The sequence below is a fragment of the Azolla caroliniana genome, unplaced genomic scaffold (assembly GCF_043228905.1).
Source record: "Azolla caroliniana isolate FFs.n. ecotype wild unplaced genomic scaffold, voAzoCaro1.0.p SCAF_2, whole genome shotgun sequence".
Lineage (NCBI taxonomy): Eukaryota > Viridiplantae > Streptophyta > Polypodiopsida > Salviniales > Salviniaceae > Azolla > Azolla caroliniana.
Window position 1 is genome coordinate 24,310,441 of NW_028230437.1, and position 60,948 is coordinate 24,371,388.

At 42.7% G+C, this 60,948-nt stretch overlaps 4 protein-coding genes and 1 non-coding gene across 9 annotated transcripts; 4 read left to right on the forward strand and 1 right to left on the reverse strand.

The window, feature by feature from the left end:
* Positions 1 to 1,396: 1,396 nt before the first annotated feature.
* On the forward strand, positions 1,397 to 3,237 carry LOC147867719 (polyphenol oxidase, chloroplastic-like). Its single transcript, XM_087315510.1, has one exon. It carries the CDS (start codon positions 1,514 to 1,516, stop codon positions 3,140 to 3,142), a length of 1,629 nt encoding a protein of 542 aa, XP_087171636.1. The 5' UTR covers positions 1,397 to 1,513; the 3' UTR covers positions 3,143 to 3,237.
* Positions 3,238 to 36,208: 32,971 nt separating this feature from the next.
* LOC147867720 (uncharacterized) lies at positions 36,209 to 40,186 on the forward strand. Of its 5 annotated transcripts, XM_087315514.1 has the most exons (7): positions 36,209 to 36,330; positions 36,517 to 36,609; positions 37,740 to 37,823; positions 37,959 to 38,111; positions 38,423 to 38,590; positions 39,079 to 39,276; positions 39,795 to 40,186. In XM_087315514.1, exons 1-7 carry the CDS (start codon positions 36,256 to 36,258, stop codon positions 39,870 to 39,872), a joined length of 849 nt encoding a protein of 282 aa, XP_087171640.1. In that variant the 5' UTR covers positions 36,209 to 36,255; the 3' UTR covers positions 39,873 to 40,186. The 5 variants fall into 5 exon arrangements, with proteins under 5 accessions (XP_087171640.1, XP_087171638.1, XP_087171637.1 ...); XM_087315512.1 differs by having other exon boundaries at positions 37,740 to 38,111; positions 39,390 to 40,186; XM_087315511.1 differs by having other exon boundaries at positions 37,740 to 38,111.
* Positions 40,187 to 41,631: 1,445 nt separating this feature from the next.
* On the reverse strand, positions 41,632 to 41,704 carry TRNAR-CCU (transfer RNA arginine (anticodon CCU)). Its single transcript has one exon. It is a non-coding gene; the product is annotated as a tRNA-Arg (tRNA).
* A 686-nt stretch (positions 41,705 to 42,390) lies between these two features.
* Positions 42,391 to 48,314, forward strand: LOC147867722 (diphthamide synthesis DPH2 family protein). Its single transcript, XM_087315524.1, has 10 exons — positions 42,391 to 42,542; positions 43,861 to 44,063; positions 44,562 to 44,670; positions 44,953 to 45,306; positions 46,348 to 46,421; positions 46,524 to 46,591; positions 46,755 to 46,870; positions 46,954 to 47,060; positions 47,306 to 47,457; positions 47,949 to 48,314. Exons 1-10 carry the CDS (start codon positions 42,459 to 42,461, stop codon positions 48,197 to 48,199), a joined length of 1,518 nt encoding a protein of 505 aa, XP_087171650.1. The 5' UTR covers positions 42,391 to 42,458; the 3' UTR covers positions 48,200 to 48,314.
* A 1,224-nt stretch (positions 48,315 to 49,538) lies between these two features.
* Positions 49,539 to 59,120, forward strand: HCF107 (high chlorophyll fluorescent 107). The gene is made up of 9 exons (XM_087315516.1): positions 49,539 to 50,072; positions 50,764 to 50,972; positions 53,301 to 53,444; positions 54,055 to 54,360; positions 54,722 to 54,781; positions 55,332 to 55,577; positions 57,844 to 57,954; positions 58,090 to 58,266; positions 58,536 to 59,120. The coding sequence occupies exons 1-9, from the start codon at positions 49,601 to 49,603 to the stop codon at positions 58,872 to 58,874; spliced, it is 2,064 nt and encodes a 687-aa protein (XP_087171642.1). The 5' UTR covers positions 49,539 to 49,600; the 3' UTR covers positions 58,875 to 59,120.
* The last annotated feature ends 1,828 nt before the right edge of the window (positions 59,121 to 60,948 follow it).

Below are 60,948 nucleotides of genomic sequence, written 5' to 3' on the forward strand. Positions count from 1 at the left end.
AAATTTGATGCTCTTGGTATACCTTTCTCGCATCATTTGCCATAGTTTAGATCTTACAAATTCTACTTCCATGAGTTTCTTATGGTAGCCAAAACTTGAGTTCAAAAATATTCATGATATGCAAATAACACTTCAATGTGGAAATATTAATACCTATACCATGAATATGTCGGCAACATTTTTAAATGATTAAGGGATGGATAGACACGAGAAGAAGAGTCAATTGTTGCACATCATGTTAGGTTATATCAAAATTTATTAATATTTGCTGTTTGGCAAGTATGTTGACAATTTTTTGTTGGCAAGTATGTTGACAATTTCACTTGTGACAAGTGTGTTGACATTTTTTATTGGGCACTAAAAAACTCTTCTTCTTTGTCTATGGATGCCATCATCCCCCTCTAAAATATACATACAATATGCATCCCTTAATATCATTGGAAGTGTGTAAACATAATACTTTTCTTATATTGCTTTAGTTTCCTCTTAGAACGGCTGGAAATACGCAACATCAAATGCAAGGTTTACAAAAATTATTGAAATGACCAGTCTTCCCCCAACTCATAAACAAACGAGTCATCGATGTTCACAGTGACAAATTTATTATGATAGTTGACAATACTTTCTACTAACACATCTTCTCGTCACTAAGCTAATAATTATAAGTTGTATATGAAGTTACACTCATAAAATTCATTAAATAATATCAATAATCCAAAAAGAACTCACAAAAGTCTTTTGTGTGTGTGCACGATGCTTTCATGCTATCAATGATTGAGATCTACAAAGCTTTCTTCGTGACACGTAATATTGCATGCATAATCATAGTGGATATTATCCCCACTAGTAACAAAGTTAATAGTCACCACCCTATAATCTGTATTTGTAGCTAAGTTTACTTGGCACCATGATACTATCTTCAATACTTTTAAATCGACACATATGGTGGAGTGGCCAGATGTGAATTGGCACCATGATATTATCTTCATTAATTTTAAATCTACACATATGGTGGAGTGGCTAGATGTGAATTGCGAGTGATAGTCATTCATTACTACAGTCCATATGGTGGCACCCAATTCAAGAGAGCAAGTGTGACAACTTAATTACAATTAATGTAAGGTGATGAAAGGAACCTTAAAAGTAATCACTAATAGGTGGGGTACACATGAAGAATAATCTACGTCGACTATTTTGGTTGGTAGAAATGTGCAAATGAATGAATGTGATAGATGACTTGGAGCGAATCGTGTGATGCAAGGGGGCAGGAAGTGTAAAGTAGACTTTTGAGATCCATTCGACAATAGGAACTTAGAGCGAGGTTCCGTGGGCAAAGTATATAAGGGGGGGGGGGGGGGCTAAGGAGATGTTAGTTGTTAACATAGAATTCCAAATCCCCTCCCCAACACCCCCTTCCAAATAACAATAACCAAAAGAAGCATCATACAAGCAAGCACAACCATTTTTACTACCAATAGCTATAGCTATATTTTCTAGTTGGGTAGCTTACCAAATGGTTAGCATGGATAGGGCACCTTTCATTCAAGGGGTAATTTGGGTGGCACTCTTGCTAGTGCTCCCGGCAGCCAACGCTGCCCCCATAACGGTTCCGAACCTCTCGCAATGCGGTATCGCGGCCGACAAGGCCCCGCGCGGCGACCCCACCGTCTACTACTTCAATTGTTGCCTGCCCTATGTCCCCCCCCACAAGGTTGTCCAATTCTCTCTAGACGCCTACAAGTCGGCCAAGACGCACGTCCGGCACCCCGCCCATCGCGTGAGCGAGAACTACATCGCGAAATACAACAAGGCATACGAGCTCATGAAGGCCCTCCCGGACACCGACCCCCGGAGCTTCAAGGTTCAAACCCACCTCCATTGTGCTTTTTGCAACGGCGCATATAGGCAAGGCGGCGCGGGGGGCGACACGCCCCTACAGGTCCACTTCTCCTGGTTGTTCCTACCTTGGCACCGCATGTACCTCTACTTTCACGAGCGCATCCTCGCCAGCCTCATCGGCGACCCGTCCTTCTCTCTCGTGTACTGGAATTGGGACGACCAGCGGGACGGCGGCAATGTGTTGCCCCCCATGTTCGCGCGCAACGGCACTGCGCTCTATGACGAGTACCGGAACCCCAACCACAGCGGCCCGGCATTGATCCGCCTCTCGCCTGCCAGCTCCACCCTGAATAACTCCGTCATCGTGTCCGAGAACCTCAATTCCATGTACCAGGCACTCGTGACAGCCCGCACCCCGGAGCTCTTCATGGGAGGCCCCTACCGCCTCGGCACCGACCTCACCAATGCCACCGTCCTGACCGCTCCGTTAGGCGGTAGCATCGAGAACACGGTCCACAATGGCATCCACTACTGGACCGGTAGCCGGACACTTGCCCTCGGAATGGACATGGGCACCTTCACGACCGCGTCCCGTGATCCCGTCTTCTACTCCCACCACAGCAATGTCGACCGGTTGTGGGATCTGTGGAGGTTCGAGCTCCCCGATGGCGAGCGGTTCGATCACAACGAGACCGACTTCCTCGATGCCGAGTTCGCGTTCTTCGACGAGCACGCCAACTTGGTGAAAATCAAGGTCCGCGATGTCTTGGACATTAGCAAGTTGGGATATAAGTACAAGCGCGTGAGCTCGGACAAGTTATGGATCCGCTTCTCCCCGCTACCGGCCTCCAACGGAAGTGCGCTCCCGAAAGCCATCGCAGATGGCGTGCCCTTTGTCGGAGCCTCGCCTCTCAATGGCACCATCGACTTGGGCACTAGACTAGTCGCGAGGGTGCAGCGCCCGTATGCCCTTCGTGTCAATAGACCCGACCATTCGGACGAAGTGTTGACAATCCAAGGCCTGGACGTGATCCGGGATAGCTTCATGCAGCTAGTGGTGTTTGTGAACCTTCCGGCTGCGAATAGCTCGACCCCCACGAATAGTGCTGAGTATGTGGGCACATTCAACGTGGTACCATCGGCTAGCCAACATCGGCGCCTCATGACCAATGTTAAGTTCGAGATCGGCGACAACTTGAAACGTGTGGGTATCAGGAAAGATGACGAGGTCGTCGTGACCATCGTCGTGAAAGGCACCGAGAAAATCACCATCCAAGGTCTCCAAATCACTTATGAAGTATAATTTCACCATTTGGTTTGGTTTGTTTCATCTTTACCCCAAGAAGGAAAAATGTGTATACAAGGTCTACCATGGCAATAAGACCTCGTGTCTCCCTTGAGAGGTCTCCTCTCCAACTTATTCTTTGTTTGTAGTGAGTGGTTTTCATGGCTAACCAACATTAATGTGGAAAGCCACCTTCAATATTGTGGAAAACAACAAAATGTGCAACTTTTGAAGAAATAATGATTTTTAAGTATAATAAATTGGGTCTTTCAAAGTATCGCTTCCTTTGTTATGAGATATTCAACGACATCCATAGTTCTACAAAACTTTATGGCTACAAAACATGTTATGTTTGGTGCCTACTTGTGTTTAAATATCATAGATACATATCAACACATGGTCTTTCGTTGTTGGCTTAGTTTGTTAAGTCTCAAATCAGGTGAAGTTTTGAATAAGCATGGACTTTAATTGATATGCTTGATATATCAAAATTCGGTGGTGTTTGCGTCTATAATGGGCCCAACGCCCTTTGATACCTTGTCCTTTCAAATGCTACAATTTTTTTGCAAGCCACAACATCATGATAGAGAGAGAGAGAGATGGCATGTCCTCAATGTATATCTCTTACGGCAATATTTGATGTGTGGTCTTAAATTTCAATACGGATCTAACTTTCAAGCTTGCTAGTGTAATTGGCAAGGCAATTTTGTGAGGTGTCCATCTATTTACATTCTTAAATTGCTTTGGATGTCCAAAATTTATGCATTCATATATTAAACTATGCAAAATGAGCTGCAATACAATAACCTAATATCTAGAACCTAGAGATGAGTGAAATAAAAATATGCATGCTCATATTAAGACGTAAACACGACAATTAAATTGTTCTCGTGCCATCTGACCAAAACATGCAAATTATTATTGTCTACAATTATTAGTTGTAGTAACGTGTGTTATGTAGTAACTTCTAATATTTGTGTTTCCGGTTTAAACTTACAACTTATGATTATATTATCAATAATTTTACATGCATTGTTGTTTATGATAGCTATTTCAGTCACTTGCCCATATATTGATTTCATTTTTCTTTTTACACGTCGGTTGATTTTTGCCCTTTTTGCCTTTCATTGTCATTGATCACTTCTGAAGGCCTTAAACAAGTTTATAGCCATCAAAACAAACCCTTGATCATCCATCCACCTGATTGTAACCATTTCTATCCTATACCTACATCTCTAGCGTTAGCATGAGGTTGCTTGTGCATCAATATAAAATGTAGCATGCATTCATTTCTTTTTCTCCCTTATTCAAATGATCATAATTCATTTTAAATCCAATGTTAGAAATCCATTCATGTGTTTCTTTTCATTGAATCGGAGTTTCCCAAGAGAACACCTCTTCCCTTTTCCCATGATTAGATGCAATTGTTTTTAAATGGTTTCTTTGTATGAATATAATGCAGTCACTTGTGTCGTTTTCGAAATTGTCTTTATGAATGGCACATGATCTATGACAAAATTTTCATTAGTTTATTGCCATGTCAATTTGTTGACAAGCAAACTTGCACTTGACCATTCTTACATGTTGGGCATTTGTAGTAGCTTTATTAAATGAACTATGTCCCTCTCACTCGTTTTCAAGCTTCCTTATATTTCAACAATTCATTATAGTAAAAACCAAATCTGTGAGTAACGTACAACATGTTGCTTGGTAGCACACTTAAAAGCTTTTATGCAATGTGTATACATCGCCTCTAGATAAATTTGTGGACCTTGGTGAATTAACTTTCAAGTTCATTAACATCTCTTTTGTTGTATTTTTATACATCGGTGATACCCTCTAACAAACAATGGTAATCAATACGGTTTGTTCCCTTGCTATAGAAACCTACCACAATGTCATTCATTTCAATTTGAATCACACACCAATGTATGCGTGAGATGCAAAATTGTGTGTCCATTGTATCGTATAACATATATATGCATAATTTGGAAGTAATTTCCTTTGTTGAAGCCATGACATATACCATATTATACATTATGCTCTATTAGAACCATGTTATCATAAAATTGAGCTCTAGTATTTTCAATGTTTCCTTCACAACAAGATGGCATTATCACCACTCTCGAGTCTATTTTCAACAATCCTTAGATTTTGTTATACGTAAATGTTTTTAATTTTATGTTTAATGCATTTGTGATATTAAACTCTTATTTTCTTGTTTTAATTTTTTTTTGTTTTTGTTTCTTGTGTGGGATTGAAATTATCAATGTTTTCTTTGTGGTTGATAGCAGCATAGCTTAAGCCATTGACACCCAAAAAACCAAAAACTTGGCCTTTTAACAATGCATTATTTTATTTCTAGTTAATTTTTGTTGTCAAAGTCACCGTTGTTCTTCATTGTTATTAGAATCATCATATGTTTAATATTAACTTGTTCATGTCTTTTTCATCTCTTTTACACATGTTGAAATAATCTTATCACAACAAATTAAGCCATTAATGCCTCATCAATCTAGGAGTAATGCTCATGTATCGAAATGTATTCAAAACATATTTCAAAAAGCTTATTCAAAAGTAAACTAGGTTCCAAAATTGTTTCATTACTTATCCACATTTAACCATCTTGCAAGTCATCACCCCGCTAGATGCTTTCATCTTTGTGAAAAGCAAATGGTCAGAACTTCAAATGCTTTCATCTAGTATGGATGTTGATACACTCATATGCAGACAAAGTAGAAACCCCATTGTACCAATGTTTTGATACGTTGAACTAAATCACATTTGGATAGATTTTGTTATATAGAATTGATGTTTTTTAAAAAAACACTAGTAATTTGAGGAAAGATACAAACATCAAGAGTTAGCATATGCACTATAGAAAGGCAAACTTTGTCCTAGAGTCAAACACGAAGATTTGTATACCATTGACCTTTTTGCATTAGCTTTTATTAGACCTTTTACAATTTCAAAAGATCGTGGACCTTTAATGTTTTGGACAGAAAAAAAAGTATTTAAAGTTGCCTTATGTTTCATATGATGTACACTTATTATATAGCTAGCACTAGTTGGTTGTATAGATATTGTGACATTATGATTTGATTTTCTAAACCTAATTGGTATTGTACCACTAGGGTTTCATTTTTCAATGTTTTTACCCTTCCTTTTCCTTTTCCCTAAACTTGTGGAATACTTGAAAGAGAAACAAATTTTCAATCAAGTGTCACGAAGAATCTAATAGAGTTATATTTATTCAACAAGGAGTTGTGCATGTATTTCTCATTTCTTGTTGTTCATTGTAGATTATTTTCACTTTATATAGCTATGTTTCTTAATATTGTTCTCTTACGTTTCGTTTTTTCTTTTCACAAACTTTTTCTTCTCCCCTCATTTCACAATTAGAATGGGGAGCAAAGCTAATCGTTGGTATTTCCTTATTTTATGGAGGCTCAAAACAGACAAACCATACTAAAGTCATTGTTTCCCAAGGGCAATGACATGTAAGATTATATGAAAGAACTATAACTTGCATGCAACACCAATACAACACAACGATATGCACAGGTACCCTAGGGACCAAAGTATGTAGTTGCACATAATTCCGAAACAAGTTATTGCCACATGGCATGATAAGTAAATGGAACTAATATAAATATAATTAATGATTCCAATGGTGTGGATATTGATTGCTACTAAACTTGATGGGATAATAATAACATTGATGAGAATTGGTTACATTATGCATGTTTGTGATTTTGAACTTTATGAATAGATGTGCATTAGATTACATGTGAAACTTAAAAGGGTTGTGATATGAACGATATCAAATGAAAACATATAATACATTATTCATAACACAACTTCAAACCATTGCCTTCATACTTCATACTAGAGACTTTAGATTTCTTGATATTAGATTCACCAAGCTACCAAATGTTACGGGCATGACCATATAATATCCCGTGGTAAAATTGTACCGTAGTATTCTATACACGTGGATAAAGTGTGAGGGTTAAACGAGAGTGTGAAGAAGGGAATGATTACTTTTAATCCTTGGGATTGAGACAACCCATTCAGGCCAAGTGGGAACTTGCATGGGAGCCTTAGGTCTGGCTATAAATATGAGGCCTAGCTACCTCATTGGACATTATCAACTACGTGGAGACTTTGTCCTCATGGTGATCAACCCATGGTGGTGGTATGGGACGCCAATCGAGGCTCAAGTCCGTCTCGATCCCTTCGCTTGGGGGTGGTCGGGTGGATCAACACCCTTGTTTCTGTCTCTCTCTCCTTTCTTTTCTGTTTATCTTTTATATCCTTACCATATGCTTACATTTGGATCTAGCTCTAACAATTGGTATCAGAGCCTTGATTCGTAATGTTTCTTTTGTTGATTGTTTTTTTTTGTTGGATGGTGATCGATCAATGTGCGGTCGAGCTTGATCCAGAAACATAACAACAAAAGAACATTGGTATTCCTTCCTTCCTTTCTTTTATATATTATTTCTTCTCCCATTCTAATCATGTTTATGTCATTATGTATTAATTTCAATCATTAAAATATGTTGTAGTCGTAATCAATTGGTTACAGTATAAAACGTACATATGTATGCGTATGAGGTCAATACCTCAATTGCCATGTATTTGAATTCTTTTTCAATGCCATGATGCACCCTCAACAGAGCACCCTGGAATACATTGCACACTTGTTCTCCTCCGCTCAATTCTACTGGCCTAAGATGCGTCTTGACATACATAGCTATGTGACTAAATGTCACGAATGTCAGGTTAACAAAGCTGAGCAACTTAAAGCCGTTGGACTTTTACATCCCTTGGGACTTCCCAACAATAAGTGGGAAAGTATATCCAGGGATTTTATTGTTAGCCTTCCTCGCACCCAAAAGGCCATGATGCCATTTGGGTTGTGGTTGATAGACTAACTAAAATGGCCAGATTTATTGCTACTAAAACCATGATAACAGCTCCTAAATTGGCTTACCAATTCGTTGATGAGTTATTTCGTTTTTACGGGTTAACGATTGATATCATAAGTGATTGAGATCCCAAGTTACTAGCGACTTTTGGATGCAAGTCTTTAAGAAGTTAGAAACTACATTGAGCATGAGCTCCACAGATCATCCTCAATTTGATGGACAAACAGAACGAGTAAATCAAATTATTGAGGACATGCTTCGAGCATACATTGGTACAAAGCCAACAAAATGGGAACGTTGTCTCCCAATTTTGGATTTTGCTTACAACAACTCAGATATAGTCCTTTTATGTTGATGTATGGCTTTCAACCACAAGCCTCGATTGATATTAATATACATCATGATGAGTTGCGAAGTACGCAAAAATTTCTTCGGGATATGCAAGATATGTTGCATATTGCACGAGATAATATTAAAAACTGCTCGAGATAGTGCATGTTTTTATGTCGATCATAATAGGCAACCTCGTGTATTCAACCCTAGATAGAAGGTATTTTTACGCGTACCTCACAATTTTAAGACATTGTCTATGGGTAAGTGCGTTAAGTTAGCCCCATGATTTTGTGGACCTTTTATTGTCCTCTGTTGAGAATCAAGCTCAACTTGGTCTAGTGTGTGAACTCACCTTGAGAGTGAAGAGACACTCCAACGGTCAAGAGTCACCATTATGTCACCACTTTGTATTCTAGCATTTAGTATGAGTCATAGAATCATATTCTATGACACATAACTTATGATCTTTCACATTCCCCATGCTCCATGAGGCTTGTAGTTAATGAAGAGAGAGGGTGACTACATAAAGCACCCTCCTCCCACCTTGTATCGTTGGGTCTTTCTTCTTTGTCAATATACTTTTACATTGCATATTCCTTGTCTCTCTCTCATACACACACATAACTCATATCTCTTCCGCTTCACAAGAATCCATCTCTTGATTCTTTACATGGTATCAGAGCGATTTGGTAGCTCGATCTAGCCCATTCGCCTCATCGTGATCGTGTGTTGTGCTCCACGTCGACGACCAAGAACCGGCTCATCGCTATTGTAGCTTCGCTACATAGCTCGCATTCAAAGAGAGAAGAAGAAGAAGAAGAATCGACATAATGAATACTCAAATGGGGAGCGCTCTCCCTACCGAGAAGTTGGATCGAAACAACTTCGCATCTTGGAAGTACAAGATGCACCAATACCTTGTCGGACAAGGCTATTGGAGCTACATCAAAGGAGCGCATGAAGACCGACCAGCCAAAGCGGCTCCCTGATACGCGACATGGGAGCAAGACGCAAGCCGCGTGATGTATTGTTTGGCGACATGTGTTCACAACCACATGCTCAGTTACATTCGACAATCCAAGACGCCGAAGGAAGCGTGGGAAAATCTACGAAAGATTTTCGTCGCCAACACGACCGCGAGGAAGCTTCAACTCCGCCAAGAGTTGAACAACATTCAACAAAGGGACATGTCCATCACGACATACACCTTGAAGATCAAGGAGCTTTGCGACTCGCTTAGCTCAATAAGCGTAAGTATAGATGATGATGAAATGGTGCAAATATGCCTCGGCGGCCTCGCACCACGGTTCAGTGCGATGCGAACCACCGTTCTAGCACGAGAGAAATCTCCCTCCTTCTTCGAGCTCCAATCAATGCTATTGGTCGAAGAAAACCACGTGCGTACAAGGAGCAATGAGTCGGAAGGCCACATGCTCTACACGCACTCTAGTGGAGGAAGAGGACGCAGACGAGCGAGAGGCTGATTCGGCCAAGGACAAGGCGGACGAGGTCCGACCTACGACAACAACTCCCAATTTCGGCCGCAAAACGGAGGCCAACGAGGAACCTCCGCAAGAAGGGGGAGCTTCCACTCCGGCCCGAGCTGTCAAAACGCAACCGAATGCGGATATTGCGGAAAGCTCGGCCACCACGAAGAAGAGTGCCGAAAGAAGATGCGTGAATCGGCTTCCACAAGCCGACAACTCACGAATTACGCACACAACTCCGACTACGAAGATCGTGGCGGAATGTATGCACACAACTCCGACCGTGGCGAAATGTACGGGCACAACTCCGACTACGAAGATCGTGGCGGAATGTATGCGCACAACTCCGACCGTGGCGGAATGTTCATGATGAAACATAGAGCAAACTCTATGTCGGCCGCTACCTCAACTAGTGCCTCCGGTCCGGAAGACATATGGTTCGTTGATTCCGGTGCCTCGAAGCATATGACATCGCATCAAGAATGGTTCCGAGAACTTCGAGAGCCGGACCGACCCAGCTATGTCGAAACCGGAGACAACACTACGCACCCGATTCGGCACATCGGCAATGTCCCATTCGGAAAAGAAGGTAAGCAAAACTACATAAAAAATGTCTTGCATGTACCAACCATTACGAAGAATTTGGTCTCCGTCGGCCAAATTGTAGAGCAAGGGATGCAAGTTCGATTTAATCAAGGCGGTTGCTTCATCGAAAAAGAGGGCCGACTCATCGCACGCGGACGAAGAGAGGGCCGGATGTTCATTCTTGATTCACATGAGATGAAATCTGCCATGTTCTCGAAAAACACGAAAGCCGACTCCAACATAGAGCTATGGCACAAGCGAATCGGCCACATCAATCTCAACAAACTCAAAGAAATGAAATCGAAAGCAGTCGTCATCGAACTCCCGACATTCAAAGAGAAGGAGATTGAAGGTGTATGCGAAGCGTTCCAATTTGGCAAGCAATGCCGACACCCATTTCCGAAGGAGCGGAATGTGAGCAAAGGCGTACTCGACGTAATTCATTCTGATGTATGGGGTCCGGCTCAAACGACGACATTCGGCGGATGCCGATATTACGTGCTCTTCATCGACGACTTTCCTAGGCATACTTGGATCTACCCGATGTGGCAAAAGAGTGAAGTGTTCGGACACTTCCAAAATTTCAAGAATGAAGTCGAGAAAGCCACGGGTCGACATGTATGATGCCTTCAATCGGATGGGGGCAAGGAGTACTTCTCGGACGATTTCACGATGTATCTTCGAAAGGAAGGAATTCAGCGAGAATTCACTTGCCGACACACTCCGCAACAAAACGGAGTAGCCAAGCGCAAAAATCGGCACATCCTCGAAGTAGCGCGGGCCATGATGAACGAGAAGCATATGCCCAAGTCATATTGGGCCGAAGCTGCAAATACAACCGTCTACCTAATGAACCGGTGCACAATATCCGGCGTGCACGAGGTCACTCCGCACGAAAAATACTTCGGAAAGAAGCCGGACTTATTGCACATCCCGATATTTGGCGCGATAACGTACGTACACATCCCCGACGAGAAGCATCAAAAGCTTGACCGGAAGTCGGAGAAATGTATCCTCGTAGGATACTCACTCGAACAAAAGGGGTACAAGTGCTACAACCCCTCAACTCGAAAATCTCGAGTAAGTCGAGACGTCGTTTTTGACGAGTCCGCATCCTGGTACGCACCAGAGACAACTTCGCCTCCGACTCCGCTCGACCCAGAATCTGCCGAACAAGAGATTGAGGATGAAGATCGCCCTATGCGCATGATCAAAGAAAGTCCGATCATGACCCGACTGAGTGGACCACAAGAGCCTTTGAGCGATCAAAGCACATCACGGCCTAGCCCGAAGATGGACAAAGGCAAGGCGAAAATGGCGGAATATGAAGACGATCGCTTCGACGACGATGAATCGACTCACTCACTCGACAGTGACTTCGGCGGTTTCGAGGTACCAATCGGAGCCAAGAAAGCCCTCATCTTGGCAAATGAAAAGCTCCGCCGATCCACTCGTGAAAAGAACCCTGTAAGCTGATTCGGTTACAACGATTATATGGCGTACCATTACGCCTTTATGATGAAGGTAGCGACAGTACGGGAGCCGGAAACCTTTTCGGAAACCGCGAAGGACCCGCGATGGATCGAAGCAATGAACGAGGAGATGCAGGCACTACGGAAGAATGAGACGTGGGATCTCGTTCCCACCTCATCAAACAAAAAGGCAATTGGATGCAGATGGATCTACAAGGTGAAGTATAACGTTGATGGCTCCGTAAACCGCTACAAAGCTCGACTCATAGCGAAAGGATATGCTCAGACACATGGCGTCGACTACGAAGAGACCTTTGCCCCGGTGGCAAAGATGACGACGGTGCGGACCGTAATTGCGATTGCCGCGGCGAAAGGGTAGCACCTCCATCAAATGGACATCAAGAACGCCTTTCTACAAGGAAAATTAGAAGAGGAGGTGTACATGATCCAACCACCCAGCTTCAACTCGAGCACTCATCCAAAAGCCGTATGCCGACTCAAGAAGCCACTCTATGGCCTCAAGCAAGCGCCACGTGCTTGGCATTCGAAGATAACGCAATATCTTCATCAAATCAGCTTCCGTATGTCAAAATCAGACAACTCCCTCTACATACGAAGCGATTCCGCAAGTTCGATCGTCATCATCTTATATGTGGATGACCTAGTCATTGGAAGTGAGCATCTCGCCGAAATCACTAAGGTCAAATCTCTCCTTTCCGACAAGTTCGAGATGACGGACATGAAGGAGCTCCACTACTTCCTTGGCATCGAGGTAATTCGGACTCTGGCCGGAATCATGATCTCTCAACGGCACTACATCCTCAACTTGTTATACAACTTCGGAATGGCTGAGTTCAAATCCGTGGCAACCCCGCTCGATCGTAATCTCAAACTAGATGCGAACTCCGACACCAAAGCGTGTGAGCGGACTCAGTATCGGCAACTCATCGGGAGTCTCATCTACCTCACGATCACACGACCCGATCTCAGTTATCCGGTCGGTCTCCTTAGCCAATTCATGCAAACATCGCGTGATACTCACTTGGATTGCGCTAAGCGAGTTCTACGCTACGTGAGTGGCACAATGGATTGCGGCATCCTCTACAAGACCGCGATGCCAATACGACTCGAGGGGTACACAGACGCCGATTGGGCCAGCTACAAAGCCCATAGAAGATCAACCTCCGGATTTGTTTTCTCCCTCGGCAGCGGAGCAATATCCTGGAGTAGCAAGAAGCAGCCTACCGTCGCTCTTTCGAGTACGGAGGCGGAATATAGGGGCGCAGCCGTAGCTGCATGTGAAGCCGTATGGCTTAAGAGGATTTTGAAGGATTTGGGTGTTCCCATCAAGGATCCGACTCCCCTTTACTGCGACAACATGAGCAGTATTTATCTGGCTCGGAACCCGGTGTTCCACGCGCGGACAAAGCACATCGAAATGCATTATCACTTCATCCGAGAGCACATTCTAGCTGGCGATGTCGACCTACAACACATTAGCACCAATCTTCAAACGGTTGACATCTTCACTAAAGCCTTACGATCTCGGATTGACGATCCCTAACCTGCCAAGCTTGAGGGGGAGTACTGAAGACACTATGCAATAACGCGTAGATTCCGCAACCGCGCACTACGCAATAACGCGTGGATTCCGCAACCACGCAACAAAGCCGCGAAGAAAGACGCAAGCCGAAGCACAGACTTCCCAACTACGCACGCAAGTCGAAGCGCTGACTTCGTAACTACGCACAACGCAAGCTGGAGCACGGATTCCGCAACTCCGCATACATGCGAGTCGACACGAGTTGACGCGGACTCCAGAACACGAGTTGAAGCAGATTTCAGATACAGTCTGAAACCGACCCGACTTGAGCTTGAGGGGGCGTGTTGAGAATCAAGCTCAACTTGGTCTAGTGTGTGAACTCACCTTGAGAGTGAAGAGACACTCCAACGGTCAAGAGTCACCATTATGTCACCACTTTGTATTCTAGCATTTAGTATGAGTCATAGAATCATATTCTATGACACATAACTTATGAGCTTTCACATTCCCCATGCTCCATGAGACTTGTAGTTAATGAAAAGAGAGGGTGACTACATAAAGCACCCTCCTCCCACCTTGTATCGTTGTGTCTTTCTTCTTTGTCAATATACTTTTACATTGCGTATTCCTTGTCTCTCTCTCACTCTCTCTCTCTCTCTCTCTCATACACACACATAACTCATATCTCTTCCGCTTCACAACAATCCATCTCTTGATTCTTTACATCCTCAAACACATTAGTTCATCATCTTATTGTCTCATTCTTCCTGATGGCGTTGAAATCCATCCAGTTTTTCATGTAAGTCATTTAAAAGAACTTCTAGGTTCTGGCGACAATACAATCACAACTGGAACTCTGGTTATTTTTAAAGAATTATCTTCTAAACTACATGTACCAGAGAGAATTCTCGATGTTAAAACGAAAAATTTGTGTTCTAAAATAATCCGAGAATTTAAAATTAAATGGATAGATACGAGAAAATACTCTTAAAACTAACTTCCCTAACTTTTCATTACAAGAGTGCAATGTTTTAAAGAGGGGAGTATGTTACAGGCATGACCATATAATATCCCATGGTAAAATTGTAGGTCCATAGTATTCTATATACGCGGATAAAGTGTGAGGGTTAAACGAGAGTGTAAAGAAGGGAAGGATTACTTTTAATTACTTTTAATTCTTCATTCATCTAATTATAAATTATGAATATGGGCACATTGGATTGTTGATTATTTGGTTCCAACAGACAACTCAATGTTAACATCCTTGTTTTGTTGTACCAATGTTGTTCAAAAACATGTATTTCATTAAGAAGATACGTTTTACAACACTATGAAGTGTTTAATATGTATTCTACATATTTAACAAGTATTTTACGTTTCTTAAAAATATATATACCAATCGTAATAATAATTTGGCCGAAAAATGTCTTTCAAATTATTCCTTCATTGAGAAATGTTTTTGGCATTATTTCTTCATTACATGCCATGAAGCATTTTTCGTCATATACTTAAATGAATTAGATAGACCGAATAGATATCTCTTCCTAATCTTCTAACACAGACCAAACGATAGAAAATAATGGGTGTCGCCCATTATCGCCATGTTAGGTCTTGTCCCTATATCCTTGCCTTCTCTGGTTTTTTAGAATCTTTTGCCAGTTGTCTTTGCTTGCATGCCACCCCCCTTCATATCTCAACCAAAGTGTAAAGAGACTTGCAAATGACAATGTTCTTAAAGTAATGTACATACTCTAGAGACAACACTCGTTGAAATTTGAGATCATTCCAAGACAAACACAATGATAAATGCATGCATCTTCATTTGTGTTACCACCAACAAGCCTTCAATCCTATATTGAAGTATTTTGAAGCCTACTATCTATCCTATGCTCCAATTTTTCCTAGAACAAATTTATTGCTAGAAATAATAAGCAAAGTTAGCTATTTTTTGACGAGAAATATGTGGAATAATCTTCGGCCACAACCGAAGCGTAGATCACTTGATGACAATCAAACACAGAAGAAATGGGAATGGAGGTAAGTACACAACCAGAAAGAGAATACACAGGATGTTAACGTGGAAAACCCTGAGAGGGAAAAACCACGGGAGTCCACAGACTCCAAACTATCACTATGTCAAAAAGTACAACGGGGAGCATAGAGGCAACGACCTCTTGCTCACAATCTTCGCCTGGCGGCGGTTACAACAGAGACATGCTCTGTATCGCTCTCTCTCTCTCTCTCTCTCTCTCTCTCTCTCTCTCTTTGTACAGTCATTACGCACATGACCTTATACGAAGATAACAACAACTATATTCATTACACTGTTTTCCCTAGGTCACATTTATACTAATATGACATTAGGACTATTTACAGATATAGCCCCAATGGGCTCTCAGAAACATATCTACATATATGTCCCTTCATTCGGTGAGAGGTTCTCACCGGGCCTGCAACATCCAGTTCTCACCGGGTCTTCCTTGCCGGGTACTCGTCATCCGGTTTGCACCATCCGGTTCTGGGTATTCCACATCCGGTTCTCACCGGGTCTTCCGTTGCCGGGTACTCCACATTCGGTTCTCACCGGGTCTTCTGATGCCGGGCCTTCGTATCCCATCCGGAGGGACCGAGATCCTAACAAACTCCCCCTTCACTCCGACATGGGATGCCTCGTCAATCCGATCCGCTTCCGGCATGCGTCTAGGTTGTCGGGCGTCAACACCTTGGTCAGCATATCCGACCCGTTCTCCTCCGTGTGGATCTTCATCAACACGAACTCTCGGTCTTCTACTTGCTCCCGAATCCAGTGGTACCTCCGCTGGATGTGCTTCGTCCTAGAATGATATGTTGCGTTCTTCGCAAGGTGGATGGCACTTTGACTGTCGCAATAGAGCCGGTATTCCTCTTGCCAGATCCCTAGCTCTTCGATGAAGTCCTTCATCCATAGTATTTCCTTGCCGGCTTCCACAGCCGCCATGTACTCCGCTTCCGTGGTTGACAACGCAACCGTCTTCTGCAGCCTTGATTGCCACGAAACAGCTCCCCCCGCATATGTCATGACATATCCGAATGTTGACCGGCTGGTATCCGCATCAGCCGACATATCCGAATTGGTGAAACCGTCAAGTTGGGGTTTACTGGAGCCGAATCGGAGACACATACTTGAGGTGCCTTTCAAGTATCGGAGTATCCATTTTACCGCATTCCAGTGCTCCTTGCCGGGATTGCTCATAAACCGGCTCACCACTCCGACTGCATATCCGATATCCGGTCGGGTACACACCATTGCGTACATTAGGCTCCCGACGGCAAAGGCATATGGTATCTTCATCATATCCACCTTCTTTGCCTTCGTCTTCGGGCTTTGCTTACCGGAGAACCTACAGTTTGCCGGAAGTGTCGATCTGACCGGTTTCGCATCTGACATGTTGAACTGCTAAAGCATCTTTTGTTACCCGTATAGGTGTACGGGAGGGTTAGGTGTAATGTGGAAGGTGGTGTGTGAGGTGTAATGTGAAATGTGAATGTGTGAGTGTTAGGTGAGGTAAGTAGGTGTACCTACGTCCATTCGGCTTTTTGTAAAGATCTTCTATTATATAAATCCTCACTCATGGGGCATGAAAAAATGATATCGAAGTTACTCTAAATTGTGTCTATCTCGATTCTCTCTCTCTCTCTCATTCGTTCTCTCTGTGCATCTCATATCACCCTCTCTCCTCTCACACTCGAACCCCCTTGGGAGGGGGGTGGAGCCGATCTTGGCTCCACCCCCCACCCATAAACACCTTTGTCATGTACTTCTCCTATGACAACCACAATTGCTTCGTTGGCTGGTTCCGGATGATATGCATCCCCAACATCTATCTTTCCAGACCCAAGTCTTTCATTGAGAAGGTCTGGTTCAGGGCCTTCTTAAGCATCCGTATCTTGACTTGGTCTCGTCCGACGATCAACATGTCGTCCACGTACAAGAGGAGTATCATGAAGTCTCCACCTTCGAACTTCTTCACAAATACACAGTGATCGACTTGCGTCTTGTGGTACCCTTGATCGGTCATGAAGGAGTCGAACTTCCAGTACCATTGCCAGGGAGCCTTCTTCAACCCGTAGAGGCTCTTTTTTAACCGGCAAACCAGGTGCTCCTTCCCTTTCTTCACAAATCCCTCCGGTTGCTGCATGTAGATCACCTCTTCGAGGTCGTTGTGGAGGAACGTTGTCTTCACGTCTAACTGCTCTACCTCGGGGTCTATGCTTGCCGCTATGCTCAGCACCGTCCGGATGGAAGTCATCTTTAATACCAGGGCAAATATCTCGTCGAAGTCCACGCCCTTCTTTTGTTGGAACCCCTTCACCACGATCCTGGCTTTGTACCTTGGAGGGTTGCCATCATCTCTCGGTTTCAACTTGTACACCCACTTGTTTTGAAGTGCCCTCTTTCCTTTCGGCAACTCCACCAATTCATATGTGTGGTTCTCATGCAGGGAATCCATCTCGTCCTGCATGGCACTCAACCATTTGCTGCTATGGGTGTCATCCTTCGCTTCTTCGAAGCTTTTCGGCTCCCCCTCATCGATCAGCAGCACATGCTTTGCATCCGGAAATCTCCGGGGGGCCCTTCTCTCTCTAAGAGGATATCACCATCTTTGGCTTTCGGCAACCGACTCCTCTATTTGTTCTTCATCTGAATCCGATTCGGGGTCTTGGCCAGTTCTGGTTTCAGCTTCCTCTACTTCTTCTTTTGTCGGTTCGGAATCCTCACCGTAACTGGCTGGTTCCTCGAGTGTCAACCGGCTCTTAGCCGGGTGGGTCCGAATGTCATCGGAGGTCATTATCTTCTTCTCCGACTCCCAGTCGGCAAGAGTTTTGTCCTCCATGAAGATAATATCTCGGCTCCGGAAAACCTTCTTGTCAACAGGATCCCACACTCGGTAGCCGAAATCATCATCGTCGTATCCGAGGAATATGCATGGCCGGGTCTTTGGATCCACCTTTCCTCTCCGGTCCTTAGCAACATGTACGTACGCGATGTTACCGATTAGGAACACGGTCTACGGTCAGTCCTTCGACCTAGACCTCCAAGTGATTGTGAAACAATGAACGGTGGCGTCTGTGCGTAATACGTAGGGGAATGTTCCTCGTAACCTAGCAGCGTATAAGGGAGGCGGCTACAACCGAACTCCTTAACAGTGGCTACACACTCACGTTGCTTACTTCTACACTCTCAGGTATTTACAGGCACACAATAGATTAGCCGTAGCTATACACAAGTATCAGAGACGATAGAATTCTATTACGATACGCTCTTTTCATTCCAAAATTACACGCTACCTCTATCAGAGGTTTTCTGCCCTTTATATACGCAAGGTCTTTTAGCCGTTCACGCCTCCTGCGTGAACCGTTACATGCGTTACAATCTTATATTATTTCCTATTCCTACGCTCTTGTCCGTCGATTATTATTTCGGCGGACAACACCTGGCACTCCTGTGGGACAGTGCCCTGGCACGTCGGACCCATCCCGTTGATCTTCTTCCAAAATGGCCCGGATGTTTGGCTTTGCTATGGTGTCCGCGTCTGGAGGCAACGTAGGGCCCGTAGGTGCATCGTGGTGTGGTTCCCCTGTTTGTTCGGGAGGGCTTCTCTTGGTGTCGCGGTCGTCATGTGTGGGCGGTTCGGGTACAATGGGCTCTTCTTGGGCTAGTGGGTTGGGCTCAACAATCGTCGTGCTTGTGGTCGGTCGCTGCTCTGTCTCAACCGTCACTTCCTCCGTGGTGTCGGTCGTCGTTGTACGCTCCGGGGAGTGGGGTTGTGGTTCCGCTTGGTCCGCAACGTTCTCCGTGTGGTCAGCTGATAGCATGGGCTCCTGTAGATGGGGTTCCTCTTGGGCAACGGTTTCGCTATCTGGTAATGTGGGGGACTCCGCTCGTCATTCCACGCTGTTCACCGTCGTAATTTCTGGTGACCTGGCCTGAGGTTCCCCGTCTTCGGCAGTGCCCGGAATTGGCATCGTGATGGATTCCTCATTTGTTCGCGTGCGGGCGACTTGTGTGATCTGGTGAAATAGCTCCTCCTGGCTTTCACCAAAATCATCTAAGAGTTGCGCGAGTTCTTCGAAATGTTGGCCCGCGAGTGCGCGATAGTCTTGCGCTAGGTCCTCGCGTACTGCCGCAATGCTCTCCTCATTGAGTTTATAGCAACCTCGGCCGTCTTTTCACCGGTTCTCCCAGTCCGCATGATACACATGCAATTCCGCCGCTTGGGTTGCCCACGCCATCCATCCTTTGTCTAGTGCCGTTTTCAATTGCGTTGTGAACCTCTCCCAATTTGTTTGTAGAAGGATACGCACGTTGTCTGTGATGGCCTGGCAACGGTTGCGTGCTTCTTCCACCGTCTTCTTGAGGTTTGCAATTTCTTGTTGACTAACCGCCATCGCTTCTTCGTACGTGGTCTTCAGGCCCGCCCACAGCTGGGATTCCTTTGCATGGAGTTCTTCTAATTTCCCCATTTCATTGTTTAGGTGGATTTCGAGCTGATGCCTTCTTTCCTATTCGCCCACCAGCTGCTCGTCGAACCATACCTTCTTTTTCTCCAATAAGGTCCGGAGTCTCGCGATTGCCACCTCCGATTTGAACTGCGCCAATCCTCAAACAGGGAAAAGGAGATCCGGGCTAACGGCCGGAAGGCAATAAGAACCCTTGAAGAGAAACTTGTTGCGGAGGCATCACAACACATCCGAACAAAAGATGAAAACGCCCAATTACGGGAGGAATCTCTTCCTTCAAGGCGTCGATGGTGTGGTTTGGTGGTGGAGTTGCCTGTTGCGCCGTAGTTGCATTAGTTTCCAACTCTGCGATGCGTTGTCGTGAAGAATTTCGGGCAGAGGCGAAAACCGGGAAATATTGGCTACATCAACGGGGTGCGGCATGTGCGATCACCCTTGTACATTTAGTGTGAATAGTAGGAGTCAAGATTGGGACAGAGAATCCCATGGAAGTCGGGATTTATCCCACATTGTAGCGCATCTCCCTCCTTGTTCTATAAAAGGAAGGGAGCACCTCTTGTGAGAGGGTTGCCCATTTTGTGTTAGAGGGTATATCGTTAGATTTAGGGTTAGTTTCTTCTTCTTCTTCTTCGCCGTGTGGGTTGAGAGTTCATGTCTATTTTGACAAGAACACACGCTCCCGATGAACAATGCTCGGCCCCAACCGAGCTTAGAATCAAAACACAGAAAAACGGGGAATGAATGCACGACACAAAGGAGAGAAGAGAACACAGGATGTTTAACGTGGAAAACCCTGAGAGGGAAAAACCACGGGAGTCCACAGACTCCAAACTATCACTATATCACAATGATTACAACTGTGAGTTCACGGAGGCAACGACCTCGTGCTCACGATCTTCGCCACAGGCGGCGGTTACAACAGAGGCAACAACCTCTTCCTCTTCCTCTCTCTCTCTCTCTCTCTCTCTCTCTCTCTCTCTCTCTCTCTCTTTGTACATTGTTACGCGCTCTAGTCTTGTGCCAACAAGAATGACAACAACAACAACAACAAAGTTTGCCCTAAGTCATATTTATACTAATATGACTTTTCAGCTATTTACAAATATAGCCCCGATGGACTCTCAGGAAACGTATTTATGAATATGTCCCTTCATCCGGTGAGCACTTCTCATCGCATCTTCCGTAGCCGGGTACTCTGCACTGTTCTTCTCACTTCCCATCCGGAGGGACTTGTTTCCTAACATGTTTAGGGTTGTTTCTGCTCGATCTCCTGTGCAAGACCCCGCTCGGCACAACGAGCCCGAGAGCTCCCCGATCCGCGGCTTGGCAGCAGACTGTTGTTGTAACCTACCTTACCTTGGCCCGGCTCGAAGCCAGGAATGTATTCTTTCCCTTTGTAATATACACACTCGTGTTTGTTTGTTCATATTGTGGTATTTGGTGGTGTCGGAAGCGCTGCCTTGTTTCTTGTGTATAAGAGTCAGTGTCGCGCGCACACTTTCCCTCTCCTCTCTCTCTCTCTCTCTCTCTCTCTCTCGTTAGGTTACTTCCGGAACGCATCTGGAATCGTCTTCTCGGCTTCCCTTCTTCCCTCGACCGAGACCCCCGTGGTCCCGCCCTTCTACACGCACGCGCGTAAAAATGCGACATATTTTGGTGAACTCGACGTCAAAGGCGGCAAGGGAGGATGGAGTTTGAAGAAGACGACTTCACGCAACTGTTTGTCGAAGTGGTGAGGGAGTTTGGACAAGCAACAACAAGAAGAGAGACGGTGCAACAAGCTGTCGAATGCGTGGTCGAAAGAGTCGGTCGTTTCAATGGGGACAAAGTCCCACCTTACTTGGAAGCCTACAACGCAGAAATGGAGGAGTGAGACGTGGACGAAGCGTTGAGGCTGGAGTTCTTCTATCGGGCTGTCGCCGTTCATATGCACGCGGAAGTCAAGGAGTTCAGAGAAGCTCATAGTTCGTGGGAGGCCTTTGAAGAGGCGCTCCTGCAGGCATATGGAGGACGACGGAAGAGGCGGGGACGACACGACTTCGACCAATGGGTAGCATCGGCAATGACCCACCGGGGCGCTACGAAGGTGTTCCGAGAGTTCGAGTGACGGCTTCCTCGGCTCTTGGAGCGGTAACAAGGTTTGGTGGGGGCGGACAAAGTCCTATTGTTCATCAAATCGATCGACCGAGCGGAACAGGAGGCCATCGGGATTGAGCTCGAAGACGATGATGGAGCGAATGGGCTTACGAAGGACTCGTTGAAGGTTGGAAGGATATGCCAACGGCTAGACGAAGAGCGAGCCGAGAAGGCTAAGGGGAAGGCGCGTGACAGCGTGCCATCACAACGGGAAGAGGCCAGACGACAAAGAGAGTTGGCAAGGGTCGACGTCGGGGCCAGGATTGCGGAAGCGTACGAGGCTCTGAAGGTGATGGTCGAAGAAGAAGAAAGATCCAGCACGTAGTCGGGTTCCAAAGACCTAGAGCTAGTCGGCCTTCCAGATGAGGTGGACATGGCCCAGGCAGAGGCCGAGGGAAGGTACGACGGTACCACGGGAGAGGGTGCGGAACAAAACGCCTTCTCGACCTGCGGAGAGAGAACGGTCGAGGACGAGGCCGAGATGCCAATCGCGGAATCGGAACGTTGGGACCAGTGGTTTCGGGCGTGTCAACCCGAAACCTTGGACATTGGAGAAGCAAGCCCAGACGGGGCTTGTGCGATCGGTAAGGGGACGGCCGCCGACCACGGAGAGCTGGTGGTTACGGACAGGGGCGTAAAACGGGCGGGCAATTCCTCATGTCTTCCCACACTTGCTCCCGAGATGATGGCAATCGGGCCCGAGTGCCGACGTGAGTCCCAAGAGGAGGAAGGCGGTGGTGAGAGACCGAGAATCACCGGCAAGACGATACAGGGAAGGAGCGGACGAAAGCCCTCAGACCCGATTCCGGAGAACTCGACATTCGGGCCCTTATGCCCATGTGAGACCAAGGAGATGGATGACGATACCGAGGAGTCCTGGCACGATGCCAGCGAAGATGGATGGGAGATGGCCCGCAAAAAGGTCGAAGAAGAGACCAAGAAACGGCCCGACTGGGGACCGAACCGTGCGACACTCCGATACGGGTGCAACGTGATCTGGTCATGGATTGTTCGATCGGGGCCAGAATTGGCGTGAATGTGCCGATACGGGGGAGGGTGCGGACCAAGCCACCCTCTTTTACATGGGGAGAAAGCCGGCCAGGCGAAGGCCGCAAATCGGGAAGCTAGCGATCGAGGATGCGGAGAGAGACTGGCAGGTTTCGGACACCGCTGCCCGAAACTCTGGACATTGGAGAATCAAGTGCATGTGGCACTTGATCGATCGAAGTCCAGATGCTTCTCACCGAACGTGCTTGGGGAGTGGTACCCCGAACGAGCGTCCGCAAATCATTACGAGACGGAAACACCACGTCTTATCCGGAGACTCAGGCAGCCGGCAACGAGCGCCGGCGTGAGACCTAGAGAGATGGGAGATGGTGGCGAGAGCACAACTAGGAGAGCGACGACGAGTTCGGGAGAAGTATAGAGGATGAAGAGGAGAACGAAGACCGGTCCTACGGATATCCTCACACCGATCCGGCTGTCGGCCCGAGTGCCGGCGTGAGTCCTATAGGAGAGATCGGTGGCGACGGGAGAACGGGACCCGGCAATCCAGAGAATGACGGGCGGACCCGGACGAGAATGGAGCGGAACAAAATTCCAGATAACCGATCCGGAAGAAAAGAGAGAGAGGTCAGGAACACGGTACGGCGGTACCACGGGAGAGGGTGTGGAGCAAGCCACCCTCTCGACATGCGGACGAAGACGACCCGGGATAAGGGTCTGAGATACAAAGGCCCAAGGAGGATCCTTCACACCGGATCTAGAGACTTCGGCAGTCGGTAACACGGTCGACGTAAGACCAAGATACTGACAGTGGCGGCAAGGGAACAAGGGTGGAAAACTGCGGATGGGCGGTCTACGGAGATCCTCACACTAATCCAGTTGTCGGCCTGAGTGCCGGTGTGAGTCCTATAGGAGAGATCGGTGTCGGCAAGAGAACGCGACCAGCAGAGGAGGCCGACGCGGGGGTCGGGAAGACAAATCGGAGGCCCTAGGAGGATCCTTCACACCGGATCTAGAGACTTTGGCAGTCGGCAACGCGGTCGACGTAAGACCAAGATACTGACGATGGCGGCGAGGGGACAAGGGTGGAAAACGGCGAAAGAGGAAGTCCCACGAAGACACTCACACCGATCCGGAGACTCCGGCGGCAGGCTAGCGAGAGCCGGCGTGAGACCTAGGGAGATGGATGGTGGCGGCAGGAGAACGTGATCGGACGACAGGAAGTGACGAACGGAAAGGAGGTATGAGATCGGCGAGGCGGCTACGGACCATCTCAAATCTTCCGGCAAGGTCAGTGGGCATAAGGAAGTCCAGTCCTATGGGATCCCCACACCGAACCAGAGACTCCGACAGTTCAGCCAACATGGCAACATGAGACCGAGAGAGAAGGTTGGTGGCGGCGGGAAAACGGGACCCGGCCACGCAGAAGACACGAGGAGAGTCGCGAAGGACTCCGATAGAAGACACCCGAATTTCGGCAAGAGGAGAACGTAGACCGGTCCTATGGAGATCCTCACACTGATACGGTTGTCGGCCCAAGTGCCAGCGTGAGTCCTATAGGAGAGATCGGTGGCGACAGGAGAACGGGACCCAGCGACACGAGATAGCGGATCGGGAGTCAGTAAGATGGGTTGCGCGGTTCGGAGGTAGCGCGTAGAAGGCTAGAGAAGGATCCTCCACACCGTTCCGGAGACTATGGCGGTTCGAGCCGACGTGGCAACGTAAGACCATGGAGAAGGAAGGTGGCGGCGAGAGGACAAAGGCAACGCGAAACAACATGGGACAACTATCAGGACAACACGAATGGTCGACGGAGGCCAAGCGGGCCACTACGGGCGTTCCTCAAGCGGAGGACATCGGGCATACGGCGGAGAGTGGGGCGTGCATACGGCCGAACAAGGGCCAACGGAAGTACACGTACTACGGAGATTACAGTGAAAGACCCATCGACGGGTCAAACAAGCCTAAGGGGAGGTAAGTGCGAAGGAAGAACCAAGGCCGACGATTCAAACCGGCAGCAAGTCGGGATGCGGATTACGGAAGACCGGTTTCTCACCGGCCGAAATCTCTCACCCTTCACCGGATTTGGCACGTACCGGTGGACGTGCGGTTTGGTGGGGGCGGATGTCGTGAAGAATTTCGGCCAGAGGCGGAAACCAGGAAATATTGGCTACATTGATAGGGTGCGGCATGTGCGATCACCCTTGTACATTTAGTGTGAATAGTAGGAGTCAAGATTGGGACAGAGAATCCCATGTAAGTCGAGATTTATCCCACATTGTAGCGCATCTCCCTCCTTGTTCTATAGAAGGAAGGGAGCGCCTCTTGTGAGAGGGTTGCCCATTTTGTGTTAGAGGTTATACCATTAGATTTAGGGTTAGTTTCTTCTTCTTCTTCTTATTCTTCTTCTTCTTCTTCTTCGTCGTGTGGGTTGAGAGTTCATGTCTGTTTAGGGTTGTTTCTACTTGGTCTCCTGTGCAAGACCCCGCTCAGCACAACGAGCCCGAGAGCTCCCCGATCCGCGGCTTGGCAACAGACTGTTGTTGTAACCTACCTTACCTTGGCCCGGCTCGAAGCCGGGAATGTATTCTTTCCCTTTGTAATGTACACACTCGTGTTTGTTTGTTCATATTGTGATATTTGTTGGTGTCGGAAGCGCTGCCTTGCTTCCTGTGTATAAGAGTCGGTGTCGCGTGCACGCTTTCCCTCCTTTCTCTCTCTCTCTCTCTCGTTAGGTTGCTTCCGGAACGCGTCCAGAATCGTCTTGTCGGCTTCTCTTCTTCCCTCGACCGAGACCCCCGTGGTCCCGCCCTTCTACACACACGCGCATAACAACGCGACAACGTTCGTTGGCTTTTTGCAGCTCGGCTTGGGTTAGTTTCACCTTCTTCCATACATTCTTATTTTTAATGGCCATCTCCTTGGCGCCTGTGTTGACCTTTGCCAGTTCCCTATGGACTTCCACTAGGGCCGTGTTTAATGGGGGTAGCTCCATCCCCAATCGGTGTATACCGGCGTTCCTCTATCTGCCGACTTTGGCTAGTCGGTCCTCATCGTCGCTCTCCGTCGTTTGTGTTAGGGCGCGCTCGATCATCTGGCGCTCCGCGTGCTCCTCGGCCATTCGTTGTGAGGCCTTTATCTGTTGCGTTGCCAGGAATTCCATGAGCTCAAAAGAGGTGCCGTACTGTAAGAGGGCGTTGAACTCATGGGCCGTGTCTGGGATATCTGGATATGCCAAAACCTCGCTTTCCGCCATCAATACGGCTTTCCCTCGTTGTGAATGGGCCGTAATGATCGGTCGTGGCTCCCGGATGATTTCGAAGGTGGTGTTGGGCTCCGTAGCTACAGAGCTATCGCCTTCAGTCATTGTCTCTACTGCCATGGGGACGTCCTTGACTAATCCCCGCCCATCTTTCCTGTCCAACCTTCGCCGTTTCGGGCTGGGGCTATCCTGCCATGTTTCGGCGTCTGGCTCTGGGATTGCTTCCGCGGAGCGTGCCGCCTGTTCTTCCTGCGTTGTCCTTGTGTCTGGCTGCGCGGGTAGGGGTTCCTCTTCCCACTCTATGGCAGCTAACTCCACTAACCTGTGTTTCACGGATCGGGGCGGAGGCGTGGGTCTGCTGGGTTGCGATGCCGACAAGCCTCGGGGTGGGAACAACACCATCAGGTACTGTTGTATGATCGGCCTGAGCTTCTTGCCTCCCCGGTACGCATGCAGGCCTTCCCTTAACGTTGGTCCCGTGATGACCCCCCAATCGACCGCACGCCCTTCAAAGGTATCAATAATTATACCCGCCTTCTGATTGGGCATCCCATATGCGTTGACGTGTACGCATCCAACCTCTAATAGGAACTTGGCGACTTCACGGAAGAAGAGATCCAGGATCTGCTTTGTTCTATTGGCCTTGGCAAAGGAGGAATATGGGCCGAAATATCTCTGCAGCGCCTCTGCAGGAGGGATTTTGAAATGCCTCTCACCTAGTGATGACAAGTCCATTTTTTTCCGGATGGAAGAGTTGGTGACCGTGTCGATATTAAGTTTTCTGGCGATGTCCATCGCATCCGGGTGTGGAGGTGCCTCTGCGACCCGGATGTACCCATCCAGGTGTTTCTCCACGAGCCATCGGCGCAAGGCGGTAGAGATAAAGATCGGCATCGCCAGAGTAGGCTCGTGGGGAGGAGACCGGTGGTTGCGGTGGGCAGGAGCTTTGTGAGAGGATGGAGGAGAAGGTGAGGGAGGGGAGCGATGAGAGCGCTGAGAGTTAGAAGGTGGGTTACTGTTCTGTGCAGAAGATCTTCTATTTTCTACTTTTTGTGGCCTAGGGTTCATTGGGCGGTGAGCCATCGTGGTGCTGGGTGTTCTTGATCTAGGAGTCTGTGTATGCATTCAGTCCTTTTGCTTGAATAGCGTTGCTATCTTCTCTTTTTCTTTTTTCTTTTTTCTTTTCGTAACGGTTACATACAACCTATTTGTACATTATGATACAAGTGGGGCCGTCCACTTACGTCGCGGGTTCTCCGGCTTTGTCCTATCCGGCGGTGAATGGGTTAGGTGGCGTAGGGCCCATTTAAGGTTTAAGGCGGAACCCATTCACTTTTTATCGTAAAACTTCCCCGGCCAATGTGCCTAGTTGGAACGTACCTTGTTCCGCTCCTATTATCTAGTATGGGCCTGTCCAGCGGAATCATAACTTCCCTGGCATATGGCCCATGCGGGTTTGGAAAACCAGTACCGCTCGACCAACCACGAATTCCTTTTCCTGTGCGTTCCGATGTCGATCCACAAACGCTTTACGTCGTCGTTGTTCTTGCTCCAACACAGCCATGTTGTATACACATTTTTCGCCCAGTTTGAGTAGCTGGTGGAGCCGTACCTCCTCCGACTTGGCTTCCGATAGTCGGTCCCGTACCTGAATCCGTAAACTAGGTATCTGAAACTCTACCGGCATCACAGCCTCCAGCCCAAACGCTAGTTGAAACGGTGTTGACTGTATGCTTGTTTTGTACGCCCATAACGCACTTTGTAAGTTGGTATCCCAGTCCGTTCTATTTTCGTTGACGATTATCTTTAAGATGGTCTGCAATGTCTTGTTGGTGGATTCCACTAACCCATTCGCCTGTGGGTAATATGGCGTACTTTTCTTGTGGACTACGGTGTAATGATGCGTAAGTTCTCGAACGACCGTATTGAGAAAGTGGCTCCCTTAGTCACTGATAAGCTCAATCAGACAGCCGAACCGACACCAGATGTGTTCATAAAGGAATCTCGTTGTAACGGCCGCCATATTCTCCCGTAGTGCCTTGGCTTCTACCCACTTGGTGCAGTAATCCGTGGCTACCAATATGTATTTATTGCCCGTACGAGCCACCGTCGGTGTGAAGGGGCCCACAAAATCCAATCCCCACTTTTGGAAGGGATCTAACGGTAATACGGGCTGGTGAGGCATCCTTGCGCCCTCCGTGGGCTGGCCCATCCGTTGACACAAATCGCACTTCCTGCAATACTCGTATGCATCCTTCTGTGTAGTCGGCCACCATAGGCCTGCTTGCCATATTTTCTAGGCTGTAACATCGCCCGCGTAATGGCCGTCTGTCGTACCGCAGTGAGCCTCCCATAAGATTGCTTCTTTCTCGTCTTGACGTACCCCGCGTCGCCAAATGCCATCACTTCCTTTGTGATATAAAATTCCTTCTACCAGGCAGAAGTTACGGCTTCGGACGGCTAATCGTTTCTTCTCGTACATGCGTAATTGTGGTGGAGGCAGTCCCGTAGTCAAAAAGTATGTCATTTCCATAAGCCACCGGTCCGGAAAGGTCGATTCTGTTCTTTCTGCTAGTGCTGCTACCCGCAGAATGTCGGCGTCCGAAAAGTCGTCGTCGTCTTTCTGTACTGTTTCTCCATTATCGAGTCTGCTCAAAAAATCTGCCACTGCGTGTTGCGTCCCCGGGCGGTGCTGAATTACAAAATCGAATTCTTGAAGCAACAGCATCCATCGCGCCAATTTCCCCGTCAGGGCTTGTTTCTCCACCAAATACAACAGTGCCGAATGATCCACGTGGAACGTGAATTTCCTCCCTAGTAAATAATGCCGAAATTTATTGATGTTATAGATCATCCCTAGCGCCTCCCACTCAGTTGTGGAATAGTTACGCTCTGTTGTTGATAATTTGCAGCTAGCGTAGTACACTGGCCGGTACCAATTTGGTTCAGTGAGCTGCATTAGCGCACTCCCTATGGCTATGTCTGAGGCGTCTACGAACACGTGGAATGGCTTCGCCCAAACTGGTGGCTGTACGACGGGGTCCTGTGTGAGCATTATCTTAAGCGCCTCATAGGCCTTGTCCTCCGTTGCGGTCCATTGGAAAGGAGTCTGGTGCACAGCAGCATGTAACTGGGTGGCAAAGTCCGCCAAGTATCGTATCATCCGACTATGCCATCGTATTTGTCCTAAAAATCGGCTGAGAGATTTCGCGTTTGTCAGAGTTTTGGCTTGCGTAATCGCGGAGATCTTGTTCAGATCGACCGCTATTCCATCCTTGCTGACTATATGCCCTAGGAGGGTCCCGCTGGTCACGCCGAAGGCACATTTCGCGGGATTCAAGCTTAAGCGTGCGGTGCGGCAATGTTCCAGGCACAGTTGCAGATGCGTAAAATGGTCGATTGTTTTCCCATATACCGCAAAGTCGTCTAAAAAAACTTGCATGAACGCCAGAATATATTCCCCAAAGATCTCCGTAATTGTCCGTTGAAATGTTGTCGCACCGTCTTTAGCCCGAACATCATGACGACTGCCACATAGACTCCCTAGTCCGTGACAAATGTCGTCTTCTCTTGGTCATCGGGATGCATGCATACCTAGTTATACCCACTAAAGCCATCTAAAAACTGTACATCTCATGTCCGGCGACGACATCTAGTACGCTATCGGTGAATGGTAACGGGAATGCGTTCGTAATGGTTACGGCGTTTAATTTTTGGTAATCCGTGCATACACGCATTTTGCCGTTTTTCTTTGAAACGACTACTATCGGACTTAACCATGTGGCTTGTTTAACCGGCTGTATGAATCCCGCTTTTAGGAGTTTGTCAATTTCTTCTTTTACGCGGGATGCGTAGTTCGGGTTCATGCGGTAGCGGCGCTGCTGGACGGGTTTTGCGTCGGTTGCTAAATTGATCTTATGTTGATAGAACTTCGGATCTAACCCCTTCATGTCCTCGTGAGCCCAGGTGAACACATCTTTATATTTCTTGAGTAGTTTGATCATCGTGTCTCTCTGGTCCGGCCTTAATTTCTTTGCGATGGAGAGAAAACGGGGTTCTGACTCCATACCCACTTTTACTTCTTCCAGGGCGGAGGCGGTGACTCGCCGTGAAATTTCCATTTCCCTCTCAAATGTTGCCCGTGCTCTGCTTAGTTCCAATATGGACTCCGGGTTTGGTTCGTAAGCCTCGTCGTGGAGAATAGTGGTCGTGGCATATTCTGCCGCGGTTGCGATGACGTCGATTTCGAACAAGGGAATGATCCGAGGGTGCTCGTCTAGGTATGCCTCTAATTCTGCATCCTCCACCCCGGCCAACATATTTATATCTTCTGCGTATAATGGTGTTATACCCTTGGATTGTGTCGCGCTTGCCTCCGTAGGTACGCGAACCTTAGTGTGTCCGTGTCGGAAACTGATACACTTGTGTTGCCAGCTCTGCTTGATGTTTGCTGCCCAAAGCCACGGTCTGCCCAACAGCACGGGGTATGCCCCTGGGGCGTCCAGGGCGAGGACTACCGCCGAGATTTCAAAGCGATGTCTGCCCACGATAATGCCTATCTTGCGTATCAATCCCAATGGTCGTACTGAGCGGGTATCTGCCATACGGAGCCAGAATGGGCAAGCCTCCCATTCTGAAATGCCTAACTGCTCACATGTTTTCGTGCTAATCACATTAACGCCCGAGCTGCCATCGATTACACATCCTAGGATTTCTTGTCCGTGTAATATCAATGTAATAGCCGAGTTGTGGTGATCCACTACAGGCGGTCCGTCGCTAACGTCTGTAAGATTCGTAGGGACGCTCACCCCGAGTATGCCCGTCACCCGTTCTTCCATGGTCTGGCGGAAGCGTGGGACTAACTGCAACAGCTTCTCCATGGTTAATGTTATCTCGCAGCCCGCTAACGCTTGCCAAATGGGATCCGGGGCCGGTCCTTCATCCTCCACTCGCTCCATCGTATTCGCGGACTACGGTCTACGGTCAGTCCTTCGACCTAGACCTCCAAGTGACTGTGAAACAACGAACGGTGGCGTCTGTGTGTAATACGTAGGCGAATGTTCCCCATAACCTAGCAACGTATAAGGGAGGCGGCTACAACTGATTCACTCCTTAACAGTGGCTACACACTCACGTTGCTTACTTCTACACTCTCAGGTATTTACAGGCACGCAGTAGATTAGCCGTAGCTATACACAGGTATCAGAGAAGATAGAATTCTATTACGATTCGCTCTTTTCATTCCAAAATTACACGCTACCTCTATCAGAGGTTTTCTACCCTTTATATACGCAGGGTCTTTTAGCCGTTCACGCTTCTTGCGTGAACCGTTACATGTGTTACAATCTTATATTATTTCCTATTCCTACGCTCTTGTCCATCGGTTACTATTCCGGTGGACAACACGCGAGACACCCGAACACCTTCAAATGCCTATAGGACACTTCCTTACCAGTCCACACGTTTTGCGGCGTGTTTCCATCCAAGGGCACTGAGGGTGATATGTTTATCACATACGTCGTTGTCGACAGTGCCTTAGCCCAAAACGTCTTGGGTAGTTTAGCATGTGCTAGCATACTCTAGACCCTCTCCATTATGGTCTGGTTCATCCTCTCGGCTAGCCTGTTTAGTTTCGGCATCTTCGGCACAGTAAATTCGAGTCAGATTCCCTTCGAGCGGCAGTACTCCTCGAACTGCCCCCGGTATTCCCCTCCGTTGTTTGCTCGAACCGCCTTCAGCTTCCATCCGGTTTCTCTTTCCACTCTTGCGTGGAGCTCCTTGAAGACGGATAACACCTGATCCTTCGTCTTCAACGATGTGGCCCGTAGCCTCTTGTTGTGGTCATCTATGAACGTCATGAAGTACTGCGCTCCGGCATGGGACTTCGTGTCCACTTGACACACATTGGTATGCACCAACTCCAATGGTGCATAACGTCTCATCAGTGACCTTGATTGGAAGGAGGTCCGGTTTTGTTTACCGGCTAGGCAGTAAGTGCACCTCTCAAGACGCATGTTCCTCACCAGAATGAGGTTATCATCGGCAAGCCTCTTCATCCCCTTCACGCTCATGTGACACAGTCTCTTGTGCCACAGCTCACCGGCAGTGTCGGAAGCCACGTTCACTTCTTTCGAGCATAACCGGGCATTCATAAGGTACAACGTGTTGACCTTCCGGGCCCGAGCCACTATCAGCCTCCCTTTGCTGAATTTCATGACTCCGTTTCGGATGCTACCCGTGTAGCCTTCATCATCTAGCCGACCGGCTGATATCAGGTTCAGTCGAACCTCCGGAACGTGTCGGACATCCTTCGACAACAACTTGCATCTGGTTGGTGTTGTCAACCACACGTCTCCTATGCCGACAATTCGGCATGTACCTTCATTCCCCATCCGGACACAGCCGTGATCACCAGTTGTGTAGGATGAGAAGCATTTCCGGTCCGGGGTAAGGTGGAACGACGCTCCGGAATCGACAACCCACGTTGTCTCGTCGCCGGCAAGGTTCAACTCACTCTCCTCGGTGATGAGCATCAACTCTTCTTCACTTGCCGCGATTGTCATCGTTCCCTTCCGGTCTGGTCCCCTCCAGTCCTTACCGTTCCGGTCCGGTGTCCGCTTCGAATCGGTACCATCGGTTTCCTTGTCTTTTCGAAAGTGCTGACAGTTCTTCTGGAAGTGTCCCGGCTTGTCGCAATAGAAGCAAGTAGGCCTCCCCCTTGACTTTGACCGTGTCCCCGACTTTTCCCAGTTCTAGGGACTATAGTTCCTTTGTCTTTCGCATTCCGATTCGGTAAGGAGCTCTTTGGAGTCGGAGCTCGTATCCTTGTCTTTCCGACGCGCCTCCTCATCTAGCAAGCTCGACTTCACTCTTGCTAGGGATAACCGTTTCCCTTCCGGCCCGGCGTTGCCCAAAGTGACAACCAACGTCTCCCAGCTATCTGGGAGGGAACCGAGCAGGAGTAGGGCTAGTACCTCATCGGCGAGAGGTACTTCCAATGATGTTGCCTGGTAGATCAGCCCCTGGAAGGCATTCATGTGCTCCGCCATGCTGGAGCCATCTTGGTACCAGAGTCTTACTAGCTTCCGAAATACTGAAACCTGATTAACAACATTTTTGTTCTTAAACATAATGTCGATCTTCTCCCAGAGATCATGAGCCTTGCTCTCTTCATTGAAGTTGTTGTATAGACTCATGTCGATGAAGCACCATATGTACGTTGTTGTCTTCATGTGCATCACCTCCCATATCGTGGCATCGATTTTGTCCGGTCTCTTGTCCCCGAACTGAACCAGCAACCAAAGATCTTTAACCACGAGCATGTCCCTCATCTTCGACTTCCACACTGAGTAGTTGGAGCCGGTGAGCTTGAACATGCCTCCCAATGAATCGTCCATTTTTTTGTGTCGTTTCGCTCTGATACCAATTTGACGAGAAATATGCGGAATAATCTTCGGCCACAACCGAAGCGTAGATCACTTGATGACAATCAAACACAGAAGAAATGGGAATGGAGGTAAGTACACAACCAGAAAGAGAATACACAGGATGTTAACGTGGAAAACCCTGAGAGGGAAAAACCACGGGAGTCCATAGACTCCAAACTATCACTATGTCAAAGAGTACAACGGGGAGCATAGAGGCAACGACCTCTTGCTCACAATCTTCGCTTGGCGGCGGTTACAACAAAGACATGCTCTGTATCGCTCTCTCTCTCTCTGTCTCTCTGTCTCTGTCTCTCTCTCTCTCTCTCTCTATATATATATATATATAGTCGTTACGCAAATTACCTTATACGAAGATAACAACAACAACTATATTCATTACATTGTTTGCCCTAGGTCACATTTATACTAATATGACATTAGGACTATTTACAGATATAGCCCCAATGGGCTCTCAGAAACATATCTACATATATGTCCCTTCATCCGGTGAGAGGTTCTCATCGGGCCTGCAACATCCGATTCTCACCGGGTCTTCCTTGCCGGGTACTCGTCATCCGGTTCTCACCGGGTCTGCATCATCCGGTTCTCACCTGGTCTTCCTTGCCGGGTACTCGTCATCCGGTTCTCACCGGGTCTGCATCATCCGGTTCTCACCTGGTCTTCCTTGCCGGGTACTCGTCATCCGGTTCTCACCGGGTCTTCCGTTGCCAGGTACTCCACATCCGGTTCTCACCGGGTCTTCCGATGCCGGGCCTTCGTATCCCATCCGGAGGGACCGAGATCCTAACATTTTTTACACTTCTTTGTATTTATTTAGCCAAATTTCTTTGCACACACATATAATTTGTATAATGGCAAATCATTGAAGGGTACATATTTTCATTAGCTTGAGAATTCAAAATTCAAGTTTCACAAATTTCATAGACAATGTGGTGAACAAAAAGAAAATGTTTGGCAATGCCTACACAATAATGACATGTAAAATTATAGACCTTCCCAAACATTATAATAAATAAACAAATTCTTAGGGGCAACTCTAGTCAATGTATTATAAAGGGAAATTGCATCACAATATGTATGGCAAAGTGTTCCCTTCCTCTAATTGCTTGAATACAAATTCTTCGATTGGTGTCTAGTGTGTTCTTAAAAGTCAAGGAGGTCTTACATATTTAGGACATTATACATAATATCATTCTTCTTCTTCGGGAATATAGAACATTTGCGATTGATCAACACATAGAATAAAAGTCTTCTTTTGAACACATTTAGCACAAACATGTGAGTAGGGGGGGAGGGGGTTGGATTGGATATTGGTCACTTTTGAAGAATTTGGGGAACTCTTAGCAATTTTTATCATTAACTTTTTTTGAACAAATAAACCAAGGAGTTGTAAGTAAGATGCTAAGATTCACAAAAAATAAGCTAAATATTATAAAAAGTATTGGATCCAAAACCCATGTTATAATTCAACCAACCATTTATATTTGGTACATATATATAAATATCCTTTCTTTTTTTATATGTTACAATGTTAATGAGACCTAAGGATTCAAAATGGCAAGGTCTATAAGGAAGCGAAATATTAACGTGGCACTCGTCCCAGTCCCACATGGACCTCCACGTAATCTTCCTTTGTTGCCATGAATAGGAGAGACATGCTAACAATTTTCTACCCAACCATTTAGTACTTGACTTTGCTTTAAGTTATCTACACGTTGATCCATCGAAGCCGTGTTAATGCCAAAATGCAACACATTGTAAGATAATTTGAGCGCCTCATTGTGTACTTACAAGCCTACAATATATCACGATAAGCTAAGATACAAGACCCAACTCTTCTTCGATGGAACCATAATACAGAGGTCCGAATCAATGGAGGTTAGGTACGTTGCACTTTGACACGGGGATTGATTTTCGATGTTCCCCTGCTGAACTTTGCTATCGTCTTACCACATGAAACCTTGAGAGAGCAAGGATCTCTATGATTTGCAGATGCAAGTGCTTCGTCGGGCATATTATGTACGTGCCGGGGCTACCTGTCGTCTGAAAGGATGTGGGCGAGGAGAACTGAAAGGCTTCCTGGCCGGACGGAACCCCAAGGGAACTCAGTTGGAGAAGCTAGAATGTGAAAGACGCCCAATGGGAGAGAGACTCTTGACGGTTGGGAAACATAGAAAAGAACCCGAATTCATGTGATTTGAAAGCCACCTGAAAAAACTGTTGACTTTGTTTTGGGAGGGGTGATGAGGGTATTGAGAAACAAAAACAGAGATACAGATACAGACAGAAAACAGAGGATAGGGTTTCTCCCTCTCTGACCTTGTAGATATTCCATACCTCTCCATTCCTTGAAAAAGCTCTCCATTTCTAGTCTTCCTTCTCAGATTTTCTTCTTCTTTTCTTGTGATACAGAGAGTGTTGCATCATGGGTCATGCTACTTCTCCCCATCGAAGCTTTAGTGTTGAAATGATACCTCTTGTCAACCCTAATCTCTTTCAGGTTTTGTTCTCTCACTAACCGATATGTACACACGCATGCATATGATCAACATTGTTTTTTGTCAGATTCTGCATTTTGTACCCATTAAGAAGATTTCTATGTCAGACATTTTCTTGTACACAAAGTCGATTTTTTTCCCCTAATATTTCTGTGTTTCCTGTCACATAAAAAAATAAATCTTTCTAGGATGATCAAATGTCTCCATCCTTTCCTCGCCATGCTTCTCCTGTGTATTCTAGAGCACCCTGTTCCCGAGAGATATGGACTTCGAAGAAGAAGGTGAGTTTACTTTTCATTTAATACGTATGTAAAGATCTTTTTCTTAGTGAAAAAACCTAAACATGCTATATGCACCAGGCACTGGGTTGACCATAATGGTGTAGGTTGTGAACAAAACCCACCAAAGTGATGGCGAAATATCCATATACTTCCTACAAATCCTGAAATGGTCCCTAATTAGGGCCATAGAAGTTCCCAAAAAATCTGATTTATGCAAAAGAACATTCTCAAGAGTGGAAGCGCCCAATGTATGCTCCCAAATATAGAGAAAGCATGAAATCATATTTACATCTACAATTTCTTCACCATATCCACATCTCTCTATGTGTGGCAAGGGTAATCTTTTGAGATTGTAGCGGTAGCCATTTATGTGAAACCCCAGCTAAGCACCTTGGAAAGGAAAATTTGGTCATTTTGGGTTAGTGAATTCTTCGACATTGTTCTTCTTAGCCAGTGTGCTTCCACCAAAAACCAAATTTCTTTGCATGAAAAAGACATAGGAAAATCTAGTCTCTAAGTAACTGGTGGTGCAAGACAAGAATCATAGCACTTTTGAAGAAGCTATGCAATGGATGTGTCATTTGATATGAGTACAGAAGTCATATGTATGAAAAATAATAATTCAGACTACTGCTTGTCATTTCAGTGTATGACATATGCACATATTCTTCAATTTGCTTATGGTTACTGTAATAAACCCTTTAAGCATTACTGACTTTCCAGGAAGGAGAGCATCGAAGCCAATTCAATTCAAGTAAACGTAGTGAGGTTAAGGACCCTCTTACTTGGGGCAGTGCTGTAAACACGGTACGTGAAGAGGAAAATTTATTTATCAGAGATAATATCCCAATGCTATCATTACCATCAAAAAGGGTTAATCAAATTTCTTTGCATCAAAAAGATATAGGAAAATCTAGTCTGTAAGAAACTGGTGGTGCAAGACAAGAATCATAGCACTTTTGAAGAAGCTATGCAAGGGATGTGTCATTTGATATGAATACAGAAGTCATATGTATGAAAAATAATAATTCAGACTAATGCATGTCATTTCAGTGTATGACATATGCACGTATTCTTCAATTTGCTTATGGTTACTGTAACAAACCCTTTAAGCATTACTGACTTTCCAGGAAGGAGAGTATCGAAGCCAATTCAATTCAAGTAAACGTAGTGAGGTTATGGACCCTCTTACTTGGGGCAGTGCTGTAAACATGGTACGTGAAGAGGAAAATTTATTTATCAGAGATAATATCCCAATGCTTCCATTATCATCAAAAAGGGTTAATCAAAATTTTGTCACAAATGCTGATATCGACCATCTACGTAAAAAAGTTGAACAAATGGAACAGAACTTGCAAAGGAAAGAATTTGAGTTACAAGCTGCAGAGACAAAAGCTCGACAAATCTCATGGCTGAATGCGAAGGTGGAGAGATTAGAAAGCCAAATTCAAGAGAAAGATGAGGCAGTTAGGAAACTTGAAGATCAATTATATGAGAGACAGGTATGAAAAATGTCTTCAAAAGAGGGTTTCAATGATCCAAATAGTTGTAATATGAGTTTAGCATCATTCCATGCTTTCAAAGACCTATTTACTGGACCTAACACTAGACATTCATGCTTACAAATTAATAAGGCGAACAATGTTCAGTTTTGTATTTTCACGTACAAAATTATAATGCTACGTAACTAAGAAAAACGTTATCGCAAACAACTATACATGCAGTAATATATATGCATTTCGTTGAATACGAGGATCTGATATTATTTTGTTGGGTTATTGTCTATGCTTTTCACACATATATGATACCGCAGTGTAAGGTCGTGAGTTTGCAATCATCTATCAAAAAGGCAGAAGTAAACTTGCAAGCATCAAACATGAAGGCCGAAAGACTTGAAGAAGCGCTTACTGAGTTACTATGCCAAGTTGGAGATCTTGTTTCCATCGTACAAAGCAATTCGGCCAGTTCGGAAGATAACCAAGTAGTGCACATTCTTCCCATTAAAACTTAGGGGAAAACTCCCAAAAAATGCCCATCAAGTATTTCATTATTTCCCCAAATGCCCCAGTTTCTTCGTTATATCCCTGGAATGTCCCTGGTCAATCCCCAAAAGAGAGAAAAAAGGGAATGAATTGGACCATATAATTGCTCAAATAGCACATCATCAGAACTGAGGGGAAAAAAAAATCAATCTTATAATAATTCAAATAGCACCTATAAGTGCTCAAGATAGGATTGAACATGGTCATTTGGGGAACTAATGAAATCTTAGGACAATTGAAGAAATAAACAAAATCTCTCTAGGGTACATTGGAGTTTTCCTGCTCAAACTTATGATGTGTTTTAAATAGTCTCTCTTGATTTCAGTATGGGTGGCATAATTGCTAACTGATTCCATTTGCATACTTAACCTTTAGTTGTTTTATTATCATGTTTAAAATGAGTAGTGCCATTGGCCATTGAATGCAGACTGATGGGATGTCCTTTTTTCAACATGCCGAAGAAAAGCAGTTAGAGGTTATGAGGAAGAAATATTTGGAAGCTCTGATGGTGGCCAAACAAAATCCAACTGAAGAGACACTTTTGCTCGTCTCCAAATTAAGAGAAAAACTCCAATATATCGCAATGTGCCCAATGGTAGTGCCAGACATAACGCAAGATTCTATAGTGAGGCAACCTTTCCAACTTCCTCCTCTTTGCTAGATGTTTATCCATTTCATATACAGAGGTCCGTGTCAACATGAAACTTTGGGATCTAATTGGGGTATAATGTTCTCTAGAATCTCTGCAGGGTGAAAAAGCCTTATCCATTTCATACATAGAAATATTTATATGAAGATGGATATGTGGGTCTCTTTGTAGTGTTATTTTCTCTAGATGTTACGCAGGAAGAGACAAAAGCTTTATACATTTCATGCACGAAGGCTATGGTCAACATGAAATTTTGGGTCTCTAAGTTCTAGCATAATGTTTCCTAGAAGTTACATGATGAGAAAGCTTAATGTGTATATATATATACATATATGCATACATACATACATACATATGTATGTATGTAAATGTATATATTAATATATATATATATATATATATATATATATATATATGAGATGGAAGTTGAATAACTCTTGAAGATGGGGATTGTCCGAGCCTTGGCCATGTATTGGAGAAATGTGTTGATTCAGATGTACAGAAAGGGGAATGGATTCTTGCGATTTTTGTTGCTAGTTTGGAGGCATGATCGATGCACATCCTATACATAAAGAGGGTCGATTTAACATTCTATACATAAAAAAAGGAGAGTTGATGTAACATGCCATGCATAACCAATATTGGTGCAATGGTGCAAAACCAAAATAACTTACAACATTGTAACAATGTTTCATTAACATAACCTTATCAAAATCCTTGACTTGTATTTAATAAACTTAGTCCTCCAACATTAGAAGGACTTATATAAACTCTTTGCATAGTTTATGACGCAAAGATCCGTTTTCTTTTTCTTTTATAACGAATAATTACTTCACACAAGAGTGTGATCATTTGTCACAAAATAGTGTTGTATGGAGTTAATATATTTCCTAGTGTTCTTGTGTATGGAAAATAAAAAAGGTGATAGTAAATAAGAATAAACATTGTATGGACTCTAGAGTTACTATATTTCCTAGTTTTCTCTTGTGCATGGCAAATCAAAAGGTGGTCGTAAATAACAAGTCATGTTGAGAAGTTTTGAATTTCAAATGTGATCTTGTGTAGATATCGTTATTTATTGGGTTTATTCTATCATTATGTTACCTCATGTTCTAGAATGCTCGATTCCATTAATGTGTTTTTGTGATAACCTTGCATTGGAAACAATCATGTTATGAAGAGACTCAAAACCTTGGTGTTTAAAATACACACGCTTTGTGCTTTTTTTATGCATAGTAGAACAATGAGAAACTTGATAAAGTATTTACTTGTTCTAACCTAATAAATGGTATGGTTAGGCAAATATGTTGAAAATGTGTTCTAGAAACGATTCAAGATTTAAGTGATCCATTTGGCCATACTACAATTTCTTAAAATGTGAAAACATCAACCATGTGGCCTTATTTCTTAGGAACTCCATTCCCAATATCATTCCTAGAGGTTAGGCATTATGAGAACTCTTGACTACATTCCAATTTAGGATCTTACCAAGATATTGTTGGAAACAAAGTTCCCAACAAATTAGTCTCTCTTAAAAGAAAATCAAGGGTGTTTTTTAATGGTTATGAAAAGATAACTCATAAAAGACTAATAGAAAAAAAAAGTTTTAAAAAAAACGCCCCTTGCTTGTTGTCTTTTCTTTGTTTCTTATATTGTAGGTTACAAAGCATCCTTTTGGTTTATGTTTATCATCAACCATATATGGATGCACATATTCATGAAGTGGTCTTTGAACCATGACAAGATAACTTGGACGAAATTACATGATCAAGCCTCTCAAGGAGAGTGAAGGGGTTGTGGATGAATGAGAAAGAAAGAAAGAAAGAAAGATATATTAACGTCTTCTAAGGCCAAATTTGGCCCATGAGAGAGAATAGAATAGATTTTTTATCGTCCACAAGGAGGCCAATTTCGACCAATCGAACCAAATCAACATATCATCATGTATGTGAATCCTTCTTAACAAGGGGGTGAAAACTCTTTATGTGAAAATAACATCCTATTAATTATCAATATTTTGGGGCGATTTGCTTAACATAAAGAGATGTGGAAGGAAATCCATCGATCGCATTTCAAAAGGTTCACGGGAACACATTGCCATAGAATAACTTGGCAGCGAGATGCGAGTGGATATGTAGTAGGAGGTACTATGGGCCACACCACAACTATTGTCCATTGGGGGCTCTTGGTCAAATCGTAGAAATGAGAGAAGAGCAGAAGGAAGAATGTTAAAAACTAAGTAGAAAGGGCAAAGTTGCTCTAAGAAAGATATACTAAGTAGAAAGGGCAAAGAAAAAACAAACAAGAATTTGAATGACATCGAGTAAGAAGCGCGCCAGGAAGGGGTCGAACCTTCGACTTTCTGCTTAGGAAACAGACGCTCTATCCACTGAGCTACAGGCGCTGTTTTTAGAATGAAAATAATTACAATTTTAATAAACTTAATCATAACTTGACACCCTTACCATGGGACCAAGGAAGTGAATTACTAATTGTGGAATCAAACATAAAGGCTCACCATGCAAGATATATGAACAATGAAATTGCGTAATGAATCCTCTCTTTCCATGTGGGAATGTACACATACATGTTAATGTCTATGGAACCCTAGGGCGCATGAAATGCATGTGTATGATTGGTTATATGTAAATGGTGGACATGGTTATATGTACCGATGACAACAAACTTGATGTGGTTCAAAAAAGAATACCCCTAATGTATCATGAAGTAATGAATCAATCGCTAATACAGGCAATTCCTTTTTGGTCCTCCCCTTCTTTCGTAGACTCTACGGGGATAGGCCCTTTGTCCATTGGTACAAAGCTTGAGTGATATACAAACAAGTCTCATAGAAGTTAGAACATAAATAAGTTAAACGCGATCAATCAAGAGCAATATATTTGAAGTTTGACGGAGCAGTAGAAGTGAAAGCTCCGTGATCATATTACTGGGTGGCTGATGAGGAGGGGCATTGCTGGGCAAAGAAGAGACATTGAGGTGAAGAATAAAGAAAGCCTCAGGGGCATGTTAGAGATTTTCAAAAGTCAGGGGTATTATGGGAAATACAGAAAAATAAACCGAGGATACTCGTCGGAGTTTCTCCAACTCTAAGACGAAGAAGAAGAAGAAGAAGAAGAAGAAGAGGTGCAGAGAAATCCATGGAAGACTTCGAGCAGCTCTATGATATACACGACACTGCTTCTTACATTCTTCGTCATGGGTATACACGTGTGGCTCTTCAGGTTTCCCATCCTCCGTTTTGTTAGAGAAGAAAACTCTCAGTTTGTTTCGATCCTTTTTTTCATTCGTACTACACTTCTGAGTTCTCTTTACGAGTAAATTTCTCGAGGTTTCTCTAAGTTAGGGTCACTGATATGGTAGATACTTGGTTATGTATGCTCACTTAATATATACATCTATATACACTCCACTGGAAATCTAGGGAATAATTCTTGACCCTGGTTATTTACATACTTGTGTATATCTGCATATATATATATATGTATGTATTTATGTATGTATATCTATACATTCATATATATATAAATATATATATAAATAAATAAATAAAAATATATGTATGTATATCTGTATATATTAAAAATACGTATATATGTACATAACCAAGTATCGACAATCAAAGAACCTAACGTATAATATACACAAGGACACAGATACACACATATAAGTATAATGAGGGGGGATTCATAAAATTTTCAGGTAGGTGTACTACAGCTAGGGGAAAGAACAATCAAATGTAGCACAATCCATGCCATGTTAGGGTCTCCTTGCACCACCCACAACAGGATTGTGAGGGTCTTGCTGAACTCGTTCATCAAATGTTATTTGATAGAACTATTATGCCTTGGGAGAAAACAGTGTTTGCACACAATCAGAAGTATCTTAGTATCACCTTGCACAACCCATATCAGAATTGTAAATACATGGTTGGTATGCACCCATTAGACCATCTTGGCCTCTTTTTAACATATGGGCTCGAGATCCCTGAGGGAACCTAGGGAAGACCAAAATCATGGTCTTTAACAGATCTTCAGCTGGAATTGACTGATTTGGATTAGAGTTTATATGGTGATGTGACCTTATATATATTTATATCGCCTTTGTTGGGGCTGAGTGCAACATGAGGAAGCAAGAAAAGGATAGCTTTATGGAGGTAAATGCTTCTTTAGGATCTTTGGAAAGAAAATATGCTTGCATTCATTTCCAAGAACTTAAGACTATTACACCTCGGGATAAGAAAACCAAGTATTGCATAATCAGAAGTATGTTAAGACTGCTTTGCACAACACATGTCAGGATTGTAAAGCCGTCAGCGAGTTGCAAAACTTAAGTTGTTGCATCATTCTTGATCTCCAACTCAGTGTAGATAACATACTTCAGTTGGGAACATTAATGGAGTTTCATATTGAATCTTCTTCTTCTACAGAACTAAAAAAATTTCCATTCTTGCATTTCAATTCAGCATAAACAAAGTTCTTCTATTGGAACATGTATCTAATTTCTTATTGAACCTCATACATTTTTTTATTGTTTTTGCAGTTCCCTGATTCACTTCTGAAGATTTCTGTGGCCATTTCTTCTTCTCTGAGACTCCACTTGAGGAAGCAGAGTAAAGGATATGACTCAGTGAAGCTTTATATCTTGGCTGATACTACCTTTGGCAGCTGTTGCGGAGATGAAATAGCGGCCGCACATGTCAATGCAGAATGCATTATCCACTATGGGCACACTTGCCTTACTCAGTAAGAAACTGTACTTATTCTGCCTAAAAAATGATATTGCTGATTCAGTGGGTGCATGTTCATCATATTTATGGACACAGATTTATTTTACATGCATAAAAGCGCACATTTATAGATAGATAATAGTAAAGTTGGACTCTTATCATAAGGACATATAAAGTGCATGGGCAGACAGATTTTGGGAGTATTGTTCCACATTGCACATTTGTTTAATGCTATAATCTTTTTGAAGAAATATTATTCTTTCAATGATTTCCAATGCATTGTCTTGAAGGGCAAGAATCCATTCAAAAAAGCGTAAGTGGGAAGGCTGGAATCAGTGTTGAAGCAGAAATCAATTTATGCTGAACAATTTTAGCTGGAATTTCTTTGTTTAGGCCATGCAACTTTTTGTATACATTATAATAGTTATAAGTTATAACAAGTTATTTTCTTCCAAAAAACTTACTTATCCTGATTTTATTTTGTAGAATTTAATGAATGCCTAACCATTTACAGGTCCTCAAAACTGCCAATACGATATGTCTTTGGAAGATGTGTGATTGATGTTGAAGATTGTGTCAATCATGTAGTAGAATACAAGTCAAAGTGCAGACAAACAATTCTGGTACTAAACCAGTAGTTTACATCTTTGGTTTAATTATTTTCTCCATAATAAAACATGCTCTTTTTTCTACACTCTTTCTACTCAGATAAATTTACAGATGTTTTTATGTGCCAATAATGAAATGTTCATCAATGGTATAAATTTGTATGTCGGTAACGAAAACATGTTTGTTTATCCTACTTCATCTAGATTTTGCATATTCTCAATGTGGGCATAGATTATAGATGTTTTGTATTGCATTAATGGTATGATAACGGAAACATGTTGGCTTCTTGTAAACAGCTACTTTTTGATCTAAATTTTGCACATGCAATACCAAACATAAGAAAGAGATTGCTGGAAAACCAGTTGTTGACAAATGTGCAAGTGGCAGAAGACCCTGATAAAGAAAGAAATCCATTATACAACCTTGCAGAAGAAACCAATGAAAATGGGAGGGATTTACAACTACTAGAATCAACAGACGAACATACGAAGCCCAAACCAACAAATTGCCAGCCTAACACCAGATATAATTGTGGAGGTCTCGATTGGGTTCTCCCGGAAGATTGCAAAATGGAAGATGCAATCATTGTTTGGATAGGCCACGAGAGTCCTGCGTTAACAAATATTATGCTCACTTTCAGTGCCTGCACTGTAGGTATCCTGTTTGATGTTTTTTACTGTTGACATGTATTTATGCTTTTTAGATATGTTGTATGTGTGGAGATTACTGAACTTGTTATTTGGTAATCAGACATGATGGCACATGATATTGTATATTATATACTGACCGTTATATAATACACTATATAATTACAGCTCTGAAATAATATGCTGGACTCATTATATTTACTGTGGATTCTAAATTGGCTTTCAAAACATACAATAACACAGGCTGCAATATTTTAAAGTGGCTTTAAAGATGAGCAAGGAACAGTGCATCTGTTTTCCTAGTATAATGGATCACATTTCTTCTTGACAGTTCCTGACTTCTCGGGTGATCTTGATTCTCAATTTAGAGGAGACTAGGATATGTTGTTAGGAACATATCTGTAATCTTCATTTAATTTAATGGAGTCAAATAGACCAGAGATAGGCCTATTTGTCCATGCCTCATCAACTACAGTCTGGATAGACCTAGGATTATTTGGTATATAGTGGACCAGGTTCCCTCTTTCAGACCCGATCTTCTGCCTTATTGTGATTTGCACTTAAGATCTCCCCGATCTCTTATATCAGGGTACAGATCTTCCATCGCGGTATATACTCTCTGTCTCTCTATATGTATACTATATACATAGATACATAGATACATACATATATATATATACATACATACATACATACATATATATATATATACATACATACATACATACATACATACATACATATACATATACATACATACATACATACATACATACATACATACATACAGATATATCTATATCTATATATATATATATATATATATATATATATATATATATAGATAGATAGATAGATAGATATCTATCTATCTATCTATCTATCTATCTATCTATCTATCTATCTATCTATCTATATATAGCCTATAAAAAACTAGATAATTAACTCATGTTTCGAGGATCTCTGGGTCCATCACTGTTAATTCTTAAAATACTTTTTTGCTAAATATGTTACAACTTCCATAACGTAAAACTTATTTTACAGGTTATTTTATACAACCCTGATAAGAAATGCTTCAATTATGATGTGGCAAGTCAAAGCAAATTTCTAATGCGTCGGTAAGCAATGGCAATTTGGCTATGTAAAACCTACATGATTTTACAGATACCATTGCCTTTTTTCGTGTTTATTTGAGAAACGAATTGTTAGTTATCTCACAGGTATTATTTAATTGAACGGGCCAAGGATGCAAATATCGTTGGTATTGTTGTAGGAACACTTGGAGTTGGTGAGCATGTTTGCATATTTCTTTCAATGATGTTAATTTCTCATTGCTGGATATGAAGTTTTTTTATTGAAATGTTGTATGCATTTTTTTCATGCCATTTACTGGAAGACATTTTCTGAATGTCTTGTTCCTGCCCATGATGTGTATAAACTCTGTCGTGCAGCTGGTCACCGTGAAATGGTTCAGTTAATAAGGAATCTTGTGAAGGAGTCAGGAAAAAAGTCATACACGCTTGCAATAGGAAAACCAAACGCAGCAAAGCTAGCTAACTTTCCCGAGGTCAAGTATATGTTCATAATTGCATCATCGTCTTCCTATTTTCCTTGATTCTAAACTGAAGCAACCTATGTGTTCTGTTTCAGTGTGACATTTTTGTATTAATAGCATGTCCGCAAACAGCATTGCTGGACAGCAAAAATTTCATGGTTCCCGTGATCACGCCTTTTGAAGCAATAATTGCATGGAGAAGGTCTGGTATATGTCTTTTTCTTTTTTATCCTAATTTCCAAGCTATAGTTGAGTGAAGATTCTGAGGTTATGAGAAGCTAAAAAAAGAGGATGTCGAAAAACTCTGTTTGTATGCATAATATAATGTAGAACGTTGATTAGAGATTATGGCCAGTCTTTAAAGAAAATGTCTAAGTTGCTACAAGAATTCTATTTGTAACCCTGAATCATGATATCCAGAAATCTTAACTTTTCTGGTGACATCAGGGGAAGTCATTGGACTGGAGCTTATTCTCTGGATTTCAGATCCATAATCAGATGGTATAATTCAGGAAGGCATAGACCGCAAGGAAAGGAAGAAGCTCGTTTTTCGTTCATAAAAGGTTCCTATATCGAAGAAGAATTCGATAAAGAAGCAGGTACATCCTTCGTTATTTGATCACTTTGATCTTGCATTACCATTCCATGACATAAATTAGGCGAATCTTAATTGGCATAATGAATTCTCTAAAATTGAATTATGTTGCCTCAGGAAAGTCTATACCAGTGGTGATATTTTCTTTTCTTGCATTTGCCTCAAATCCTGACTGTGCTTCGAAGAACTTGCTATCAAGTGAATAGGAAATAGGTGGCATTGTCAATTTATTTATTAAGGATATATATATACTTAGGGCAATTCACATTCGTGTTTGGTAAAATTAGTCCCCAAAGTTTAATGCAAATTTATAGGAATTCAGAGGAAATTGTATATATCTGTACCATTTTATAAAAAATATATCTGATTGATGAGTTTAAAAACTCTTGTGGTCTTTTAGTGAATAAAGGCACCGTTTTCTCGAAATGCTGAAGCACATATTTCTACACGTTACCTCCCTTTACTTTTAAATGAAATTGTGTTCCATTCTTGTAGGTGAAGAAACTGAGATACACCAGTCAAAAGCACTGCAACCAGCGAATCAAGCTGAAGAAGATCTTCAATTGCAAGAAAAGAAGTGGTCTGAAATAGTTTCAAAGGTTGAAGCTCGATCCGGTGCTGAATATTTCCTTTCCAGATCATTCCAAGGCTTAGAGGTGAGCGCCAGCCAAAAGGCAACTGTTGGACATGTTGTTGGAAGGAAAGGGAGAGCATCTGGCTATATCGATGAACCCAATAAACACTGATTTAGCTCTTTCTTTTTAATATTAGATTTTATATTTGGTTTGGTAAATGATATTTTTTGAGAAGAATCTTGTATATACTAACTCAACACCAAATGAGAATTATTTCGGTTGGAAATCTGAGTGTGGAAACAATGTTATTCAAAGCTAGTTTAAAGGATATTATTTGGATATTCCATTACCATAGTTATTGCTTAGTCACGTGAATGAGGAAATAAAGAGATTTTGGTTGCTTTACTGTTATTACCATGGGAAATATACAAGTGATTTTAGGTACACCTTTCATGATTTGCTAGTTGTGAGTCTTAAATTTGATCAAATTTTTCTATGTATGTATGTTGTCATTTTGAAGTCTTGAGACTAGTTAGTTGTGTTTTGCTATTTTGATGAACAACAATGTTGATCAACAACAAATTCGTTGGGTGATCACCCAAGCAAATAAAAGAATGATTGACTATAAAATGGAAGCACCTTTTTCATGTTAAGGTTCTTAATCATGTCTCGAGGAAAATTGCTCATAAATTTTGAAGGCCTTTGTATATGACATTCACTCATGTTTTCAAGGATCATGTTTATGCATTGAAAATAAAATACGAGTGCGCACAAACTGAATACCAAGGTGCTTGTGCAAATATTGTGTCCAAATTTGAGGGCATATGGTAATTGATTCTTAAGGGTATGCAATTTCGGTAGACTTGGGGGGAAGTATCTCTTGCTCCATTGTTTCTTCATGCGATGAATCGATGTGTGATGTGTCTGCTTCTCTTTTGGGAAGGTGTTTTGGTCACTTGATTTGAAATTAGCCGGGGTCATAGTTAAAAAACATTGGTGTCCATCTTCGAGGTACATGGCGTGGGCAAGCCCATTGTAGTTTTATTTATTTATATCGTGCGAAGTAAATATGTATGTGTACATATAAGCAAATATTCTTAGGTGTGCTATGTACATAATAAGCCATCAATGATAACAACTATGGGCAAGACAAACATAATAAGCCATCAATGATAACAACTATGGGCATTTTTGTCTTGTTTGTTTTGTGTCAGTGAGTGTGTGTAGCATTAGCATTAGAGGGATGAGCTGCGACGCGTTCCATGGCTATTCATTCATTCATTCATTCATTCATTCTTTGGAGAGATAAAGAGAAGAGAATAAAAGAATACAATGGAATCGAGGTTATGGGGTTCTTCTCTTTCTCAATATCTGAGAAACAGGAGCCTACTTTTGTAAATATGAGAATCACTAGTGGATAGATAGACCCATCTCTGCTCCAAGCTCTTGAGCTATGGAAGCTCTGTGATCTCTCTCTCTCTCTCTCTCTCTCTCTCTCTCTCTCTCTCTCTCAGAGTCCGTCCTTTTTTCCTCTTCTTCTTCTTATGTTTCTTTCTTCTGTGTTCCCCTGATATGGCGTTTTGCCCTTCCAACTCCCCTTTCTCTCATCATTCCATTTCTTCTTCTTCTGAACCTTCCTTATTGTCCCGCCTTTCTTCTTCAGTTTCTCTCGTTTCTTCATTGCAGATTCATCATCATCAGGAGCTTTTCGTTTTACCTAAGTGTCAGCCTTCTGTAGCTCAAATTTCGTCTTCTTCTTCTTCTTCTGCATTTTCTTCTTCCTCCTCCTCTTCTACTTCTACTTCTGCTGATTCAGAATCAACCATTTCCGTTGTATCGCGATCTCGCAGTGATGGAATCTTCGTATTCGATGAAGAATATTTGCAGACAAAACCGTTGAAAAAAGAACCTTTGCAGAATGAATCATTGGAGGAAGGATCTTCTCCTGAAGAGTCTTTCCAGACGGATTCTTTGAAGGAAGGATCTTCACAGAAGGAATCGTTTCGGGTACAATCTTTGCAAGGAGGGGATCAAGATGAAAATGGTGAGCTTATCTTTGGTGGAAACAGTGTTTAGCGGGGTAAAAGGAATCAAGGGTCCTTTAAGAGCTCATCCTTAATGTGAAGAATTTGGCGTCAATGGTGATAAATCATCATCTAAATCTATTGGAACTATTCCTTTAACATACTCTGATAAGACATGATAATCATGAAATGAAGCAGTGGTCCCATTGGAAACTTATCTTCATCTAAATTTATTGAAGCTGGGTTATTTACATACACTACCTCAATGATATTTTGAAGATTGCTTTTTTTCTAATTTCGAAAACATCTGATATCGGCACTTTGACATCAACGTTTTTTGAGAAATAATTTAAGGGAAAAATCCTTCAATGTCGAAACGCAATGTTGATTTTCAGATAATGTATGTGAAAATTTATGCTAAACTATCTGTTGGATGATAAAGCTTACCATGAATGGTCATAAACGATAAGCTAAATGCTCTACAATTATTCTTTGGCATTACCATATCTCAATCTTGAAAGCTATTTTTTACCCTAAAACAGGTTAGGTTTTTATATCTTAACTGTCAAAGTTAAAGGTGGTTTTCAAACGATGCAAGTGTAAATTTTACTAACCTAGGGTATTTGTTTATATGTTTTGATGATAGAGCTTATCTATAATTGAAAATATACCTCTATTTTGATTTATTTTAACGTTCAAACATTTCTGCAGATGATGAAAACAAAAGAAAGATCTTCCCTAATTTTAAGGAAGCATATCTCTCTGATACGAGGGAATCCAAAACTATTAGGGTGCTTTCAAATCTCAGGCCTTCAATTGGTTCCGGAAGGCTGCCCATTAATCTAGATCTTGATCTTTACAGAGCTCGATGTTTGTTCCGGAAGCGTGAAAACAAGAAAGCTGAGGAGATATTAAGACAGGTTTGATTCCATTCTGATCTATTATCATGATCCCTTTGTTTATACTTTTAACAGTTAGAACATGACAATAATACAAAGAATTCGAGTTTGTGATATCCGTATTGAGTCTCCTGAACTTCAAAAAGGCTGTTCCTTCACATGATGTTTGTGGTTAATAATCTTCAGATTGTTGGTTTGAGCCGCAGTGGGTGGGTGCATCACGTACAAGAAGATCATATAATTGAAGATTGTTATGCCTAACGCTTGAAGTAATACCCACTAGGTGCATCATAGATGAAAAAAAGGAGTTTTTTCATGTCCATATCTAGTCCGTTAAAGGTAAAATAAGTTGTTTCATTGCATGATGGTCTAGGGTTTTGAGTTCAATCACTACTGAGCACATCATAGATGGAAAACTTTGAACTTCTCATGCTCAAATGTAGTCTGACAAGGCTAAAATAGGTTCCTTTGCATGACAATCTAGGGTTGTTGCTTCACATAGTAAGGAAAATGCCTCATAACCTTTGGGTTATGGGTTTGAGCCACCTGGGCATGTAATTGGTATGGACATTTATATTTGATATGCGTTGTTCAATTGGTGAATCCTCCCTAGAAGGACGTGTGGGATCAAGCTCCACCATTTGCTTCACATGGTCATAATTTGATGTGGTTTCACAACTAATTTCTAGTAAGTATTAGGGTGTGTATATTAAAATGGATCGTGCCTTTTCCTTAGCATGTATACAAATCCTTATAACATAGTGTAGGACTGATTTACTGCCGCTCATTTGAATATTATAAAATTATTTTCCATTCTATTCACAACCAACTGAACAGCCAAGTGGTTATTATGCAAAAATAACATATGTGGTCTGTAATATAGTGCTTAAATCCTGCAATCAACTCTGTTCAGAGGTACAAAATTGCTAATCCATTTGGCATCTTTTCATCATGATCAATCACAATCAGTATGTGCCACATATACCAAAGAAGTGTATCTTTGGAGGAGATAGACTTGATCCCAGCTACATAGGAAACTTGCACACATGAAATAAGTCATCAAATCAGTCATACCTTTTTAGGAATGCATAGACCTTCTTAGTAAGGATTTCATAATCTGCAATGAGGAAAAGTCCTCAGTGAAAGGGATTACACAATCTGCAATGAGGGAAATGCCTCAATAGTAAGGATTACATAATATGCAATGAGGAAAATGGCTCACATTTGTTCCATGCGTGCCGTGATTTTTTTTCACAATCAATGAGTGTCTGACATGTAAATGAAAGAAATGTATCTTTGGAGGAGATATCCTTGATATCAGTTACATTGGGGTCTTGCACACATTGAAATAGGCCATAAAATTGGCCATGCCTTTTGTAAAGTATCCTCCTAAGAACGTGTCTGCTTCTCACTAAGGACCACATACTCTGCAATGAGAAATACCTCTCATTTGTTCTCATGCTGACCATCTATAATGTCTTGAATGCAGTATCAAGATGAGTGCCCAATCAACCAGTAGCTAATTGCTTGAAAAACTAGGGTAAATGTGCCTAGTAGAATCTTACACGTAATAGATTGGAAGTCTTGAGTCGCAATTGATGAGGAACCAAGACAAACAAGCTTTTACAACACTAAATTCACTAGTGCATCACAACATCTGTTAACTTCTCCAACACAATGTCTAATAATAAGAATACTCTTGATCTTCATTATCCTGTTCTCAACATGATGTCTTCTAATTAGAAAACTCTTGATCTTTGATGTTGGACTAACTAGACTTTACGCTTTTTTCTCTTGTACCTTCTAATTCCTTTAATTTTCGTTTGATCTCTTTGACACATTTACTTTAAATGTTTTTTTACTTCCGTTCATCTTTCAAAATGATGGTAAAAATTTATATACCATCTTATTTCCTTGCTGAAGAAGCTCCTCACAGGAACATTGTTCCTTTGTATCAAATTGTCAAAACTATTCAAATGCTAAACATTGGCTTCTTTGATAAAAATGGAAATTTGTTTGAATAGAGATATACGGATAAAGGCTATTCAGAGTAAGGATCAGAACTAAAATTTCAATGTCCCTACTATGGCTTTTCGATTGTGTGCATCTCTATTCAAGGACTACGAACAACTCCAGAAGTCCTGTGGCTGCATTTTCAGCAATGATTCTTTGCAACTGTTTGTCTTTACTACACTCCAAGAAGCTCAACTTGTGTTTATGAATATCATAAGCATAGGCGAGAGACAAATGCTTCATGTTTTTCTTCTTTTTGATGAACTAGTATGTCAAAGTTATTTGGTACGTAATTTTACTGCGGATTTGTAGTCACAATCTGATTTGATATTCCAGTGTATCAAAGATTGGCCTATGGATGGAAAGGCTTATGTGCTATTGGGGACACGCTTAATGAAGCAAGGGAGATTTGTTGATGCTAGAGCTGTTCTTGAGGATGGTTGCCAGGCTGCTCGAGGTGAAAATCCATATATTTGGCAGGTAATTTTACTGATATAGTTCACAATATTTTCTTATTTTAATAATGTCTTTACTTCTTTGCTCAAATTGTAGGTATTCACGTATTGTGTACAAATCTAACAAGAATTTGATTAAATCAATTGTAAAAACCACTATTTAAATAAAGTAAAACTATCCTTTATCATCCTTTTGGTAAGTGAAAACTGTTAATTATTCATGCAAACATGTAATATATATATATATTTATCACCCAATAATGGCCTTATTAGGTTTGAAATTTGAACTTGTGACCTTAAAGAATTATTGTTTCTCCACCAAGTGATTTATCTGTTGGTAAAATAGGTATTTCCGCAATCAAATGTGCACATATATACACACTATATATGTATCTATGTGTATGCATATTATTAGTTCGGATTGTATAATGTGAAGGCAGTGCTTTTCCATTGTATTTTAGAATATAATGTCTAGGTTTTAGTGTAGTCTCTTGTCATAAACTTCGCTCATTAATTTATGAGTAGAAAGAGCAGGATGTGTCTTATTTCTACAGATCTTCAGCGGACAAAGCTTTATTTTTAATGTTAACACATAATCTCTTTGACAATGTGTATCTGATGTCCTTGCTGTGCAGGCCTGGGCTATCCTAGAGGAGAAATTAGGCCATCTTTCAGAAGCCAGAAAACTCTTTGATGCAGCAACGGCAGCTGATATAAGGCATGCTGCAGCATGGCATGGATGGGCAGTTTTAGAGTTAAGGCAAGGTAATACAAAAAAAGCACGTGAGCTATTGAGTAAAGGTCTGAAATATTGTGGAGGAAACGAGTACTTGTATCAAACCTCAGCTCTCATCGAGTACAGAGCAGGAAAAGTTGAATTAGCGAGAGCTCTTTTTAGCCAAGCCATTTATTACAACCCAAATAGTTGTGCAAGCTGGCTGGTGCGTATCCTTCTTACCCCCATAAATGCTAAGGCAAAACCCAGAAATACCCCTGAGTTTTTCTGTATCCCCCCCAAATTCATCTTAGTTTTCATTGTTCCTGCAAACCCCTGAATGAGAGAAAAAAGAGACGTATTTACCATATGATTAGCACATCAAAAGTGAAGAAAAGGGGATGAATTCACCGTGTGATTCCTTAGATAACACACTAATTGGTCAAGAGGCAGGTTAACCAAGGGCATTTGAGAAAATAAAGAAAACATTTGGGGTACTCCAAAGTTTTTCCCTAAATCTGATTCGACTTTACAGGTTTTTGTGAAATTCTAACTTGCTGCCCAGGAATGACACTTGAACTTTACAGGCATGGGCCCTTTCAGAAGCAGATCAGGGAAATAACTCTACAGCACGCTATCTTTTCCAGGTAAAACTTGTTGCCGCTATTTCAGAGAATCATAGTGACAGCTTGTGCTTTTAAAGCAAGAAGTTCTGGACTGTGAACAGTGTATTTGATTTGTTAAATATGCTAAGCACTAAACGATGGTAACCAATTGGTTTAAATTATTAAAAAAATTAGCTAAGATAAAAAAGTCTATCAGAGAAAAGCAAACTTGCTTGGCTTTCCTGTCACCTAACTCAACTCTAGCTGCAACTTGGAATTGGGCTTGTATTATTGCAAGTGAAACATTGAAATGTGTGTCTTAAGGACGTCATGGCCTTTAGGTTTTATGCTTGGAAGTAGCAAATAGGTCATCTTTAAATATATAATAAAGTATCTCCCTTCTCCTCTTTTTGTGCTAAACTGTCTGCTTAGAGGCCTGACATCTCAGTAGAGAAAACCATGTTGAATTGTCAGAATGCATTTGGTGTATGCAGTTAATATATTCTGGTATTATGTTCACTTCTGTTTGGTCTATGCATTTTATGTTCTTTGTTCCACATAATAGGAAGGCTTATATTTCATTATCCTGCAGAGAGGTGTGAGAGCAAGCCCAAAGAATCGATATGTGTGGCAAGCATGGGCAATATTTGAGTCCAATCAAGGAAATAAAGAATTGGCAAGAAGGCTTTTCCAGGAAGGAATTGAACTGAACCCAGATGATGCTGTCCTATTACAGGCATATGCTCTTTTTGAATATGGTTCCTCTAACCCAAATTTTGCTCGTGAACTTTTCAGAAAAGCTTCCTTGGCTGATCCAAAGCATCAGCCTGTTTGGAATGTAAGTGTATATGATCAGTTTAAACTGTTCTTTCATTGTTCTAGGTATGCAAATGCATGCCTTGTAGAGCAGTATAAAATCTCATCTCTGTTCCCATTTCTCATTTGATGTCCATGGCGGTGACGAATTTATAAACTTTCTGTTTTGTTTCTTTTGGGGAGTTTGATATGCCATAGAAAGAACAATTTCATTAATTTCGAAAAGTGATCAAAATGGTAGTTTTAGAGCTGTCTGACATCATGTGTAACTTGAGGGTTGCACATTGATAGTGTACTAATGCTGGAGCTTCCCTAAGGATAATCCCAAGATGTCTCTGCATCATGTTAACTAAAATCTGCTTTATCAAAGGATAGAGGAGGGAGATTGGATGGTGGGCTGGATCTGGCTGTAATATCTGCCTCTCAATCTTCAATTAGCGCAGGCCCAAACTCTGTGACTCTCTCTTCAGTCACACCTCAAGCTCACTTCCTATTCCCAATGCCTGCTGTAAAGGGATTTGAGAATACTAGTGAAACTGTAGCTAAGAGGCTTGGAGTGCCGAAGAAGCATGTTACATACCTCTGTGTAGGACCTAAAATCTGCTCTTGTGGTTGTAACTCCCGATGTCTGCAGGAAGCAGTACGAGTAGTCCGAGCTATCTCTGTCTGAGGCGCTCATAAGCTCCATGAAAGTAGACTGGTCATAGAAGAGGATGGTGTATTTGTACCTGATGCATTGGAAGGCTGAGCATCAACGTGTGTAGTGCTCCTCTGCATCTCTAACTCACCATAGCATAAGAGCTACACAGAATCAACTGGCATGTGCTCTGGATGAAGCCTTCTCTCTGTCTCTGCCTGAAGCTGATGTGATGATATAAGAAGCTGACTAATACACACCTCACATTGTGGGAGAGGTCTGTGTCCATGAAACTTGGTTGCATTAGAAATTTGAAAGTTATTAGTTGGCAATGTCAGAGAATGGTCTGCACAGAATGCTATTTTTGTTCCCTGAGGCTTCACTGGTTGCTGCCAAGTTCTGGCGATAGTCAGGGTAATATTATGCTGCCTAGTAATTTTGTTTTGCTTTCATGCTATACGGAACCATGTACCTGCGACTCGTGTGTATTAGACTCTTGGCACTTCTGTGAGGAATCATAGGCAAGTCTGCTACATCTATCTTGCGGTGTGCCATGTCTGATAAATGTTACAGCTGTCACAAATAAGGCTTTGGTGCTGTTCTCTACTTAGCTTGGAGAAAGCCATGCTGCTTTACTTCTAATCATGTGGGATATCATCATCATCGAAAAGTTCTCTCCAAGGGATACCTTCCATCATAGTAATCTTCAGCATCATCATCCTGTGCAATTTTGGCACTGCAATCTAGGAGATCCTCTTCATCGTGACCAATGTTATGTGTTTCTAATGCACCATGATTTTCCTCCAGTCCAACCTTGACACTGTCTTCGCTCATGAATCAATCTATATTTTCATATCTGTGCACCGCAAAAGTAATGCTGCAACCAATGTATCATACAACCAAAGCCTTTGTCCTAGGTTCTTGGAACTTAATGCGAGCATTTTTTCTGTCCAAAGGTCCTATGAAAGCATATCTCTTCGTTGATCGATTCTCAGCTTCTCCCCTCATGTTGACCTAGGCCTCACAAAAGTGACCCATATACATATTAGGTCACAATCTCCACCACCTTACCCATGTATGGAAACTGCAATCCAAATTGGTTGATCCAAGCTGAAGAAGTATTAAAGAAATCGCTTTGATCTTCTGTGGGTATACTAGGAGATCTCAATCATGACAAAACTCTTGTAATGCATCAAGATGGTCCTTGAGTTCTGGTGACTCTGATATGAGCACAATGTCTGTTATCTGCATTTAGTAACATTGAGATCAATGTGTGCCCCCAGTTCCCCTCCTTGTGCAATGTACTGCTGCATCTCCTAAAGATGGAGAGTCTACTTCGGAAATCTGTCTAGCTGCCACCCATCATCCCATATTGCTCAGACCATCCGTTAAACTAAGCTAGTTGCTGAATTTTACTGTTCTGATCTTCCACATGTTTGGTTCTGTGGTCCAGTAGGCAAGAAAAGAGCATTCTTAATGTCATCACAGATGGTTCTGTCTTTGTTAGGTGTTCTTGAAAGCTAGTACTAACTTTTTAGGAATTCCTGCAAAAACACGCCTAATCTCCTTTTATGTGAGGCATTCCAAAGTGCCATGTTCTTGTTATATGATAAACATCGTAGCTGTTGTTCTAATTCATATGGTTATGCAGGCTTGGGGTTGGATGGAATGGAAAGAGGGAAGTCTTGAGCTTGCTCGGAAATATTACAAGCAATCATTATCTATTAATTCCAGAAGCATGGAGGCTGCACGAACATTCCATGTGTGGCATCGATCAATCTTTAAAACTTTAGTTTTGCAGCCATGATTTGCATTGTTTATTAAGTTGAAACAGAGAGTGAAATTTTATTCATTCACACTTTACATCTGTCTGACAAATATTCTTTGCTATCATTAGGCTTGGGCAATTTTGGAGGAAGGAGATGGTAATTCGGCAGCTGCGAGGTTGCTGTTTAAATGTGCTCTGAGAGTTGATTCACAAAACGTCTTTGCATGGAGGTCTTGGGAAAAGCTAGAACTGAATCTCGGTAACAATGCACGTGCGGAAGAGATAAGGACGCAGTATTTGCAACAGGTTTCTTGCATCTGGGCTCTTATCATTGGAGAGGCAGTCCATTGTTTTGAGGAAATCATTACATGGAAGGGGAAGAGAAAATTACAACTCATTGCACGATTGAAATATTACATGCATACTCAAACAAGAAAAAACGAAAAACGAAAGTAGAAATTTCCTGTTTTTCACCAAGAAAAGCATGTACATTTAAGAACAGGGGCAGTACATCACATCACATTGTTTTTGCTTGTTTTATGCATCATGTTGATAATATATGATGTTTTATGCAGAGAATTGAAGTGGTGGATGATGTTCCTTGGGAAGTTAGCTTCTCGAGTGTGTTTGCTCCCGCAGTCAACCGAATCAAACAACTTTTAGGGATTGGAGAGTCCCAACCAATGGAAGACGATGAGAAAGAAATAGATTTGCCCAAAGAAATTGTGGAGGTTATGAATAGGAGGAAGCTTGACATGAAGAAAGTGGATGATGATGAGCTCGATATTGAAGCTTTTATTCGAGAGGTTTTACCATGGAAATACAAGAAGGCAGAAGAAGGTTCAAAGTCGTTTACTAAAACAAATACAAAAGAGAGATCAAGACCTTTGATTGTGGCTAATGTGACAAACTGAGAAGGAACTTGCAAAAGAAAAGCCTCTAGAAGAGGAAGAAGATTATTTGTGAAATATGAGAAAGCTTTTGGTGTTAATCTTGGATAATGCCGGATGCAAAAGCAAAGAGGAATCAGCCCTGAACACTACTGAGAATGTACATTAAAATCCATTACTGTAAAGATTCTTCCAATTGAAGAAATAGAAATGCCATGAGTTGGCCCCTGTATTGTTGCATCATCAAATTCAAATAATGCTTCGTCTTAACTTTGTTGTCAATGAATTCTCTAATATAGATATTATCTCCCATTCACAAGCATTCTCATTTGATTCAGTTCAAGGTTCACCATGCCTTGAACCTTATCTATATTTTGTGACTCAGCTATAAATATAATCGGATCTTGGCTCAATGTAATGAACATATTTATTAATGAACATGACTATGGATATTAGTTAAGGTTAACCATAAATTGAGCTTGGCAAGGTGCCCTTTTCTCAAGATCAGGTCACATTGTTTGAGCAATAATGAACATGACTTATTGAAGTCAACTCCAAAAGATTTGGTCATCTTGACCAAATGATCTTGGGTCCAAGGTCACCTTTATTGATGAGTATGGAGGGCGCCACAATACTAATGTCAACCATGCATTAGACTTGCTAGGCGACTTGACTTCCTCAATTCAATGTAAATCTATGTTAGACTATGCTCTAGATTTGACCAAGAGCATATCAATTTGGACTTTCACGATCCAATGTACAAGCTTTGTTTGATCAAATTCATGGTCCTGGATGCCCTCAGTTTGAACAAGTTTTACATCAAATGCTAGATTATTCATGCAATCCAAAGCTTATGTTAGTTGATTGGCATGGTTTCATAATCAAAGTCAATGCCAACCATGCTATTAACTTGACCATGCACTACATCAAACTTGGAAGAATTTATTCTATGGGCTGAGATAGGTGTAGAACTCACAACCCCATGGTGCAAAGAACAATCCCTTAACCAAGTAGGCTAAACACCAATGAAGACCTAATTTGTTGAGGCACATTTCGGGCACAAATACAATATCAAATGTTCAAATACGGCGTCAATGTCCATTATGTACCTTTGAATGTCCACCATGCATCCAAAGGGAAACATAGTTAGACATTGTTCATCAACACAAGGGCTCGGAGTCCTATTATACTATGAAAGGTTCATTCCCATGTTGGAGGTCAATACTACAAAATGTCACCTATGATGTCTAGACAAAAGATAACTCATTTTACAATAGGTTAGACATTGGGAGACCATTTATAAGTATTCTTAAGTTAGGTTGGATAAGCAAATGAGTTTAGACGTCATTTTGCATTAGGTAAGATAGAATGTAGAAATGGGAGATGGATGCCAAATTCAAAAGAGGGCCGCCGCAACTAGGCCATTGGGATGTCTAGACTATAGGGACGACATAACACACCAAAGTTTGTTGGAGCCATTACATTTCACACCTGATCGGACACCGCACGAGGAGATGTGGGTCGAGGGACAAATAGCACACATACACTCTAATCTAGCTAAGTTTTTAGGTTTTGATGATGAGAATCTAAATATATATGATTGAGGGGTTTAGAATAGAATTGAGTCAAAAGAGTTAAAAATAGAGTGAAGAAAAGGAGAAGATTTATTTATTTTTCCTTCTCTTTTTTCTATTAAAACAAGGAAAAAGGTGAAGAAATGCCGCATTCTCAGCTACAATAAAATAGGTGGGTCCCTTAATTTAGCCATTCTTCTCTAATTCTTCAAAAAACAAAGACAATCTGTATCTGTCTTCAAAATCCAATAGTACTACTCTCGGGTTTCCTTTTGCCTTCTCCTTCTTCTCAATACTCTGTTTTGTTTTTGCCTATTTCAAGCCACTGTTTCTCTCAAATGTATCTCTGGTTCTCTCTCTCATGCATCAATAATGGTATGAATCCTGCACCTAATATACTCACAAAATCATCAACCACCCACTTCTCAAACTATGTAATTGTGTGGATTATAATCCTGTTTGAAATCTCCCATCTGCCATCATCCATTGGTAATCGATCTCTCTCTATCTCTCTGTGTGTCTTG

Excerpts from the sequence above, each read along its gene's own strand:
- LOC147867720 (XM_087315511.1), top strand. The coding sequence starts at position 36,256 with ATGGGTCATGCTACTTCTCCCCATCGAAGCTTTAGTGTTGAAATGATA. Across the intron at positions 36,610-37,739 it reads TATGGACTTCGAAGAAGAAG|GAAGGAGAGTATCGAAGCCA; the intron begins GTGAGTTTACTT and ends CTGACTTTCCAG. Across the intron at positions 38,112-38,422 it reads ATCAATTATATGAGAGACAG|TGTAAGGTCGTGAGTTTGCA; the intron begins GTATGAAAAATG and ends ATGATACCGCAG.
- LOC147867722 (XM_087315524.1), top strand. The coding sequence starts at position 42,459 with ATGGAAGACTTCGAGCAGCTCTATGATATACACGACACTGCTTCTTAC. Across the intron at positions 46,592-46,754 it reads TGTAGGAACACTTGGAGTTG|CTGGTCACCGTGAAATGGTT; the intron begins GTGAGCATGTTT and ends TCTGTCGTGCAG. Across the intron at positions 47,061-47,305 it reads GCAATAATTGCATGGAGAAG|GGGAAGTCATTGGACTGGAG; the intron begins GTCTGGTATATG and ends TGGTGACATCAG.
- HCF107 (XM_087315516.1), top strand. The coding sequence starts at position 49,601 with ATGGCGTTTTGCCCTTCCAACTCCCCTTTCTCTCATCATTCCATTTCT. Across the intron at positions 50,973-53,300 it reads CTGAGGAGATATTAAGACAG|TGTATCAAAGATTGGCCTAT; the intron begins GTTTGATTCCAT and ends TTGATATTCCAG. Across the intron at positions 54,361-54,721 it reads ATAGTTGTGCAAGCTGGCTG|GCATGGGCCCTTTCAGAAGC; the intron begins GTGCGTATCCTT and ends TGAACTTTACAG.
- LOC147867719 (XM_087315510.1), top strand. The coding sequence starts at position 1,514 with ATGGTTAGCATGGATAGGGCACCTTTCATTCAAGGGGTAATTTGGGTG.